This window comes from Mustela nivalis (genome assembly GCF_964662115.1).
Source record: "Mustela nivalis genome assembly, contig: HAP1_SCAFFOLD_521, whole genome shotgun sequence".
NCBI classification, from domain to species: Eukaryota; Metazoa; Chordata; class Mammalia; order Carnivora; family Mustelidae; genus Mustela; species Mustela nivalis.
This window is the reverse complement of record NW_028136137.1, coordinates 473,942-546,030: the sequence shown is the minus strand read 5'-3', so window position 1 is coordinate 546,030 and position 72,089 is coordinate 473,942. Positions and strand designations below refer to the sequence as shown.

The following is a 72,089-nucleotide window of genomic DNA, read 5'->3' as shown; positions in this document are numbered from 1 at the left end:
ACACCACATTTTGGGGATTTCTGAGAGCCTTTTCACAAAGTTCCCTATGGATCTCTTCCTCCCTAGCCCCACCAGTCCGTTACTCATTTTGAGAGTTGATATTACCAAAGTACTGTAATTCTAAAAATTTCTGAATTAGCTGTATTATTTCTTTTTAGCTATGAAGTTAACTTCCAATTATATGAATTTAATATTTTGGTCATTGTTTTCTAATTTTATTGCCTTATTCTTGGAAAATATAGCCTGATATTTAACTCTAGGAATTTATTGGCATATACTTCTGGCCTAAATAATGGCCTGTTTGTGTAAATGTTCAACTTATGCTTATATACTTACTGAAGACTATTGTTTTGGGGTCAGGATGGCTACATTTATTAATAGATCAGGACTATTAGATTCTCTAAATTTTGATGTCTCTTAATTTAATCTAATTAAATTATCAGTTAATGAAAGAAGTTAAATTTTTTATGTACTACTGCATCTAAACTTATCAAAGTCTTTTGCTATTATTAGACAAGTATGTCATCCTGTTTTTATACCAAGTCTTACATTAAAAAAAATCATACTATATGAAATATTACTTATTATTATTATTATCATTATTATTATTATTTTTAAAGATTGTATTCATTGGGGTACCTGAGTGGCTCAGTCAGTTAAGTGTCTATCCCAGGTCATAATACCCGGGTCCTGGGATAGAGCCCCGCAGGGGGTTCCCTGCTCAGTGGGGTGCTTCTACCTCTCCCTCTGTTATTCCCCCTCCTGTGTGCATGTTTTTCTTTTCTCACTCTCTCTCAAATAAATAAGTAAAATTTAAAGATTATCTCTCTCAAATAAATAAGTCAAATTATTTTTCTCAATGGGAGGGAGAAGCAGACTCTCCACTGAGCAGGGAGCCTGATGCAGGGCTCAATACCAGGACCCTGGGATCATCACCTGAGCTGAAGGCAGACAACTTGAACCGACTAAGTCACCCAGGAACTCCAGTTGTTTATTCATTTATTTATTTTTATTATGCATATGTTTTATCTCTCTTTTCTTCAAGTCTTTTTTTCGATCTTTTTACTTTTTTCATAAAACTGAATTATTTCAAGATGACTTGGTCATCCTCTTTTACCCCACCCCATAGGTCATAGAGTACATTTTAACTGTTAAAATAATATTAGTATTTAAGTGCTGCCTACACAAATTAAGGCAAATTATCTGTGGTCTGTATTCCTGAAAATATTTTTTTTTTATTATGCCTTCCTATTCCAATGACATTTTATAAGGATCTAAATGTTTACATTTGTGATTATTTTTTTCAAAATAATAAAGCTATTACTTCATTCTTTTTTATATCTGATGTTATTTAAAAAATTTCTGTCAGTCGGATTCTTGTTTCTTTATTAATGAATTATTTTTTTTCTCTCTAACACTTATGATTTTTTTTTGTCTTTGGTATGTATGCCCTAGGATGGGATTCATAGAGTCAACTATAGTTATGAATATTTTCTTTCTTTTTTTGTATGTAAGTTTTAATCCAGTGTCTTGACTATTTTATGCTTGAGAAATAGATGTACATTAATATTCAAATATTTCTTTCCTTTTTCTTCTTTCATTTAAAAAAAAAGTCATTTATTTTATTTTATTTAATGGGATTGGGAGGGAGACAAACCATAAGTGACTCTTAATCTCACAAAACAAACTGAGAGTTGCTGGGGGGAGGGGGTTTGTGAGAAGGGGGTGGGATTATGGACATTGGGGAGGGTATGTGCTTTGGTGAGTGCTGTGAAGTGTGTAAACCTGGTGATTCACAGACCTGTACCCCTGGGGATAAAAATATATGTTTATAAAAAATAAAAAGTTAAAAATTATTTATTCATTTATTTGGAGTAGAGAGAGAGGGTCATGAAGAGTGGCTGATTATATACTTTCAATTTGGGAGGAGGTTAGGGATAGCACAAGCCTCCAAGGTATTTTATAAACAAGGTTTCCAGGACCTTGAAGGGGCTAGCTATTGTTAGGGAATGGTCATTTATTACTATTTAGTAAAAACTTAGGGAAGAGACTCTTCTGATGTGTATCAGTGGGTATATGCTTGTGAGATGATTGTCAATGTAGATCTTGAGGGCAGGGGTGGGGAGTAGAGATAAAGAAGTTTCCAAAGTAATTTTTACATGTGAAAGTAGATTTTCAGTATCCTGGGGGGGTGGACTAAGAATGCTTTTTGCCCTGAGTAGATGTGTCCACATGGAAGCAGCTGAGTCCCCAGAGGAACTTCAAGAACTTGTCAACAGGCTATGAGTAGTAAGGAAATCTAATTTTTTCTCTAGCTTTTGTTCCACACACATCACCTACATCTTACACCTCTTTTATATTGATAATTTTAATGCTTTGCTGGTATCCAGATGACTATATCCTTAAGTGACTTCTTATCTCTATTGAATCCATTATGTATTCTATCCATTGTATTCTTAATTCAACTAGATTACATATATTTAATCTATTAGTACCACTAGGTTCTTATTCTTGTTTTTATTTCAAAATCTTTCCTTATTTCCTTACATTATTTATTGGGTATATTTTAAATCCCTGATATACTCACTTATTATATATAAGCTGTCAACCTTATTCTTATTTTGAGGTAGCTATATCTTTTTGGGTTTTAGGACACCATACCAACAATGCCAAATACTTTTCAGACAACAGCAGGATCTCCAAGAATTCAACTAAATTCTGACACTATCTACCTGAACATAGCGTAAGATTTCATCAGTTAAGGGATCAGTCCTCCAAGACTATCTCCAACCCCATCTCAGATGCCAGTCTCACTGTAGGCCCCAGGTTATTACCTGTGCTTGTGACTGAGCAACTACAGGTTGGTGGTCCCAGTGGCCTACTTCTTACGTTCTTTTAATTTGCTACAGGGACTCACAAAACTCAGAAAAGTACTTACTTTATGTTTGCCAGCTTATTAAAAGATATAATAGAAGATTTAAATCAATAGATAGATAAAGAAGTGCACAGGGCAAGGTATGGAGAATGGGCACAGAGCTTCTATTACCTTCTGTAAGACTGCCACTCTTCCTGCCTTTTCATACATTTAACAAACTAAAAGCTTTCTGAACCCAGTCCTTTCAGGTTTTCTGTGGAGGCTTCATGACATAGTCATGACTGACTAAATCATTGTCATTTGCTGATCTAATCTCCAGCTCCTCTTCCCTCCCCAGATAATCCTGAATTGGGAGGAAGGGGAGGCATGTTGGGCAAAAAGTTATGAAGGCTTTCACCAAGTGGTTGGTCCTTCAGGCAAAGAGCCCTTGCCTTGAGTGAGGTCTGAAGGTCACTTCATTAACATAACAAAACACACCTCTCTCACCCTTATCACAGGAAATTCCAAGAGTTTTAGGAGCTGTGAGTCAGTAGCCATGGTTGAAAACCAAATATTCAGATGACCAAAATATATTTCTTGTAAACCACTATATTACACTACATGCTTAAGTATTTAATTATGTGATCTTTTAAACTAATATTTTTCTAAGAGTCTAAACTGTTCTGTCAGTAATCTGAATTGGGGAGTGATGTATTGCCAAATTTCTGTCATTTCAGTCCAGTAAGTCAAAGAGAAACAACAGGAGAGCCCCTTAGGGCAGGAAGTTCAAAGTAACAATGTTGACTACTACTCCCTTTGCTTGATTTTTTTTTTTAAACAAGCAAATCATCTCTTCAGAGTTGCAGTTTAAAGCCAAGAACATGCGGAATTGGGAGAAAAAATAGTTAAATTTGGAGACTTGCAGAGGTAGAATCAGAGTAGTGAAAGCCATTACAGTAACGGAACTAACTGAGGTCAGTCTTTGGTGAATCACAGAAACAGGTGGAGTTGTCAAACAAAGGAATCTTTGTTTACAACATACAAGGAGATCACAGGGAATAAGTTCCAAAGCCTTGACTGTTTGAACAGGAGAGAGATTTTTATTTAGTATTTAAGATGAATACTCAGAAGGGAGAGTTTTATTATCCCGTGTATGGTTGGTCATAAGGTTGTGGATGCATGCACATCCACATATGTATTTGTGCAATATGTATTGCATGTTCACCTGAATGAAGCTTGCATTCCACCGAGGGCAGAAACTTCAACGTCAGAATAAAGCAGAGGTAACTGTTGGACAAGAGAAAGGGACTCTGCAGGCTTCAAGAGCAGATATAAACTAGATGGGGTCTTGGGCTCATTTTCTGGGACAAGGAATGCAAGGCCTTGATTACTTTTGAAATAGAACTAGGAGTTTTACCACTGATTTATTGTCTCAATAGCTTAGGCTATTTCCTGGTCTGGTGGTGACTGTTAGTTTTCCCATTGCCTTGTTCCCTCAAAATCCTTAACTAGTGAGGTTTTTGCATTTCTTTGTAAGAGCCTCCCAGGAAATTTTGGAAGAAGTGTGCTTGGGCAAGTACACAGGTGGGGTATAGATCATTGAAAATAGCTGGGGACAAAAAATGACTTTTCTTATGTCAGGAAAACTATATCTCATCTTTAATTTTCTGGGAACCTCTAACTCTTTCTGCTGATCTTACCAAAAGGCATCTGAGATATTACTGATTGTTCTCTTGAACCTAAGGAAAAGGAAATGTAGAAAGCAAAAGACAAAACTTTGAAATCTATCCTGCAACTCATAATTCACTGCAGCCACCTCTCTGTCTTTCCTTTTCTGTTTTTCTCTCTTTCTATTTCTCTCTCACTTTCTCTCTCACATACGCACAACACATGCAAATCAACTTAAAACAATTTTTAATTTTCCCTATTCCATTTTAATATACTTGAGGCATGATCATTTTCTTAGTAAATACAAGAAAAAAAAATCTAGGATTCCATCATTCTGTGTGATTAAAGTATTGAGGAATTTACTTCCAATAGCACTTATAAAAACATATTTTATTTAAGTAATATTATATAATCAGGTGCCTGCATTTTTCTTATTCTCCAACTAGTGTTATTTGGCAATTAATATTTTGTCAATCAATATTCCACTATATCTGAATGTGTGGGCAGTGAGAGATGAGTTAGAGGCAAGGATGGTGAACACTCCCAACAACTGCAGACTACATATATCTTAAGCCATGATTTTCTTTGCAAAGGTCAACATTGATAATGTTCTAGTCATACCTCCATGTACCAGGAAAGAAGTATCATATTTCTTGAAAGACACAGCTATCAAAGCTCCATTGAGAAACCGTAAAGATGGAGAAGGGATTTGCAAATTATATATCTGATAATGGACATCTACTCTGATTATTAAAAAATGAATAAAAATAAAAAACCTTACTAATAACCAAACAGAGTATCCAATTTTACATGTGAAGGAAATAATGGAAGAGATATGTCACCAAAAGGATATGGATGGCTTATAAGCACATGACAAATTTCTCAACATTTAGACATTAAAGAAATACAAATTAAAATCATAAGGAGACATGCTTACATATCTATTAGAATGGCTAAAATTATAAAGGCTAATTGTACTTCGTCTGAGCTAGATTGAGAAGCAACAAAAAATCAAAACTGATGTTGGCATATATCATGATACAACCACTTTGGAAAATAGTCTGAAAATTTTTTTAAATGCAAAATATGTTGCAGTTACACAAATAGCCATTTTACTTCTAGGCATTTAACCAAGAGAAACAAACCCTATGTTCATACAAGGACTTGTATATGAATTTCATAGCAGCTTTATTTTTAAGAATTGAAAACAATGGAAATGTTCATCAATGTCCATCAATAGAGCCAAGACAAATTATGATCTATTCATTAAAGAGATTACTATTCAACATCAAAATGAACTATTTACAGTTGGAGATTCTCAAAATAATGATGCTGAGAAAAGAAAAGCCAGGCAATGAATAGTATATACTGTGTGATTCCATGACTATAAAAAATCTAGAAAATACAAATTTATATATAGTCACAGTCATCAAATATATTGGTGTGATTTTAGTGCCTTCTTCTGTGCTCCCATAGCTTCCTACACTTGGATCTCCGAGCATTTGTTACACCATGTGAAAATATGAACTCTTTTTCTTTATTCTGTCTTACTAGAATAAGAATCCTTGAAATTTTATGGACATTTGAACTCTCAGCTATTAGCAGAAATTCTATCACACAGTAAGTTTCCAAATATAAAAGCCAGAGTTTTACAATGACTTCTAAGCTTTTACATGATCTAGCGACTCATTAACCTCTGTGACCTCTTTCCCTGCTACTCTTCAGTCACTCACAGTGGCCTCCTTGCTATTCCTCAGATATGCCAGGCATGATCCAACCTTATGGCCTTCAAGATAGCCAATTCCTTTGTCTGGAGTGACCTTATTGCTGATAGTTCTGGGCAAATTCATCACGTTTCCATACCTTTGTTCAGTTGTCAGCTTCATTGTAACTACCCTGATCTTCCTATTAAAAATTTTAGCTCCCCATCCCCTGCCTAGCAACCTTGATTTTTCTCACCCTGATCGAATTTTTCTTTTTCCCCATTGTACTCATCATTTTTTAATGCACTATGCAATTTTTATTAAGGTTTATAGCTTTTAATTGTCTCACCCATGAAAATAAAAGTTCTACAAAGCCAAGTATTTCATTTACCAGTGTAGTCTGAAGTAATATCTGCCATATAATAGGTTCAGTAGACAACTGGTAAATTTCAAAATAAATTAATGTTGAGAGTATACTGAATTTCATAAGTCATTTCAATATTTTTTCCAAAAAATAAACTATGTAAAACATACTTTAAATTTACTTTCAAAATATTTTATAGCATATAATGGCCAATATACATAAGCCTTAAAGAAACAATCATATAAATAACCATTATATACCTACTTAAAAATTGCATAATTCCACACTCCTAGATCCTCTCTGAATGCTCTAAAATAACCCTTCAAAGGAAATACATTTTTAAAAATAACAGATTTTTTTGTCAAATAATTTAATAAAACAAAAGTTTCATTCATCTACGTAGATCATAATAAATGTTTTTAATAAGCATGAAATTATAACTCTGAAGTGTGCTAAAATGAAACCACCTGCGAAGGGTAAGAGAACAAAAATAAACATCATTTTTCCAAATAAGAGAAATTTATTACTTTTGAATCCAAGCATGTGGATTTGTTCAAACTGGCAATAAAGGAATATGGAAACACAAACATAGAAAGTCATATTTTAGATTTCTAAAAGACTTCAAAGTGAAGAGTATACATTTTTTAAATGTTACATAATGCTACATAATGACAAGATGACAGGTTGTGACAAATAGCATTTTAAAAGCTCTACTCATAATGGAACGGAAGGTGTCATTTCCCTATAATTTTATATATATCATTAATTTACTATATCTGGCTACAACATATTACCAAACAGATGTTCATCAAAGACTAAATCATTTTTAATGGAACATAATAATTTGAACCTACATGTATTAATCATTTTTTTCGATCTAACATTTATAGTCTCACTAAACATTTTATCAGTTGTCGACAAAATTCAAAAAAATAGGATAAAAAGTCGTGTTTGGAAAAGTAGATTTTTTTTCAAATTTGCATTTAAATGAAAATATTTGATAATATTTTTAAAACTTTAAAAGTAATTTTATATATATCTGACCTATCAGATGATATAAAATTTTTGGAGAAAATATGACATATTTTTTGATCTTGGTTGAAGGTATTAATAAAGAGCAACTGTTTGTATTATTTGTATTGTGATATCTTCGTTAATAAACATGAATAACTGGTATAAAATATGTTTTTTTTTTAATTTTATTTATTTACTTGACAGAGATCACAGGAAGGCAGAGAGGCAGCCAGAGAGAGAGGAATGGAAGCAGGCTCCCTGCTGAGAAGAGAGCCCACTGTGGGACTCAATCCCAGGAACCTGGAATCATGACCTGAGCCGAAGGCAGAGATTTTAACCCACTGAGCCACCCAGGCGCCCTAAAATATGTTTTTTTTATATACATATAGAATTATAGTTCTTGCCAAAATATGGAACTAGCTGGAACTGAATGCCTCCTTCAAAGTCAGCTCTGGAGAAATTATGCAAGTGTAATATGGAACTATTTCAGATATTAACCAAAAACAAAGAAATGATGATAAATTCCTTAAAAGACTCAAAGTTGCTCTTGACTGGTATGTTTCAAGCTCTATTCCTGGTTTGAAGACAGGTTTCAACAGGCCTGTCACTGTAGAAATCAGCTGGATGTTTAGAGGCTATCAGAACTGTACAAAAACCTTGAAGGGGTAAAGACTTGAAAATTCTTTAGAGAGATTAGCTCCCTAAGGCATTATTCCTCCACACATTTTCCTCCAAACAATTAAGACTGATGGATGAGGGGCACCTGAGTGGCTCTCTCATCACGTGGGTGGTGGGTTAAGCCTCTGCCTTCATCTCAAGTCATGGTCTCTGGGTCCTGGGATCCAGCCCCACATCGGACTCTGCTCAAAAGGAAGCCTGCTTCCCTCCCTGCTTGCCTGCCTCTCTGCTTACTGTGATCTCTCTCTCTTTCTCTTTCTCTCTGTGTCCAATAAATAAATAAAATCTTTAAAAAAAAGGTTGATGGATGATAAATTATGAAAACTGCTCCCTCCAAATGATGCTTCTTCATAAGGATTTAAGAATTTAAAATTGTAAGAATTTAAAATTGAAACTTGATCGTAGGATTTATCTTATAGAATAACATCAAGTGAAGGCAGTTATTATTAGTTCTGAAGTATTTGTGATTCTGAATTCTTGGCCTCATTAGTAAATTTATTTTTAAATTCTCCCATGGAGTGGTGATTGGCCTTCAGTCTTTCATTGATGTACATAATTGGGTCAAATGAGATGTGTGTGCCCAGAACTATATATAATCTTCTTTGTATTTCACTGGAGATGGCATTTCTGAGTTTTGTTCAATTGAATTTGGACAGATGTTTTAATAGTCACTTCTAGAGTTGGCCCTGGAGAATATCTTCCCTTTTTTCTCTTCCCGATTCTCTGAAAAACCCTGACTAATTCACATTATCACAGTGATATCACAATTCAAGTTTTTCCAAACACTATAGCTGCAAAATAGAAGGAAGCTACTCAGAATGTAATACTATTGTGAATGATTGAGAAAGAAAACATTATTATAATTAAGCTACCAGGTTTCAATGTATTTTATTGTTGCTTAGAAAATCCTAGCATACCCAGACTTTACAGAGATTTGATGATCCGAAGAGGAGCTGAACTCATGGACTAAAATAACTATGCATATAAAAAGTACAATTACTTACCTAAAAAAGATGATGCGGTTAACTTTATATGGCAATCCAAGTGTTATTAGAACAGGAATTAAAAAAATACCTTAGGGGCGCCTAGGTGGCGCAGTGGATTAAGCCACTGCCTTCAGCTCAGGTCATGATCTCAGGGTCCTGGGATCAAGTCCTGCATCAGGCACTCTGCTCAGCAGGGAGTCAGCTTACCTCTCTCTCTCTCTCTGCCTGCCCTCCATCTACTTGTGATCTCTCTCTGTCAAATAAATAAAGAAAATCTTAAAAAAAAAAAAGGAATGACTGTACTTTTAAAAAATAGCTTAAAAGGAGCGCCTGCGTGGCTCAGTGGGTTAAGCCGCTGCCTTCAGTTCAGGTCATGATCTCAGGGTCCTGGGATCAAGCCCCACATCGGGCTTTCTGCTCAGCAGGTAGCCTGCTTCCCTTCCTCTCTCTCTGCCCGCCTCTCTGCCTACTTGTGATCTCTCACTGTCAAATAAATAAGTAAAATATTTTTAAAAATAGCTTAAAAGTATATGATAAAATAATGATATACATATACAAAGAAAAGATACTATACCGTGAATATAAATTAAGTAAAAATTGTTGAAATAAAGAATACAATAAATGGAGACTAAGATGAATATAGCTTTAAAATGAATAAATGAGTTGGGAAAAACAAACAAACAAACAAATTAATGACTTCTGCCCAAATGCAGCAGAAGAGAAAAAAAAATAAAGAAAATATTTAAATAAGTACTGAGATAAATTTTGGAGAATTAAAGAAAGATAAAAGATACCAGACTTAAAATGATGCCAAACATGAGAAATCAGAAACAAAACAAAACAAAAACCACACACACACACACACAAAACCACTCATATACATTATGGTGAGTTTTAAGAATATCAAAAACAGGGGCGCCTGGGTGGCTCAGTGGGTTAAGCCGCTGCCTTCGGCTCAGGTCATGATCTCAGGGTCCTGGGATCGAGTCCCGCGTCGGGCTCTCTGCTCAGCGGGGAGCCTGCTTCCCTCTCTCTCTCTCTCTGCCTGCCTCTCTGACTACTTGTGATTTCTCTCTGTCAAATAAATAAATAAGATCTTAAAAAAAAAAAAAGAATATCAAAAACAGAGAAGAGCATAAATGATGCCCAAGAGAAGAACAGATCACCTAAAATGTACAAGAATAATACTGACAGCAGAATTCTCAATAGTAATAGCATATAAAGGAGACAGCTGGGTGTTTGTATAGATGGAAAAGATATTTGAAACTAGATATTATACATCAAGCCAAATTATTGATTAAATTTGAGAGCACAGTAAAAATACAATGAAGCATGTTAGGTCTTAGAACATTTATCACACAGAGACACACATTTTTTTTTTAAAGATTTTATTTATTTATTTGACAGAGAGAGATCACAGTAGACAGAGAGGCAGGCAGAGAGAGAGAGACGGAAGCAGGCTCCCTGCTAAGCAGAGAGCCTGATGCAGGACTCGATCCCAGGACCCTGAGATCATGACCTGAGCCGAAGGCAGCGGCTTAACCACTGAGCCACCTAGGCGCCCTGAGAGACACACATTTTAGAAAACTTCTTTGGAGGACAGCTCAATTAAGATAGAGAAAACAGAATTATGTACTCAAAGGCACATTTTGAAGGAAGGATTGAATATAGTCTGCACTGCAAATATTCTTTAATCGTATGTTCTGAATTTCCTAAATTTAAGAAGTATTTGTTCAAATATTTATCTTTAAATAAACCCTAGGAGACTTTTTCTTGGATTCTGGAAAATCAGTCCATTTGGATACAAATCTTTTTGTCACTGATGGAAATTTTGATAGCCCTTAACAGTGGAATGCCTAATGTATTGTTACAGCAATTGTAATTTGCCAATACATGGGTGATGTGTGTGTGTTGTGTGTGTTTATTATTATTTTTGATGGTTTTACTCTTCTATGAGATTTTTAAGTAGACATAATTTTAATAAATTATGATTTGTTGAAATTTATCTGTCGTTATATATAATAAAATGAAATTTGTGTAAACTAAAGAAGTGCGTCTCCATTTTTTTGTTTTAAGAGTAGACTGGTCTTTAAAAATTGTCCAAAAAGTACATTATATTCATTATTAAATTTGATAATATACAATAAAGTATTTATGGGCATATGGAACCATATCAAATTCTACTATTAATTCATATTAATAATTACCATAAGAGGAAAAAGGGATATTTTTCAAAATGAAAATTAGCGTATTTTTCAGAATATGATATAGTGTTATTCACTGAACAGAGGGAACAAATGTCAAAGTTTAACACAGTTTACAGAATGTTTTAACATAAATTGAAATTTAAATCTGACCAAATTTCACAGTTTTAAGTAAAATGGTAGCACTTATAGTTGGGGATGCCCAGCTTGCTCAGGGCAGAACACCGCCCCTTCACAGAAGCTGGGCAGCGGGGGATACCTCGCTTGCTCATGGCGGAATGCAGCCCCCTCACAGAAGCTTGGCTGGCTGGAAGCCCGGCCGGCCCAGGGCGGAATGCCGCCTGCTTCAGGAAAGAGGAGCACCCGGGAACGACAGGTTAGCTCAGGGTGGAATGAAAACCGCCTGCCTCCCTTATCCGCCATAGAGCCTTTCTCTTCCCAGAAGTGCCTGTTGTTAGTTAGAAGAGTTCTTTCAATGTGCTTGTTTAACTATAAACTTTATCCTCCTTCTTGCTTGTCAGCAAGATGGGATTAACATTTGACCTTCCTCAATCCTTCTATTGGCTATTGTTTTCTATCCAATAAAAGTGAGACTGTGGAGTTGCTCTTGGCAGCCGTCCTTTTCCACTGTTGTCCCCTGCTCCCAGTCTTTTCCAGCTGACTGGTTCGTGCCTAATTCTTCTCTCGTCGCCATCTGGAAGCGGCACCCAAGCTTTCTTGGGCTTCCTGTTTTTGGTGTTCTGTTCCACTCATCTCTGCCACCGCCCCCAGGTCCTCAAAATGGTTTTCTATGGTATCTTCCAGAAAACTTCTGATGTCCTCTTTAGTATGTAGGCTACATCAGTAGGGAATAGCGTTAAAACCTCTTCTGTTCCATGTGGATATTCACGTCGTTGAGCACCGCTTGGTCAAAGTCTGCCCTTTTCTGTTGGTCTGTTTTCTCTGGTCACTTCAGGAGTCCTTTTGTAAGAAATCCTATCCCATCAGATGCTCCTCTCACTATCTTTCTCCCTTACTCTTGCTCTGGCTTCTTTCTTCAGATTTGCCGGGGAATGACGAGTCCTTTTCATTCCTATGAAGATAGAAGAATTGGCTAATCCACAGATACCATTTTTAGTGATATACAAGTGTATATATAATAACTGATATGGAGATGTACATGTGCACCTACATATATATTCTTTAATCTATAAAGTATGGAGGTTGGATTAAGTCTGAAGTCTCTCATACAGCTTGATAACCTGTGACTCTTTGATCAATAACTTCCATTTTCCCACAGGTCAGAGAAATGGGAAAAAATGCACATATGAACCTATGTAGCACGTTAGAAAATGATCACAAATCCTATGACTCCCCATTCCCTTTGATTCACATGGGCTATGTGACTGTGTTAAACAGTGAAATAAACGTGTCAGTTTCAGGCCCAAGTCCAAAAGGAACCCCTCTCTTGGAACATTTGCTATTGGAGCTCCTAGTGGACAGGAAATAAGTCCAACAACCTTGTTACAAAGACTGCACAGAAGTGGAGGGCCATCTGAGCCTCATCTCCCAACTGTACCCATCAAAGTGACAGGCATGTGCATAAAGTCATCCTGAATCCTCTAGACCAAGCAGCCGCCTGCTGAAGGCCACCACCCACTGACCTCAGTTAATGCCATATTAAGCATAAAAATTGCCCCATGAGATCCTGCCCTAATTTCTGACCCCCAAAACATATGTAATATGACAAAAGGGTTGTTTTAAGCCCCCAAATTTTGAAGTCATTACATAACTAATTGGGTAACATGGCAAATACGTATCCAAAATAATGTAAATCAAGGAATATGTTTAAAGGCACCAAGTTATCTTAAAAAGTTCTCTGAACACACAGAAAAACAGAAAGAGACCCATAACTACAGAGAACAAATTGATCGTTTCCAAAGAGGGGGCAGCGGGTGGACAGGCAAAATGCGTGAAATACAGTGGGAGATAACAGGCTTCCAGTTAAAAAATTAATAAGTTGCAGGACGAAAGGCACAGCATAGGGAATATGGTTGGTGGTACAGTACGGCGAGCACAGCATAACATACAGACTTGTCAAATCTTGTTGTTTTATATCTGAAACGAATGCAACATTGTGGGTCAGCTATAATTCAATTAAAAAATCAAAGGAAGTTTAAAAAAATTAAAAGTGAGCTCTGTTATCCAAATAGGACATATGAGATGGATTTCCCATCATACCATAAATTGAAAATGACTTCTCTTGATAGAACAATGCTTTCCTTAGTCTTAGTCCCTACTCCCTCCACAAAAACAAAACAAAACAAAACAAAACAAAACAAAACAAAAAAACAAAAAAAACAACTACTTTTGAAAAACATCTTGGTATTTTGAAAATTATAACTGCAGTGAGTGATGAGAGTGAAAACAAACTGATAATCCACGTTTCCTCATTTCTTATCCCTTTTATGAAGATGAACAGTAAAATCATATGTAAGAATTAACCAGAGAGAGGTCCATTTTCCACTCACTATAATCAAGCTGGAATTCTCAACTATTATTTAGTATTAGTTGATTCTGGTGGCAAATGCAAATATGGTTTCACTTCTTGGGCACATGAGGAAGATTTGGTTGGTGAAACAGACATACCAGGTTGGCCCAGGCCTGCACTGCCAGGGTTCAGAAAATTGCAAGATACAACCTGACACTTAAAACTTCCCATCAACAACTACCGCTGCCCCCCCAACATCTTGTTTCTTCCCACAGACAGCTCATACTGAGACCTGTCCACTGTCAGGGTCAAGTTAAAGGGGGATGCCCACAAACTAGGTGGGAAATGAGAGGATGCAACTGCAGCTCTCTGGGGATGCCTAAGGCCACTGAATGCCCCGTCATGATTCTCCAGCACAGATGGGGGCAGCCTGCACCACGTGGGTGGAGCTCTAGGACACAGAAAGTACTGGAGTGGCAGTCAACAAACAAATGTGTTTGTGTAATATATAAACCCCCATAGGGTTGTCAATTGGTGGGATTCACTTTTTCTAACTGTTCACCCCATGACATACAACTTCAGGAAACCCAGAGCCCATGGATTATTGTTGAAGGGCACATTCGGACTCAATCAAAGTGTAACTAAGCGTAATCATACAAATAAATACAAATATCGTTAAAAAATCAATACCACCTCAAACTTTCTTTTTCATTTCCAAATGAGCTTTTATGGGTTTTAATATCAATTAATGTGCTTATAGAACTGGTAAAAAAAAACAGTCAATGATGAAATTTTAAAATTACCACTCTGCTTTCCCTAATTTCTGTTGATGTACTTTTATCTCACACAAAAATGAATTACTAAGGAATAAATCATACTTCACTGAACACGTTTCAGCTGAAATGATGCACCAAGATGTACAGCTTTGGTCAGGCTTATACTGTTGTTGTCAACATAGTATATGGGGTGTAAGAGCTACTGTCTTTTCCTTCTCCCATGAATATTAGTCCTAACAGATTCTTCACGTGGAAAGAAAACTTAGTCTAGAAGATACACTAATTCCTCTCCTCCCTGGTGAAAAATACTGTTAGAGGTATTAGTTTTAGATAGAGAAGCAAGTTCACTTTGGAAAAAAGCACACACACACAAAACCCTCCAACATGACCTTTAATACAGTGATAAGGGTGAAAGTGTAAACTTCATTTGGAAACAGCACTCAAAATACTGTTTTGAAGGGCCTTTACAACAGCGGTATACTCTTTGAAAAGATTTTTCAGATCAACTGATTGAATCATATTTAATTTACCTAGGGACAATTAGATAAAATTTAAAATTCCAAACAAAAACTTTTAGGACACAAATAAAATTATATGTGCTCTTATTCCTGCAACTATCTCCAAAATCTAATATTCAATGGTTTAAATTGCTGCATTTCTCATTTGCAATGCAGATGAAGAGAGGAACACAGCAGACACATGTGAGATGAGGTGTGAGGCATAAAAGGGAGCACAGGAGGCAACTGACCAGCTGAATAGCGACTGCCCCAAAGATGACCATATCCTGAGCCCAAGAAGCTCTGAGTACTTTACCTTACCTGGCAAATGGGATTTAGCAAGCATGATTAAATTAAGGTGTGAGGGGGGAGAGATTATCCTGGATTACCTCGGTGGTCCCAATGTAATCATGAGGATCCATAAGGAGACAGGAGGATCAGAATCAGAAGGCAATGTGAAGTTGGAAACAGAGGGATAAAAGGTGGTGCAATGAAGGGCCACAAGTCAGGGAATGCAGGCAGCTTTAGAAGCAGGACAAGGCAAGAAAGTGGATTCTCCTCTAGAGCCTCCAGAAGGAACACAGGCTGCTAACACCCCGATTTTACCACACTGAGACTGATTTTTGAACTTCTGACCTCCAGAACTGCAAGATAATCAATTTGTGTTGTTTCAAGCCACTGAGAATTTGTCATTTGCTACAGTGGCACTAAAAACTACTAGAAGAACTCACTGAGACATATTGAGTCTGTACAATGGCAGGGACCATTGCTAGGTAGGACTATCTTCAGGGTGTGGTAGTACTGGATCTGGAGAGTTGACTGCCAGCATCCTTCCTCCCTCCCCCTCCCTGAACCCCAGTGCACTGTGTGCCTCCTCCACTGCAGCCCAGGTGACTCACAGGAAGCTGGCCCCATCCACACTACAGGGAAGGGGTCTGTCATGGAAGCCAGTCATGTTCCTCCTGGGCCATTCACACAGCCAGCTGCACGACAGTCAGTGCCTTGTTACTGTTCTATGAGAGACAGTAACCTAGGTTGTCCCCCACACACAAACGGGAAGGGCTTTACAGAAATATCTGGGTTGTCTCTGAATGTGAACAAGAAAAGCAGTGCCCCCACTGCGGGCAGCCATCACACAGTCAGCAGGGGGTGGAAGACAAACTGGCCAGAGGGAAAGGGCAGAGTAGGGAAAAATGGAGAAAATCATGGAGATAGTGTGAATAAAACACATTCTCTGCAAGCACTGCCATGAGCTGCTTCTTCATGAGATTGAAGGTTTTTTTTTGTTTTTTTTTTTTTTAATCTTTAATACAGTTTGAGTTAGGATGAGACAACCATCCAAACTGATTCAGGAGGTCAGACTTTACGGAAACTAAGAAATCCAGATAATAAAAGTAGATGACTCACATGTGTGAAAAGTTTCCTTTCCCACTAAGGGCGGGGGGAAAACTAGAACCTTGAATTTGTGGCTATACCGTTATTCTTGCTATTTTTCATCACTCAAATGTATTTTTCAAGAATGAGGAAATTATTCTCAATAAATACGGTGATGGTTCCCTGAAAATTTGTAACCAAGTAGGGAACAGTCAGAGTCTCTAAACAGATTGTTTTGAATTGACTTAACAATCACACAAAATAGACTGTAAAATTTATCAAAGAGTGGGGCTGAGTTTCTTATATATGATTTCATGCAAATTTTTGTCTACCTGATGATTTTTAGTTTTTGTCTACAGGGTGAGTGAATAAAGGTGTCTCAACATGGTCCAGAACTAATGGTGTTCCCTGGCTCACTATAAAATCGGGGTCATTTCTGTTTCCTTTTCCATGAACTTCTCCTTCCTCTCATTTGGTCTGTTTTTCAATCGGACTGTTTGTCTTCTTCTCAATTTGTAGGCACGTCAGAGACATGAACTCCTTGAACAGCTGATGTTACAGATGCTTTTCACAGCCTGTTGCCCACATGCAGCTTTACTCTTTTTTAATATACAAATCTTTTCCAAATTTTTAAAATAAAGTGGCATGTCATTTCTTCTATGGCCTGTGGGTCTTATCTCTACCTAAGGTAGTCTACCACTTCCCAAATTTTTACATGCCCCTAGATTGTCTCCAAGTTCTTTATCATTTTGTTTGTAGAGTTAGAACTTAAACCAATTTACAAGGTTAATCAATCTGACATCTGCTTACATATTTGATAGGAAGCAAGATTCTAAGAAAGAGAGTTCTTTCAGCTCTGAGGGATAGAGCTTAAAGTCAATATTCAATGATACTCTGTCTCATTTTCTAGAAGGAACTGGTGGTTTCTGTTTGGAACTCTGACAATTTTTTCTTAGTCCCTGAAAGTCAAATAGGTTTACGTCTGTTTTGGTTTGAGTCTGTTCAGCTAATTCTCCCTGGGACTTGAAGGCTTTATGAACTGAAGGCATGACTGTTTTTCAGCTCAAGTAAATGCTGCATTAGTTCAGTTATAACTTCTGTTATTTTCTCCTTTTGTCCTCAGGGTACTTGCAAGGTAGATTTGGACCTGACCTCAGATCTTACTTATTCGTTTCTCATTTCCATCTCTTTGAAATTTTCCTCAGTGTTCTGGGATATTCCTTTGGAAAATCAATTTTGGGGGCACCTGGGTGGCTCAGTGGGTTAAGCCACTGCCTTCAGCTCAGGTCATGATCTCAGGGTCCTGGGATCGAGTCCTGCATTGGGCTCACTGCTCAGTGGGGAGCCTGCTTCCTCCTCTCTCTCTGCTTGCCTTTCTGCCTACTTGGGATCTCTCTCTGCCAAATAAATAAAATCTTTAAAAAATCAATTTTGTTCTCAGCAGTGATCATTACTGTTTACAGGGTTCCTATTACATGTTACAACTAGTGAATTTAAGTTTCAAATCTTTCTTGTATTTTTATATTTTAAAAGATTATAAAATTTATTTGACACAGAGAGACAGAGAGAAAGTGAGCACAGACAGGGAGAGTGGCAGAGGGAAAGGGAGAGGGAGAAGCAGACTCCTCACTTAGCAGGGACTCCCCACCCCCCACCACAGGGTTTGATCTCTGGCAGACATTTAACCAACTGAGCCATCCACGCACCCCAAAGCTCCCTTTCAAAATCTTCAGTAAGTATTTTGCTGCTCTTTACTGTAACTGTATCCCCCTCAGACTTCTTGACAATAAGTTTGTCTAGCTCTGTAGTCAGTTCTTAATCAATGAGGACATGTGCTCTGGACCTCAGTTTGGTGCTCCTCCACCAAGATGCTACCTGCCACTCAGGTGTGTGAACTCTTGCAGCTCAGGCCTAGTCACACTTTTGGGAACTCTGGGGCATCAGCGAAGCTGCTCTAAGGGGACCATGCTTTGTGCATAAAAGCAGGCCCCTGCCATGAAGCAGCCCCTCTCAAACCTCCCCAAGTTGTCCTTCCTTACACAGCAAAGTCTCTAAGAAGCTCAACCTGCTGGGAAAGCCCATTTCTCTATGACCAAGGACCACAAGAGAGGGAAGGTATACCATGGGCCCCACACAGAAAGAGGTCTTCACTGAAAGCCTTCGAAAGAGAGTCTGCCTTTTCTTCCAGGCATTCCATCATGGCACCTCAAAATCCTGAGATGCTCTTCCACCGCTCCCTCTGAGATGCCAAGAGGCACTTGGCAGTCGAATAGGTCCTTCCCACAGCCCACCTACATGATTCTTGAGGGCCTGCCTGGTGCTGGGGATGGGTGAAGGCAACACAGGCCCCTGGTCTTATGCTCTGATGTCACTGGCTCTTGAGCAAAGGAGGGAAAATGAGAGGGTCCAGGAGACTGCACACAACACCATGTTCTCAAACATCTCCCTGGCCCCCAAGATCACCTTGTCATGGCAATGTCAGCAGAGTATGGCAAGTGCTATCTCAGAAGTCCCTCTGACACCTCAGCAACAGAGAGAGAGCCCATCCACAAACATAATACCTAGAACCAGCATCCTTTAGGAACCAAAACCCCTATGAGTCAATTACTTTGGTATGTGTTAGTGTACTTTTACCTATGTAAAATATAAGAAAAAGATGAATGACATACCTGTATGATTTGGGGCAGTACAGCAACTCGATTTTGAGTGTTTTGGATTATAGCTAGATACTTTTTTTCCAAAAAGAAATTTATAATCCATTTAATAAAAACAATGTGAATTGCCATGTATGGAATTTTTATACTATAAATGTTTTCATTGTCTTGAGTTGTAGTAATGTACATACACTGGCGCTGGTCTCAAATGGGGGATGTCTGGAAGGAAACAGAATACATGATTAGGGGAGTGAGTGTAAGCCACCACCCTAAACAGTTCAATTTCTCACAAACATATATCTCAGCTATATATTTGATTGGATGAATATCAACTAAAACTTTAAAATTAAAGTACTGGAAATTATTAGGGATGACATTTTTTGGTAGACTTGTTTCTGATTCTGCCTTGTGACCTGACAAAGGTGGGATGGTGACTCCTGTTACTGCTTGCTTATTATAGCTATGGCATACAGCGGTGGAACTACTAAGTACTAAGCCACTAGAAAATTTGAGAAAGGATAAGCAATTCTAATAGTAAGGATATTTTCACATACATTATAACTAATTTAATATTTTAGGACTGAAACAAATCTAGAAGAATGTACAGACATTCTTTATCATTTTAGGTACTTTAAAACCCAATACTACCCTAATCAAATCCATGGGACTTTAGTTTTATAGCCTTTTCCTTGTAGATGAATCTGAAGAATAGAATCAGTATAAACAACTTTATGTCTGAAAGAATTTATCTTTGAGTGTCAGACTTGACCAGCTCCACAGAATTAATAACAAGTCCCTTTCTTGGTGCAGCCACATTGGGAAACAGTGTGGAAATTCCTCAAAAAAAAATTAAAATGGAGCTGCCCTATGACCCTGCAACTGCACTCGGTATATACCAAGAAGATACAGATGTAGTGAAAAGAAGGGCCATCTGTACACCAATGTTCATAGCAGCAATGGCCAAAGTCACTAAAGTGTGGAAATAACCAAGATGCCCTTCAATGGATGAATGGATAAAGATGTGGTCCATATACAATATGGATTATTATGCCTCCATCAGAAAGAATGAATACCCAACTTTTGTATCAACATGAACTGGACTGGAAGAGATTATGCTGAGTGAAATAAGTCAAGCAGAGTCAATTATCATATGGTTTCTTACTTCTGGAGCATAAGGAATAACACAGAGGACATTGGGAGATTGAGGGGAGAAGTGAGTTGAGGGAAATTGGTGGGGGAGACAAACCAAGAGAGACTGTGGACTCTGAGAAGCAAACTGAGGGCTTTAGAAGGGAGGCAGGTAGGGGGTTGGGTGAGCCTGGTGATGGGTATTATGGAGGGCACATATTGCATGAAGCACTGGGTGTGGTGCATAAACAATGAATTCTGGAACACTGAAAAGAAATAGAATAATTAAAAAAAAAGTCCCTTTCTCCTTTAAATTTCATAATCAATACAAAAAGCTACATGGTATTGGACTTGAGCTACTACTTGCTGTATGTCCATCTCTCTTACTTTCTTTTTTTTTAATTTTCAGCATAACAGTATTCATTGTTTTTGTACCACACCCAGTGCTCCATGCAATCCATGCCCTCTATATTACCCACCACCTGGTACCCCGACCTCCCACCTTTTATATACCTGGAGGCACTTGCATGAGGCAGACAAGTTCTCAATAAAGAACTTTAATTTCAATATATTAAAGTATACTATGTTTTCCACAGTGAATATAGAGTTTTTATCAAATCAGAATCAAGTTCTGAAAAAAATACCCAGATACAGATAGCTAACAAATACACAGCCCGGTACCTCTAAAGGTTAGTACTTCTACATATTTCAAAAGGCATCAAGTTTTTGCTGCTTTCCCCTGATCCAAGCATGCACATTTGTGTGTATGTAAGTAAACACCCAAAGACAACTGAATTAGTAGTCCACATTCACCACATGGATTAATGCCTGTTGTGATCTCTTTCCCTCCCAAATTGTTTCTGATTATTCACTTTAACTAATTTTGCCTGCTTTCCAATAATAGGGAGAAGAAAATTTGCTTCCCCACCCCAGCACCAATCAAAGGGATACTTATGTCCTGTGAGCCTTCATTTTTCATAGGGGAAAACAAACAAACAAACAAACAAAAACCCAAAAACCCTGAGCAGTGAAACTAGAAATTCCCTCATGTTTCCTTCCTTTCTGGAGCTTACTGCCCTTAGGTTGCACAGTTGCCCAAATATTGGCCCCTCCATAAGAAGCTGTAAGTAGCACGTAGTGGATGAAAGATCCAGGATATAAGGAAGGGCTACTCTGGGCAGTTGCATGGCCTGGGATGGTCTGCCTCACCACTGGGCAAGGTCTGGGGTCTGGGGTCACCATACCTCAACACCGTTAAGAGAAGACTTCAACAAGAATGTTTATTTCAACATCTTTGCATGAGAAAATAAACACTGCCTTCAATAAACAGTTTCAATTAAAAATTAAAATTTTAAAACTTAATTTTAAATATAATTATACCAAGAAGAATCATGACACATGTTGAATTATTTTAGGAGCCACAGTCTTCCTGAGGTACAAATAAATAGTTTGTACAAATAGGTAAAATCATTTATTAGGAAACTTTAAACCTCTTACCATAAAGTTACCATTAAATATAAGAATAAAGTGACTATTTTGCTTAAAAATAAACAAAGGTCACTTTGAAAGAGAATGGCAGCTTCCCTGTGGACATCCTCTATACCCAGCCCAATCAGTACTTACCAAGTACAAGTTTGTAGATTTTGCTAACATGGTAAATGATGGAAATAAATGAGGAAGACAATATTTTCAAAACAGTGTAAAAGGAACTTTAAAACAAGTACCTTGATTCTCCTTATTCTTCTACTCTAATTTGTAGCCTTTGGATAATATGTGGGAAAGAACATATATACATTTAAATTTTAACTTAAATGTCTACTGAAATAAAATGCTATCTTATTAAAATTCCTATCCAAAATTTAAAAAAAGTCATGGTGACAAATAATGGTGACAATCATGTAATGTAATCCTATCTTAAAACTCAAATTATGCTAAGAATGAATATTTCAAAACTAAATGGTTCACTTTGTTAAAAATATTCTTACTGAGTATTAAAAAAATCACCCAATGGTATCATGTTTTTAAACTCATTCTACTCATCATGCCTGTATTTTATCCTACCAGTTCTCTCTAATGACTTAGCATTCTTTCTTGTCTGCTCTCCTCTCTCATTTCCTTTCACCAGCACCAAAAACACAAAGACTCCAAAGTCCCGAGAGCAGACTGGAGTATCCCTTTGCCTTCTAGAAGCTGTGCATTTTGACCCTACTGGTCCATTCCACCTGCCCAATAGGCAAGATTGCCCAATAGGACAGTGCAGTCAGGAAGGGAGGCAAGGACAGAATCTTGAGGGATAGCAGAGAGAAAGAATCACCTTAAGAAAACTGGCAAGAATTCCTATCTTACATTGAGGTCTTCCATCCATTTGAGTTTAATATTTTGTTCTAATAACACAACTCTGGGTGGGCTCCAAGATGGCTCCTCAGTGGGGACACATCACCAGGAAGACCACACCATGATTAGAATTTAGAATCTTCGGCACCCCCACCCCAACCCCTACATTCCCCCAGAGAGGGGAGGGGGCTAAAAGCAGAGCACATCTATGTAAGGAAGCCTCCATAAAAATCCTCATAGCAGAGACGCCTGGGTGGCTCAGTTGGTTAAGCAGCTGCCTTCGGCTCAGGTCATGATCCCAGCATCCTGGGATCTAGTCCCACTTCGGGCTCCTTGCTCAGCAGGGAGCCTGCTTCTCCCTCTGCCTCTGCCTGCCATTCTGTCTGCCTGTGCTCGCTCTCTCCCCCTCTCTCTCTTTGATAAATAAATAAAATCTTTAAAAAAAATCCTCATAGCAGGGGTTTCAGGAAACTTCCAGGTAAGTAAACATATCCAGGTACCAGGAGGGGGATAAAACCCAGCTCCACAGGAATAGACATTCCTGTGCTTGGGACCCTCCAAGACTGTGCCCTTTGTGTCTCTGCATCTGACTGTTCATCTGTATCCTTTATCATATCTTTCATAAATTGCAAATGAAAACAAATGTTTCCCAGAGTTCTGCAAGCCACTCAGTTGAACCGGAGGAGGAGTTGAAGGAACCTCTGATTTGTAGCCAAGTTGTAGAGAAGTTGTGGGTAACCTGGGCCCCTCCTACTTATGACTGGCACCTGAATGTGATGGAACAGTCTCACGGGACTGAGCCCTTAACCTGTGGGATCAGATGCCATATCAAGGCAGACAGTGTCAAAGCTGAGTAAAACTACAGGACACCCAGCTGGTGTTGCAGAGTTGCCTGGTGAGGGAAAAATCCACAGCCTCAGCCACAGTGTTAGAAGTGAAGTGTTCTGTGTGAATATGGTAATATGAAAGCAGATGGGAGAACTGAAATGTTTGCTTGACATACACTCTCACACAAAATATTATGTATGCCAGGTCTTTGCTGATGTGATATAGCACATATTCAAGTTCTAGTGAAATATCATAAAGAGTCAACTCAAAAAACAAACAAACAAACAAGCAAACATACAAAATATGGATGAGCTGGGAGAAAATAAGCAATGTTTCCTCTTTCCTATCAAGAGAAAGACCATTCCTGAATTATCCAAGATTTTGATTTTACCTGAATAACCATACAGTTCAATAGTACTTGAAGAAAAAAGCATGTTTGGTCCTCAGCGATCCTTTCCCCTGATATGGCCGGCAAGAGTGGAGTGATTCTTGTGGATATATCTTTGCTCCAGAGTGGGGAAAAAAAGGAGTTCTTTCACCAACGTTCAAAGGGTTTTTAAAAAATGGCCTTCATTAAAATACATCGGCCCCTCCTTTGGAAACTGCTCACGCGACACTCCAGGCCAGCGAGCATCAAGGGGTTGGAAATACGGTACAAAGTCCCATGAAGCCACCTCTCCCTCTAAACTATTCTTCTCTCTGCCAAATTCTGCTTCGGTCAGCCTAAGGATCAAATACCTGTCTTTGGGCAATAAAGTGATGTGCATTAATCAATCATTGGCCCTAACTGGCAAGTTCCTTAAAAACTCATGGGACACAGATGGTTGCCATGACTTTCCCAGGAAGCAGCTACTGTCTTTCCATGAATGCGGCATGAAAATACAGGGCTGGGTGAGCAGATGAATGTCCACTCGTGAAACAATCATGCTGAGGACAATAAACAGTAGTTTTGGATGGCAGATTTAAATTTCATTCACAGCCAAGAAAACACTCCAGATACATGATGTGTCTCCACTTCCTGCTGTTTCCAACATCTGAGTCCTCCCTTCCATTCCTGTTTCCACCACTTCAGTAAATGTCTCCCGTCCTCATTGCATATAAAAAAGGCTCGGATTCTTTCTATTCTAATGTCTGTAAGACATTACTGTGAACAAGAGCAGGGGATAATTCCTCCTCCAAACCCATCTACGAAATAAAGGGTTCTATTCAGGATCATGACAAGCTGAGGAATCCCTCAAGAGAACTTCCAGAGTCATTTCAACCTGTAAGGCTGGCTAAAATGTTCCTCACCATCCGCCACACCAGGGCTAGGACTGATGAGTGTCTCCACCATGCAGGTCCCTCTGGATGACATGATCGCTGGGAAACCAGGCACGAGGCAAGCAAAAATCAGCACCTGCTCTTCTGCAAAGTTTGTCTGAAGTGCTTGAAGCCACAGAAGAAACAGATTGACTCCTTCAGATCTTACCTAAAAACAAAATTAAAGGTGACAAAATTAAACACATGTTTATGCAGAGATGCACTGCAATGCAGATTCAGTTCTGAGAAAGAAAAACTAGAAGTTAAAGGTACCGTTAAACTCCTGCACCAAGTTCTTAGTGACAAGAAATCAGGCGTGCTGCAAGAAGCCCAAGGGTGAAGAGTTGGGGTCTGGAGCCACAGTGCCTGGTTCCAATGCAGGCTCTGCTTTTTGCTTTTTGCTTGCTTAGCTGTGGCCAGTGGAGAACCACCAAACTTCTCCCTTTGCATCAGTCTCTACCTCTGAAAAATAAGGATTATAAAAGAATTTACCACAAAGTGTTTGCACAGGGATAAGTGACTTACAACAGTGCCTGTATCATCAACTGTCATTTAATCACAAAAATAATGCAAAGACAATCGTCCTCCAAATTTACAGTGTGCTTTGAATAGGGTTTTTTCTATAATATGCTTATGTATCATGGAAAGTTCTTGAAAAATCTCAGAGCTAAATAAGACCTTAAAGACCTGGCTCAGTTATTTGACCTTGAAGCACATTCATCAGGCATTTCTACACCAGCCCTCCTTTTTTTTTTTTTTTTTTTTTTTTTTTTTGCCTGTGCAGGTAGCTACCTTGAGGGCTGCCGCCAAATCATCACTTCCACAAAGAACCATTCAGAAATTTCTGGAACTCATATCATTGCTGGACTTCTGGCATAAGTCCATTGTTCCTGGTGGATGCTTCCAGTAGTAGGAAATGGAACATGCTCAATGAGGGCAGGGGGTTGTGTTTGACTTGCCCACTGCCATATCTCCAGCACCTAGAAAGGTGCCTGAAACACATAGCTGGCATCCAGTAAATGTGTGCAATAAATGAGTGAACTAGACAAAAATAGATATGCACTGGTAGACGTGGCCTGTGGATTACAGCTTCAAAAGCAGGAGAGTATTGAGAGTCCTACATGGTAGGTTGCATGGCACTGAGTTAAAGAAAATGGGTCCTACAATCAGACCAAAGGTTAAACCTCAAAAGTTGTGCGATCTTGGACAAGTCACCTACAAGAACAAAGACCCCTGTCTTCTATTGATAACAGCTGGGAAGAGAGAATCCATTTCAGAACGAAAGGGGACACAGGACGGCTGTGTACGACACTTATATTGTGGTCAAGATGGCAGTGTAAATTCACTTCATGGGGTCCCACACCATCATCCCCACTACCATTTAAAATACATGGTAATAAGAGATGAAATATATATATATTTTTTCAGTGTAACAGTATTCGTTGTTTTTGCACCACACCCAGTGCTCCATGCAATCCGTGCCCTCTCTAATACCCACCACCTGGTTCCCCCAACCTCCCACCCCCTACCCCTTCAAAACCCTCAGATTATTTTTCAGAGTCCATAGTCTGTCATGGTTCACCTCCCCTTCCAGTTTCCCTCAACTCCCTTCTCTCCATCTCCCCTTGTCCACCATGCTATTTGTAATGCTCCACAAATAAGTGAAACCATATGATAATTGACTCTCTCTGCTTGACTTTTTTCACTCAGCATAATCTCTTCCTGGAAGAGATTATATATATATATTTTAAAAGATTTATTTACTTACTTATTTATTTGACAGAGAGAGATCACAAGTAGGCAGAGAGGCAGAGAGAGAGAGAGAGAGAGAGAGAGAGAGAGAGAGAGGAGGAGGAGGAAGAGGGCTCCCTGATGATGCAGGACTCAATCCCAGGACCCTGAGATCATAACCTGAGCTGAAGAGACAGGCTTAACCCACCCACTTAGCCACCCAGGTGCCCCTAGATTAAACACATATATTTTTTAAAGATTTTATTTATTTATTTGGCAGACAGAGATCACAAATAGGCAGAGAGGCAGGCAGAGAGAGAGGAAGGGAAGCAGGCTCCCTGCTGAACAGAGAGCCTGATGTGGGGCTCAATCCCAGGACCCTGGGATCATGTCTTCAAGCCGAGCCGAAGGCAGAGGCTTTAACCCACTGAGCCACCCAGGCACCCCTAGATTAAATATATATTTTTTTTAAGAGAAGAGAAAAGTTAGCAAGTGAACCTCGGTAAAAAAAAAAACAAAACAAACAAAACCCAAAACTGACAAACATCTCCATGAAGCAGCAACCGCAGAAATTCTCAGTGATGCACAGATGTGTAGCGACAGGAAAAGATGTCTGGAGGCTGACTTCAAGGAGGACAAGTCGCTCCCACTGGAGATAAAGGCAGACAGAAAGGCCTGCTCGCTTGCTGCCTGAAGCCACAACTTCAACTGGGCTGCGGACTTGATTGCACACCACTTGATTCACCAGAACACTGTGAGGTTTCCAGTAGCTCATTACATCTAAACACTACTGCCTCCTTTAACAAGGTTTCCCTTCCGGATTGCCCCTGACTTACAGGGATAGGCAGTAGGTGTCCCTCCACGTGCTCCTTCCAAATTCTCTCCTCTCTCTGCTTTCTTCTGATCCACTTTTTATTTATGGGCTAGCTTTACAGGATATCCCTTCTGTGATTAAACAGGTCTTAATAATTCTACCTTTTGTAAAGGAAGCCTTCCCCAATTATTTAGATGTTGATAAATATTTACCTCTGAATCTCCATAAATCATCACTTTATATGGCACCAACATGTAGAAAATAAGAATGAAGTTACCCAATTTTCAGAATGAACCATACAAATGACAACCTACCATCTAAAGCCAGAGACAGAAAGAGAACATCTGCATAAACTAAAGTAATGCGGGTTCCTTATTCATTCATATTTATTATGCAAAATGGAAGTTTTAGGAAGATTAGAATAATGCATACTTGTTCTATTATATAGGCAACTAATCCTCTGTAGATGGTAATGTATCCATAACTCCATCTCCAATCTAGAATTTCTGAACACGAGGAGAGGGTATTAAAATCTCCTCTGTGGGAGGCAGAGCATTACAGTGTCTGGCTCTGGCCTTCCTGCTGCAGGATGAGACTTGCAATTAGTGATGGCAAATGGAATTCACAAAACATTTCTGGGCTTTAGAAGACATCGGAAAACTAGCAAAGGACTTAGAAAATGGTAGGAAAGGAAGCAGGAAGAGGGAGGTGGCAGAAACAAGTGAGCCAAAACCTGATCTGTAAGCAACAAGCTCAAGAGAAACAAATCAGGGTGCCAGAGAACAAATGCCATTTTCACTGCAGGATCTCTACAGGCCTGTGCCCTCCAGACCCCGTTCCCACCACACGGTAAGTTGGGGGAACTGAACCTGAGATTTCCTTAATAAACCAGGACCCTCAAATGGAACCAAAGTGATCCCAACCAAGAACACTCCCAGCCTCCTGGCAAAGGAAAGACAAACCCTCCAGGAAAAAACAGACAGACAAACAAACAAACAAAAAAAAAACACCAAAAAACAGAATTAAAAGAGAATACATCTATGTTCCAATAAATCTGGTCTCAAAATCCCTTCACAGAGTATGCAAGAAATGAGGCCACTGTGAGAGACAGAAGACTGAGGGAAAATGAAGACTTTAGACACTGGAATGATCAGATACAGAATAGAAAATATTACATGTTAATTGTTTAAGAACACAAAAGAGGTTTAAAAATGAAGAAGGATCAAGAGCCTATCAAAAGCAACAGGCCAAGTGTGAACATGGAACTGAAGGAAGTTAAACAGGGACCAAAAATCACTGAGACGTAAAACACAACAGAAAACACACCAGAATGGTGGGGCAGTAGATGAGCCCCGAATGAAGGACTTCACAACACTGCACCAAGAAGTGAAGACATTCCCCAGAATGCAACACAAGGAGGCAGGAGAAGAGGATGAACGCCAGCTTGAGAGACACGAACAACAGACGGGAGGTTTAAATAAGAATCCTGGGATGTACAGCAGAAGGACAGAGTCAAAATTTCAGAAGAAAACAGCTGAGGATATTACAGAAATGATAAATCCAGAAATACAGGAAATGCACAGATACCAAGCAAGATGAGAAATCTTCAATTAAACATTTTGTGGTAAAGCTATAGAACACCAAAAACTAAGAAAAGGTTTTAAGGAAAAGGCATTTAAAGGAATGAACAGGGTGGAAACAGGGTTTAAAGCTGCTACAGTGGTAAGGAGATGCTAGTAAAATGGTACCTGTAAAGGGTGACAGGAGTATTTTTACTGCCACTACTGCTAATACTGTGTCTAATGCACATAACAACTGAAGACTGCGAAGGTTAAACTGGAGCAGAAAAAAAATTAAACGAATTATGACCCTCAAAAGAAGGATCATGTCGGGGAGCCTGGGTGGCTCAGTGGGTTAAGCCTCTGCCCTCAGCTCAGGTCATGATCCCAGGGTCCTGGGATCGAGCCCCGCATCGGGCTTTCTGCTCTGCAGGGGGCCTGCTTTCTCCTCTCTCTGCCTGCCTCTCTGCCTACTTGTGATCTCTGTCTGTCAAATAAATAAATAAAATCTTTTTTTTTAAAAAAAGAAGGATCATGCCAATGAATTTCACAACTCTGGTGATCACTTTAAAAGCATCTCTTCTTTTGATCATAGCATTTGCATCATGTCCAGGATGAGATATTACAGCACACATGATAGAATATTTTAAAACAATAGTCCATTTTGCTCAAACTCCATGTTGAAAGCAAACGACTCTGTCAAACACTTTGAAGAAGGTAAAAGTAGTGGAACCATGTTTTGTCAAGAAAGCCCAGGGAGAAAAGCAGGTAGTAAAACCAAGTAGCAGTATCGAGGAAGGGCAGCCTCAGGAAGAAAATGAACACCGTTTTCTTCTGCTTTGTTCTCTTTTTTGTTTTCTTGTTGTCGGTATCTTTTTTTTTTTTTTTTTGGTCTTTCCCAGAAATCACTTCATATATATACATTTATCTGTTCAACTTCAGTGAAAGTTGGGAGGAAAAGGTGCCAGAACTTTTGAATGGTTGTCTTCAGCTGAGTGCTTATTTTCTTCCTTCAGTTTCTCTGGGGTTTCCCACTATTCTTCAATAAACATGTGTTGCTTTCTGGCAGGGTAAAGCCAAATGCATTTTTAAAAGAAGTAATGGCAGGTCATCCGTCCATCCAGATCAGGAGAGAGCCCATACCAGAAAAGGCAGAGAGGGTAGTAGACTCCCCTCTGTGAGTTCCTGCCCTCTTGGTCTTTCCTCAGCCCTTGCTCTCTGCTATGTCTCTCCAGTCACACCCCAAACCCAGAGAAACAAAAGGACTCTTCAAAACTTAAACCCTGTGAGAGGGGCCACGCAGAGGCAAGGAGAGCCCTGTAAGACTCTGAGCCATGTGGTCTGTATCTGAGACTGCACATCTCCTTGAGCCACGTTCCATTCCCTCCATGCCTAATGTTGGCCTTGTGTTCTACAGAAGCAGTCAGGGCAGCCATACACTCCTCTCTGTGTGCTTTTCTGTATACCTGATCCCATCTCAACCCACAACATCCAGCAGCATGCACCATCTGTCATCTCCCTTCAGTCAACCTGCAAATAGGTAAACACAGCCTGTAAAACCCACCCTTGTCCAAGCTATGTCTGGAGTTATGATCGTCTGTGTCTTTACCATCAAACTTTCTAAAAGGCTATTCTTGTGTGTGACCTCCATGGTCTCACGCCCAGTCACCCTATCTCTCTGTCTGGCTTAGGACTCCACTACTCACCTCCCATTTTCTTTCAGTACTCAGTGACAACCTCCTCGATCTACCCCCACCCCCTAATCAAGCTGCTTTGCAACTTTTCACATCATCGAACATTGCTGACATTTCATTCCTTGAAATCTCTCTTCTCTAGACATCTGTGCAAAAATGCCTTCCTGGCATCAAAGCCACGTCCCTCCCCTTCCATCCACTACTCCTTTATTCTTCCCCTTTATCTGCCCAAGAAAAGAAGGAATTACCCTAAATCCTTAACTGTCACTCTCTCTACAAGGAATATATCCCTTGGCAACAGCATGATTGCATCTCTCTTCCCCCAAGCACCCATTCCTACATTTTGACTGTCCAACCAGAACCTACACCTGCACGTCCAACAGACACCTCAACTCAGATTGCCTAAAGCTGCACTCCTCCTCTTACCTCCTGCACCTGGCTCCCTTCCAGTTGCCACGACTGTTGTGGCAGTTGACACATCAGACTCAACATTCTGAAAGCACAGAGGCACCCCTAAGCCTACTGCAGCATTTTTTTTCCATAGCCAAGATATGGAAGCAGCCCAAGTGTCCAGCAACAGAAGACAAATTGGTACATACATACAATGGTATATTACTCAGCCATCAAAAAGGATGAGATCCTGATATTTACAACAGTATGGATGTACCTAGAGGGTATTGTGCTAAGCAAAATAAGTCAGACAGAGAAAAACAAATACTGTATCTCCAGGGATGAATCCTTAAAAATGCCCTACATATTCAAGTTTTAATGCAGGACCAGAAGCAACAGTTTTAGCATATATCACCACGATATAAAATAAAATCTTTAAGATAAAAAGGAAATAATAGGACAACAGCAATTAGGGTAAAAAGACTTAACAACTGTCTTGCTCAACTTCACCAGCACCACACCAGCTACACGTCTGACCCCCAGACCAGCATAGCAGGTGTGAGGACAGGTCCAAGCAGAGAAAGTGTTACGTGTCACATTTTTTGAAAAATGATAAACAGAAGGGATGCCTGGGTGACTAGGCTGGTTGAGCGGCCAACTCTTGATCTCAGCTCGGATCTTGATCTCACGGTGGTGAGTTTGAGTTCCACACTGGGCTCTGCACTGGGTGTGGAGCCTGCTTTAAACTAAACTAAACTAAACTAAACTAAACTAAACTAAACTAAAATAACACCTCTGTCAAAAGTACGTGAATTTACAACTTACATGTAAGTCAAGTTCTACTTGTTCTAAGACAGCATGAAAACCAAGATGTCATTATCAAGACAGGAAGCAAGATAAATTGTGTATTCCATGTGCCGTGAGATGACTCCAACTGCATCCAAGTCAGCCATGGCCCTCCACACATCTGCAAGAGAGGGTATATTATCCACATTAGCACAGAGGAAACCAAGGCTCAGAGAGGTTAAAAAAAAAAAAAGAGTCCAAGATCATATCATCATTTAGCAGCATAGCCAGAATGTATAGGAATTACCTCAAAACAGGCCACACTAGTGGAAGAATACCGTAGTGTGGAGTTATGAAAACCCAGGTAGAACGCTGCCTCAGAAAGGCAGATGATCAATAAAAAAAAAAATAAAGAGGCGCCTGGGTGGCTCAGTCGGTTAAGCATCTGCATTGGGCTCAGGTCATAAATAATCCTGGGATCTTGCCCTAAGTCAGACTTCCTGCTCAGCAGGGAGTCTGCTTCTCCCTCTGCCTCTGCTCCCCATTCATTCTCATAAACAAACAAATCAATAAAATCTTACCCAAAAAAAAGAAAAAAAGAAAGATTATAAGCTTACAATAAAGATATGAATGATGAGTCAAAGCTTTCAGTGACACACCCACACCTGCCTACAGTTCTCTGGCTAAAACATGGGTGGAATTGATGGGGTTAGAAGAACAGGAAGCACATAGGCCCGGACAGCACAGCCCCAGCAGATGCAGAATCCTGGTGTAGGTTTAGCTAGCTTTCATTGTCCTTTAAAATGTCAAAGCTAAAGAAATCTGGTAGGGTTATTGAAGTCTGATCCTGGGGAATGCCTGGTTGGCTCAGTCTGTTAGGCAGCAGCCTAACATGACTCAGGTCATGATCACAAGGTCCTGGGATCAAGTCCGGCATCAGACCCCTTACCCAACCAGAAGCCTGCCTCTCCCTCTGCCTGTTGCTCCCCCTGCTTGTGCTCTCTCACTGACAAATAAATAATCTTTAAAAAGAAAGTAGAAAGAAAAAAAAAAGAAAAGAAAAATAAAATCTGATCCACAGTATAGAACAACACAAAGGATGGTACTTTCTTGGGCTGATTTCTGTTTGTTTGATTTTAAGTAGGTTCCACAGCCAGCACGGACACTAGTGCAGGGTTTCATCTCAGGACCCTAAGACCATGAATTGAGCCAAAGGCAGACAATCGATTAAGCCACCCAGGCACCCCACTTTCTTGGGTTCTAATGGGACTTTTCCTAGGTTCTAATCCTAGCTGTACTGGCTGCCAGGAAGAATGAAGTCCAGCACCTCAAGGAAAGCATTCCAAGGCAGCAGTCCTCTGCAGAAGATTTGCTGGTGGCTGCCATCATCAAAGAGTCAGTGGGTGAAGTTGTTGAAGCACAGTGGGAACAATGATAGCCACTGCCTTTTGGGTGTCACTGAATCATCCTACTCATCTTCAGGAAGCCTGGCCCTTCTCCAGTCAACGCAGCAAAAGCAAACTTGTTAGAAGAACAGGGGAGGGGGTCATCTCCCTCCCTCCCAGAAACTGAAGCAACCAGCCAAACAGTGCAGCACTGGAGTAAAAATAAAAATATGAAGGAATGTGGCTGCACCTGGGTAGCTCAGTCTGTTAAGCATCTGCCTTTGGGTCAGGTCCTGATCTCAGAGACCTGGGATCTGAGACCCACATCAGGCTCCATGCTCAGTGAGGAGTCTCCCTTTCCTTCTCCCTCTGCCCCTGCTCCTAGCTCATTCTCTCTCTCTCTCAAATAAATAAAATATTTAAAATAAGAAATTTAAAAATGAAGGAATGAATCAAAATGCAGAATTCAGAAACAGAACTACAGATATAAAAACTACATATAAAAACCTGAAATATGACCCAGTGAGTGAGGAAGGATTATTAAATCATGATACTGTATAAATTGATTGCCAATTTTTTCTTAGAACATAGAGCACACTGCACTACACGAAAACGAAAACACAAAATTAGGATTGAATACAAAAACAAAATTATCAGTGTTATTCCATCAAGTGTTTCTCTAACCTACTGATCAAAACCTCAGTTCATCCTCCAAAAGAATCTGGGCACCACCTCAGCACACATGAACACATTTTCAGGCCACAGTTCACACTGCTCTAGTCCCCACTCTATGTCCTGAGCCATGGGCTCCTCCAGGCAAAGCTGCCACCAACTAGGCCTCTGCCCTAGAAATCCCCAAACCCAACCACTTCACAACAGGGAGACTCAGGGAGATTCAAATGGGCAGAAACGTGGGACTTTGACTTTTTTTTTTTAATTAAAAGAAAAATACAGCAAGAAACATTTCTAGCACAAAGTGAAGAGCTAATCTTTCACAATGTCTAGAGTATTAGAATTATCAATACACCATCAGTAGTTTGATAGGTCAAACAGGCCAAAAGCTGGAAACACAAGAGGAAATGCTCACAGCAAACAGACCTGAAATCCAGGGCCTGGACCGGCTGACATGGCTCTGCCGCTTACCACAGCGAGAAAGTGTAACTTTCCTGGGCCTCAACTTCCCTCCTGGCCAGCAGGAAAGTGGCAACACCACAAAATTCATATCTTGTTGGGGATTACGTGAAAGGAGAATGCTCAGTGAGAGCCCCGCCACACCACCCGTCCAGCCACAGTCTGTGCCCAGTGAATGGGAATTTTCTCTACAGAAGCCACACGAAGAGCTGAAGGATCTGCACAGGATGCCTGTTTATTTACCAGTCACAAAACCACGTTCTGCCATAAACAGAGAGGGCAAGAGACCCCAAGAGATGGGAATATCCCTCACCCTTGCCTGGACCAGGCTTTCAAGACAAGTTGGAAAGCCCACAGCAGCTCTGCCACTGACTCTGAATGAGCCTTTGGAAGACAACACCATCCCAAACAACAGTTTAATTTACTTCTCTTTAAAAAGCAGTGAGACAAGGTCTTGGCCACATCTTCATAAATTAACAGCTTAGGAGGCTAAACCCCAATGATTTAGTTATGTCCCCAGCAGGTACACCTCCACTCGTGGGCAGCTTCAGGGAGAAAGGGTGCCTCCCCATCCATGAGGACACCCTCTGACATTCATCTGAAGATGCTTCCTACCCATGGGCATTTACTCCCTGGAACCCCCCCATCTTAGTTCCTCTCTGGATGCTGCACGAGGCAACTTCCTCACACACCCATCACCACTGGTGACACCGCAGCTACCCCCGAGCCTTCAAGCAGGGTGCACCTGTCTTTGCTGCCAAGCGTCCCATCAGCCCAGCTCCATCACTGATTTCTGTACCCATAATTAATTAACTTATGCATGTATGTATTTATTTATTTTTACAGCTTCATTTATTTTAGGGAGAGATACACAGAGAGAGAGATACAGAGAGAGCACACACACACAAATACAGGGAGATAGAACCTCCAGAAGATTCTACACTGAGAGCAGAGCACACCTCAGGGCTCAATCCCACCACCCTGAGATCATGACCTTAGCTGAAACCAAGAGTTGGATGCTTCAACGACTGAGCCACCAGGCACCCCTCTGTACCCTTAATCTTAAGAAAAGACAGACACCACTTCTTTCTGTCAGCCACGGCCTCATAAGCCATCTGTCACACAGCCAAAGTTTCCAGAGGGTAGGACCAGGTCTGCAACACCAGTGATGCCAGAGTATCTTTATAAAACTACAATCTAGTGAGTACCAGGCTCTGCTCTAAGCTCCTAATATGGCCTTCTATTTTGTACCCCTCACAGACCTACATGCTAGGTATTATCCACAGTGCACAGAGGAAGACACTGAGGTCCATGGCTTACCCAAGCGATCTACTTTTATGTGGCAGCAGCAGGGGCCTGAACCCAAGTCTGTGACTCCAAGGCCCCTCCGTCAAATCTGTTACTCATGCAGCCCCAACACAGTCATCAAATACCTCCCTAAACCCTCATCCCTCCTGTGAAAAAGCATGGTCTTCTGCCATTTCCCAGATGGGAAGAAAGCCGGCGTGAGCCAGATATAGTGACCTGCCCATGATGGTACAGGCGATGTCCCCCCTGTTCTCCCCCCAACACCCATGTCATTCTGCACAAGGCTCCATGGGGTCCTTCATGCTTCCAGTGGAAAACTCTGGTGAGACCACCAGTCTCCTGGCAGGCCTTCATCTTGACCCTGGAGGACAGGACCAGTTAGGAGAAACTGGCTAGTTAAGCCTCTGAAATGGGGTCCTACCACCCAGGAAAACCCCCTTATCTCCAGGGCATCGCCTGTGTGAATTAGCTGGCTTTGTAGAGGGCTCCACAAGCACCAGCCTTGCTGAGTCACTTTCTCTAAGGTGGTGGCTGAGACAAAAAGGACCCAGGAAAGAAAGGCATAGGCTGTTGTGGAACTCCAGTGCCTTGGCATCAACAATTAATGTGAGCAGCTGCCTCTGCTCACCAGATCTGCATTTTATGTGGGGCACACTGTTCAAAGTTTACACCCCCCATCTCTGTAACCTTCACGACAACCCCTGGAGCTCCCTGCACCATCATTACCACCTCACAGACAAGGAGACAAGGCATGAGGGGTGTGTAGAATGATGCAGCTCTGTGCTGGGGCCAACCTGGGGAGGACTCCCACAGGCTTGCTCTTCCCACTGCTGCAGAAGCAGCTGAAAACAACGAGTTTTTCAGTTTGCATTATGTAGAGTGGAAAAGTCCTCCATAAAGGTCATTCAATTTTTAAATGGGTTATTCCTCAGGATAAAAACAGTTCCAAAAAATAATTTCCGAGAAGTTCAACATATTCCTCCTTCCAGGTGCCTGGAATGTGATGGAATGTTGTTAAAATAAGTTCTGGCCCATCAGTATGCCAGACAGAAACTGGAAGTAAGCTGTTGCAGGTCCCCAAAGGCTCCGCCACAACCCTAAGGAGAAGACATATAACTTTCACTGTCCCAAAGTGGTTATGTTTAAAAAAAAAAAAAAGGCACAGGTGGAACATTTTAAATTACAGACTTTCAATGCAGGGGCAGTGGGGGCAGGTGGGGGGTGTCCCCCAACTACCCCCAAATGTTTCAGCTATATATAGTGACTTACCAAAGTGACTCATCACAAGTACCTACAAGGCGACTGACAGGCAACTGACCGATGAGGAAGGTATTCGGACTGCTTAACAAAACCAACACAACTTAGAATTTTCATTATTAAGAAGAGAAAACCATTTATTAAACACTCGCCAGGCACTGTCACACGCTCTACTCATCACAAGGCTGCCAAAATCAGTGCAGAAACTGAGGCTGAGTAAGTCACCTAAGATCATGCAGCACCAGAAACTGGATTCCAACCAGTTCTGACATCAAAGCCCACCCCAGCTTGCTGCAATGCTTCAGAACCTAAGCTTTGTGATGATCAATAAGCTACATGCTTAAGAATGTTTACACATCTCTGTTAGAATTCAGGGAAAGGTTTTTAAAAATGACATACACAAGGGGAAAAAATAATACAGTTTCTGCAGGCAGGCTGCCCAGGGTTCAAATCTTGGCTTCTCCACTTGCAAGCTGTGTGACCTTGGACTCCTTTAGCTCCCCTGTGCCCATATTTCCATGCATTAAAATGGTAGCCATAACAGACCCTATCTCCTAAGGCAAATAAAGCATTTTGGTGTTGTTGTTCTTGTTTTAAGATTTTATTATTTATTTGACAGAGAGAGAGAGACAGGATGAGAGGGAACACACACAGGGGGAGTGTGAAAGGGAGAAGCAGGCTTCCCACTGAGCAGGAAGCCTGGTGAGGATTAGATCCCTGCACCCTGGGAGCATAACCTCAGCTGAACAACTGAGCCACCCAGGTGCCCACGAATAAAACATTGAGAATCATTCCTGGCATGAGTTAAACCTCAGAAGGTGTGGGCTGGTGTTACTTCTTGCTGGCCACTAGATAGAGTCAGCAGCCTCAGGCCCACAGTTTTAGCAACTCATTTGCATAAACAAAGCCCAGGCTCAGCCACTTTGTGCTTACCCTATGGTTTCTTCCTGTCACTAACATCTCTCCTCACTCCTGCTCTGTGGCACTAAGCTCTGGGCCTCAACTTCCCATCTGTCAAATGAGGTGAGGAGCCCAGCTGATCTATCTGAGGTCCTTCCAGCTGGGCAACCTAGGGTTCTTGGTAACTCAGGGCCCAGAAATTTCAGAACCATCCTAACACAAACATTACCAGATGACACCCACTCAATTTCCTCAAATCTTCTCTTCCGTGTTATGTATAAATGCTTATTTTCATGGCAAATCTTCTCCAAGATCCCAGAGCTCCACGAGCACCCAGAATAGGCTGGGCAGGCATCCCCAGTGCTGAGGCTGGGGACATGATGGTCAGAAGCTCTGACCTCCAGGGGAGATGGATTCCAAATCAAGCTGCTCTGATAAGCAGGTCTTCCCTGTTAAGAGAGGATTTCAACAGAGCACAGTTAAGAGGAAGTGCAGGCAAGAAACTCAGAACTTGGCCCACCGGACAGAGGGCAGTAGGACAGTGGGCCGGAGGAGTAACAGAGGGATTGAGAGGAATGGCACGATCAACAGAGGCCAGCCAAGGCAGCACTGATGCTCAATGTGAGAGGGTGGGCTGGGGATACACTGTGAAAATGGCTTCAAAGGCAGGAAGCAAGCCCAGCTCAGCACAAAGCAAAGTCCTGAGCAGGAACCTTCTGGGACCAGGTTGGACACTAAGGTGAGCTGAAAATGGCTGTGGCACCCAGTGCAGTCTGAATCTCACCCATGCCTCTCACAGGCTGGGTGACCCCGGACCAGTTATGCTATGTCCTTTAATGTTTCCTAAAGGGTATATTCACTCCATAACCCTGAGCCATGTTCTCATTTCGGTGAGTGTGGGAGCCCGCAATAAGGCTTGAGACGAGAACCAAACCAGACCCTGACTTGTGCCTCCTTTAAAGTCCAAATAACCTAACAAAAGGTTTAGGACGGGAAAAGTTCAGTAGCACTGGGCAAGAGTCTGTGCTATGTGTTGTGTGCTCGCCTACGTGACTTCCCACACGCTTACTAAACAAATGAGAACAATTCGGTTGGGCTAAAAAGTTTGTTGCTGGTCCTTGCTGCCTTAGTACAACCCATAATTTACTTGCAGGTTTGCTGTATTTGTACTGGCATCAGCCATTTGGCGTCATGAGGAACCATAGTTGCTTAACTAAACACAGATGTAATGTCACTATATATATGGCCTTAAGGCTTTGAATAAACTTAGCACTGTTGGACATCCTCCTCAGTGCTCCTCCTGCCCCCCATCTCTTTGCTTCTCAAGTTCTTTTCTTCATCCTCTTACCCTCATGTTCCTGGTTGATTTGTTGCGCCAGCCACGACAGGTGAGGATCTGATGGTGCCCACTATCTACAGAGATCCAATATATACAACTAGGACAGCCTGGAGGGGGGTGGGCAACCCAGGCTGGACAGGGAGTTAAGAAGGAGTCAGGAAGGGCGCCTAGGTGGCTCAGTGGGTTAAGCCGCTGCCTTCGGCTCAGGTCATGATCTCAGGGTCCTGGGATCGAGTCCCGCATCAGGCTCTCTGCTCAGCAGCGAGCCTGCTTCCTCCTCTCTCTCTCTCCGCCTGCCTCTCTGCCTACTTGTGATCTATCTCTGTCAAATAAATAAAATAAAATAAAAAATCTTAAAAAAAAAAAAAAGGAGTCAGGAAGAAGTCATTCCCACACTTGAGGCATGGGTTGGTACTGACCAGAGACACTGGGCAAGAGACAGTGTCCTAGGACTGCTGTAAGACTAGCCGGGTCCAGGCAAAGCGCCTAACAGTGTGTAGATGTAACCCACCTGTAAAAGGTGGACGGGGGGTGGTGGTTGCAGCTGGTTGAGCATCTGACTCTTTGTTTTGGCACAGATCCATTCACCTGGCCCATTCACCTGTGCCTGCATGTATTCTGTGGTGTGCTCTTTATCTCTCTCTCCCTCTCTCAAATAAATAAATCAAAAAAAAAAAAGAAGTCAGGAAGGATCAGGAGACCTGCTGTTAAGGTCCCAAAGACTCCACCCTCCTCAACTAGCCTCTGGAAATAAAGTAAGTGAATGCCCAGGAGCCTCCTGGACACAAAACTTTCCAAAGCAAAGCTTTCAATTTCATACTGGAGAAAAGGTTGCTGTGCAAATTCAAGACAAAAAAGCCAGCCATGGTGGGGTGGGTTTGGACGGGGTTGGTCCTGTAGGGCTCTGGCCACTAAATGCCCACTGCCCAAGCCAGGAGCCTGGAGTCTGTGCAGACAGTGCTTCCTGAGGCTTCCACATCATAGCCTCACTCTGAAGTTTCCTCCTGGAAGCTCCTTACCCAGGGAGGCAACCTGTGAGCACCCCCTCACACACACCACAGCTTCTGCCCCTCCATCCAGCTGGAGTGAAGGATCCCCAAACCTGCTTTCTCTGGTCTCTCCTGCACAGAGAGGAGTATGTGCCCCGGAAAGGAGGGTCCCTGAGGATACCTGAGTCCTTGGCCCAAAGACAGCTGGCTTGAGAATGTGGGGTTTCGGTGCTCTAGGCACAGCAGTTCCTAGAGGAAACAGGGTAGGGAGCTCCAAGGTGGAGGGGAGTCCCGGGAGTCTGGGATCACAGATGCCAGTGGCCCCCAAGTGGAAGGGTTTCAGTAACTCCAGAGGTGAGAGGGGCCAGGGGTCAGGCCTGGAGGTGGACAAGGACCTGTGGGGTAGGGGGCCGGAGATGGAAGTGATCCCAGGGTGGTTGCAGGCCCAAAGTAGAGGTGTGGGGGTGGGAGTGGGGAAAAGGGGTCCATGGGCCAGAAAAAAATGGTATCCTGGGGCTCCTGGGTAAAAGGCACTTGAGGTGGAGGGGGCCCAGTGGGGCCCAGGCTGCGCGGGCAGAGCCAGCGCCTCTCAGGCTGGGGAGCCCGGCGATTCTGAGGGACAAAATTTTCCATCAAGTTCTGGAAAAGAAGCCTGTCAGCACAGGCGTCTCTCCGGGGTCCAGACGAGCCCAGTGGTGCTGGGCCCCTTGATGTCAGTAGGGCCCCACGGGTTCCCTGGATACCGAGAAGTGGAGCGAGGGCTGTGGGGCAAGGGATATGGGGCGTAGGAGCACCAGGCCGCCAGGAACCTGTCCGCCAGGCCCCCCTCCCGCTCCCTTGGACGAAGAAGCAGGTGGCAGCGGGCAGCAGGGCCCCAGTCTCCCTCTCTGCCTAGCGCCCCTACCCCTCCCCAGCCCCTCAGTACCTGAGTCAGCGGGGCACCAATGCACTCCCCTGCGCCTTGCCTCGCCAGCCCAGAACCCCTGCCTTCCCGGGAGGCGCTACTTGCGCAGTGAGTTTGCTGGGCCCACAGAAGGCGGTGGGCGGGGCAGGCGCTGGCTGCGGCGGGTGGGGGGCTGCAAACAGCGGTGCAGGCCTCTCTGCAAACCCTGCGCCCTCACCCAGCCTCCTGTTCTGTCCTGTCCGGTGAGGGGGCTGGCTGCGCCCCCTGCTGGTTCCCGCTGCTCTTCTGCTGACTCCAGGACCCCAGTCCCCCGCCCAGTCCCGGCCTCCCTGCCGCTGCTTGAGCTCCAGGCTAGGCCCGCTGCTGCTCCTGGGCGGCCGAGCTGCGGCCCCGGTGCGGTGTGGCTGGCCCTTTTCTCTCCCCAGGGCACAGTGGAGCCGTGAGGGAAGGCCTGAGGGGATCTTCCGTCTGCTCAGTGCCAGTGGACACTCTCCAGGGGCCTCTCTACCTGGTGGGCTCCACCCATGGCCATCTTGGAACCCCTGGAATCCCCTTCAGAGACCAGGTGAAGCCCTCCTTGGGGAATCCAGGCTCCTGGGACCAAGGCGAGTTGATCTTGTGTACTGCTGTGTTTGTTCCCTGGCCTGGCATGGATTGACAGTTGCTGAATTGATCTATTCCGGGGTCATCAAGGGCAGAGGAAAGAGTTCAGGGCTGGGATCCCCAGGCCTGGGGTCCACACAGGCTTGGAGCCCTCTTGGCTGTCCCTGACAGAATGACCAAAGAGGAACCCTCAGAAACATGGATCTGCCTTGAACTGGCAGAGCATTCAGGGACAGGAAGGGGAATGTCTCCTTCGCAGAGTATCTGGAAGCCTGAAGTGGAAGATGGATTTGTCTGAGCCATGGTCATTAGTGTTGGGCCAAGGAACCCCTGGCTTGCTTCTCCTACCTGTATCCTAGGTCTAAAAGGGTGTCTGGGTGGCTCCCTCAGTGCAGCATCTGTCCAGGGTCCTGGGATCCAGCCCTGCATCTGGCTCCATGCTCAGTGCAGATCCTGCTTCTCTTTCATCCTCTCCCTCTACTTGTGCTGTCAAATAAAATTAAAAAAAAAAAAAAAGTTAAGAGGGGGGACAAAATGGCGCGGAAGTAGGAGGCGTCTTTTCAACTTGTACCCCAAAATGAGCTGATTACCTACCAATCATCCATGAACTCCAATCACCCATGAAATCAGCCTGAGATCAGAATTATACACGTCTGGATCTCTACAGGGGGAGAAGAAGCCAGTGGGCAGGTAAAGCGGAGTGGGAACTGTGAACTGATATCAGAAGATAAACAAAAGGGGGAGGGAGCTGCCAGAGGCAACCAGTTGGAAAGTAATACCCCAATACAAGCGAGAGTGCCCTGCGTCTGGGGACCAGCATTAACTCGGAGACTGGTTGAAAGCACTCCAAAAGAGCAAAGCATCTCTGGGGAAATTGTGGGAATCGGGGTGGCTAGGGACAGGGGCTTAAGTCCCTGGTCCCAGGACAGCCTCCCTTGGCACTGAGGCAGAGAGAGTGCGGCAGAGAAACCAGCTCTTGGTCCCTAAGCTGCCAGCGCAAGGAGAATGCATGGGGTCCGTTTCCTGTGAGGGGATGGGAGCCACACCAGGCGGCAGAATGCAAGAGTCCTGCTATAGAGCCTGAGATACTCCCCTGAGAGAGGTATAAAGGCCCAGCCGGTGCCCTTTGATACACGCCCTTGTTTCAGAGCCTGCACCAAACTCTCGCCCCAGAGAGGTGCGCGAAGGCCCAGCCTGGTGCTCTCGGACCTGTGCCCCATTCTCAGAGCCTGAGACCCACGCGCGAACCTCTGCCTTCCCTGAAATTGGTGCATGTAAGGTGGGCGCTCTTAGACCCAGAAAGACCGGGCACTCCCAGCCCGGGCCAGCGGGAAAATCTCAGCTGCTTGGAACCTCTCTAGCGGTCTAGAGGTGCCCAAAGCTGCTGCTGCCGTGCTTTTGGGTACAAGCAAAAGATCCTCCATCCCCAGGGACAGCGACTTGGAACCTGCTCTGCCAGTGGCCAAGGGGGAACTTATTTGGGCTCTGCAGCCAGACTGAGGCTTCTCTCTGAGAGGGAGATCAGGGTGCGGTTTGTTTTCCTCTAAAACTACAAAAAACAGGGGCACCTGGGTGGCTCAGTGGGTTAAAGCCTCTGCCAGGTCATGGTCTCAGGGTCCTGGGATCGAGCCTCACATCGGGCTCTCTGCTCAGCCAGGAGCCTGCTTCCTCCTCTCTCTCTCTCTGCCTGCCTCTCTGCCTCCTTGTGATCTCTCTGTCATATAAATAAAATATTAAAAAAAAAAAAACATCAAAAGCGGTCAAAGTGAGAAAAAAAAGTGAACAAACAAAAAACCGCCAGAGAACAAAAGCCTGAAAAAAAAAAAAAGTTTCCTCAGAGCCCACCCCCTTGAGGGGGGCGGTAGGACTTAAGTCAGGGAACATCATTGACTGAAAACCCACATGGCAGGCCCCTTCCCCAGAAAACAAACCAAGAAAGAAAAAAAAAAAAGAGAGAGAGAGAGAGAGAAAAAGTACTACAAGAGAACTACCACTACTACATAGGAAACTTTTATCTTTCATTCATTCCCACTATTCTGGTTCTTTTTTTTTATATATATAGGTAATTTTTTTAACCCCAGCAGGATGGTGGAAGGGGTACATGGCTGAGTGCCTCCCGGGTCTGACCCTGTGTGACGCCACCCGGTGCCTGCAGCTGCCCTCTGGAAGGTGTTGCTTTAGTGGCAGAGCCGGAGGGCACCAAGCGTGTGTCTGTCTCCAAAGTTCTGGGCACCACATCACAATGCCTTCCTGAGAAGCAGAATCAAGGACAGTTGCTGATCTTCATTCCTTCCTACCAAAGGTATCTCATACACCATCTTTGGAAGTTGGAGCCAGGGGGCGCCTGGGTGGCTCAGTTGGTTAAGTGTCTTTCTTCAGCTCAGGTCATGATCCCAGGCTCCTGGGATGGAGTCCCACACATTTGCCTCCCTGCTCAGCTCCCCTGAGCCTGCTTCCCCTTCTCCCTCTGCCATTCCCCCAACTTGTGCTTTCTGGCTCTCTGTGTGTCAAATAAGTGAATAAAATCTTTTTAAAAAGTTTGGGCCAGGGGGTGCCTGGGTGGCTCAGTGGGTTAAGCCGCTGCCTTCGGCTCAGGTCATGATCTCAGGGTCCTGGGATCGAGTCCCACATGGGGCTCTCTGCTCGGCAGGGAGCCTGCTTCCCTCTCTCTCTCTCTCTGACTGCCTCTCCATCTACTTGTGATTTTTCTCTGTCAAATAAATAAATAAAATCTTAAAAAAAAAAAAAAGTTGGGGCCAGGGATGCCTGGGTGGCTCAGTTGGTTAAGCCGCTGCCTTCGGCTTGGGTCATGATTCCAAGGTCCTGGGATCGAGTTCCACATCGGGCTCCTTGCTCGGTGGAAAGCCTGCTTCTCTCGCTGCCTCTGCCTGCCTCTCTGCCTGCTTGTGTGTACTCTCTCTATCTCTGGCAAATAAATAAAATCTTAAAAAAAAAAAGTGTGGGCCATACTCTTTAGCCATTCTACTTTCCCTGGGGTAATTTGCCACCTCCCTGAATTTACCTGCATCTTTCCCAAAATCTGCCTTCGTGACCATAATGAGTCTATAAATTTTCAATAGACAGTGTGAACTTACACTTGCTAATATTTGCATAACATGCACCTCTTTTGATCTCAAAGAAAAGCTTTGCACCACAATGGTCTCTAATCTCCAATTAGTTTCTGTTCTGGGATCCCACTGGAATTCTATGCGCCTGTCCCCTAAGATCCCATAAATTGTGGTCCAGTTTCCCAGCCAGCCAAGGAAAGCACATGGGAAATCTTGCTAAAGTATGAGTAAGAGCCAATGAAAGGGAACATATTTATCTGCCTCGAATGCTGGGACCTGAGGAAAGCAAGTTTCATTACAGACAAATCAGGAAGGAGGTGCAGATTGCTTTTTATGTCACTCTGGAGTGGAGGTCTGCTCACTCACAGAAGCTCAAAATCTTCACAAAGGACAATGCCCCCCACCCCCAAAGTCACCTGGGGATTCTCAGGAAAACTTTAATTGAAAGTATTACGGATTCTCCAACTTCCCAAAATGCAGGAGGAACATCTACAAGCAAGACTGTCACCACTTTTAGGCAATTACACTTATTTACCTTTTTTCTTCCTAGAAAATCATCCTCTCTCCCAATCCATGATCTTCTTTTTGTAACAGTTTCCTAAAGAAGGAAACAGGTGTCCTCCCATTCCAGTTCCATCCAAAATAATAAAATAAAAATCTTTAAAATTAAAAAAAAAATTGTGATTTGTTGAGACAGAGCACATATGCAGAGGGACAAGCAGACTCTCCCACTGAGCAGGAAGCCCGATTTGGGGCTCGATCCCAGGACCCTGAGACCATGACCTGAACCGAAGGCAGATGCTTAACCAACTGAGGCACCCAGGAAGCCCCAAAATAATTCAATTTTTAATCACTTTGCCATAGACACTTTTGGGTGGCTTTGAAACACCAGAATCTCATTGACTTATCAGTGTCCTCTTCACCATCTCAGAAAAGGACTGGGTGCCTCTCAGAGGCCTCTCTCCCCTCCTGACCCAGGTCCCAGCCAAAGGTCCTTCACATTAGAGTATGAGGAACTGAGCAGGATGGGGTGTGGAAGCACCCTGGGGTGGGGTGGGGGGCTCTGGGGCCCTCCCACTCCCAACTTCAAAGACAGCGACTGCTTTCCCCTGCCTCATATAGGTACCCTGGGTTTGCCCTCTTTAAGGTTCCTGGTTGCTGCAAAGGTCTGAAAATCTCCTAAGTAGCACAAAAGCCATCATGTGCATTTTGGCCACACGGGACAGAGGGAGTTTAAAGGAAGAAAGATAAAGCTCCCCAGAATGAGCCAGCAGCTCTGGGCTTCCCCGTACATCTTTCCTGACCTTCAGAACCCTGGGAAGGAGCCCCTTGGTGCAAAGTCACAGGGGGAGCCCACGCACAGCCCAGGCCTCCTGCCCCAGGTCCTCTCCAGCCATAAACTGACCCCCTAGCCCCTTCCAAACCATCTACAGCCTCAAACCACTGACGTGCGGTTCAGCACCCATCTCCAGAGCACAGGATGCACGTGGCTTCCCCGCACCCTTCCCTGGCCACTCCGAAAATCACCATGGGAATGTCGCAGCAAGGAGACAGGGAATCGATTTTTATCCTCTGGGTTGTCTTCCCTCGTAGCCCCTCAGGAGTCCCCACGCAGCAATGCCGCGTGGGCCCTACTGCTCTGAATCCACTTCCCCGGAGGAATCCGCTTTTCTTCAGCGTCTGTGTCTGCAAACCCGGCTCCTCTAACATCCCCCACCAAACGTACCAAGAACCAACGGGGGAAGTTCATTTCTGGCAGACAAGCCTTTAATCCCTGAGAGCTGTGGCTGATGCAGGAGCAGCTTTTCTCCAAATGGTGATTTCGATACGAGGTCGTTTTGCCTGCCGGCCCCCAACATCCCTGACGTGTGGCTCCCAGGGGCCTCCCCACGGCCAGGCCTGAGAGTGGAGCCCACCCTTGGGCTCATTTTCCACCGCGCTGAATCCAGGCAGCGGCCCTGTCTCACTACAAAGGGTGCTGAGTAATGAGGTGCCGCCACCAGGAAGAGAGGCAGCAGGTCAGACAGATCTGGAGAATGACACTGGCCTTCAAGGGCCCCTCACAAGGGAAATACCATTAAGTAGCAGATCTGAACAGATATACTGTGTTCCATATTCACGCCGTAAGGATGGGGTTTCCTCGAGCCCTAATCAAAGGAACTCTTTCACCCGAGATCACTTGACCAATCGGTGACTCAGTTTTCTTATACTAAAAATGAGGATAACAATACATCACAAGATTGTTTTGAGGAGCACACACGTTACAAAGTGTTTAGAGGCACCTGGGTGGCTCAGTGGGTAAGCATCTGACTTCAGCTTAGGTCATGATCTCATAGTCCTGGGAGAGGGCCGTGTCAGGCTCCTTGCTCAGCGAGGAGTCTGCATGTCCCTCTCCCTCCCTCTTCACTTCCTGCCCTCTCTCTCTCTCTCAAATATATAAATAAAATCTTTTAAAAAAACGAAGTTCTTAGAACACCATATGCACATATTACAGGACACACAAGCACTTGTTAAACAGATAAAAGGGTACAAGAGGCTGGCTTCCCTTCAGATTTCTAATAGACTCCAGTCTGGGGGTCTCTAGCTCTTAGGAAGTGGGGAGGCTGCAGAAGCCCAAGATTGTAGAGTTCCTCCGAGGCCAAGTTCAGTTTTCTATGCAGGACAGAAAACCTGTAAAACACATCCCAGACTTGCTTCGCTGCCTTCCTAGTAGGGAATCCGTTCCCTCAAGAGTGGTCCAACCTCTCTTCCACTATTTGGGATGTAGAAAACGTTTAGACATTTCTCCATTGGTGCTGGTTCCATCCTCATTTTTAACAATCTAGCTGTGTGTTCATCTGGTCTTCTGTTAGTTCCTTTATTCAACAAACATAGAGGACTCACCGTGTCCTAACTGTGACCAAGACATCCAGCATCTCATCCCACAAAGGAAACATATTAGCAAATGTGGCAGCAAAGAGGGATGGGGTAAGGCAGTGACATCTGAATCAAGACCAAACTAACAAGCAGAGCCTGCCATGAAGAACATTCCAGGTATGGGCCCCATAGGCATGAAGGCGGAAATGAATAGATTATGTGCAGACAGCAGGACAGGGGACTAAGGGGACACTGGAAAGGAAGGCTGCGGAGCAGCTGTCGGCATTGGAGGCCTTGCGAAGGACTCTGGAATTCCCTTTGGTTTCAGCCAGAAGCTACATGAAGGTTTAAGCGGGGAATCATCAGATTAGCCTATATTTGTAAAAGATCGCTCCTCTTCCACAGAAGAAATGGGGATGGGGTGGGGGTGTCCACGAGCCTAGAAGCTGGAAATGGAAGCAGATGAAGTTTCCAATATCCTGGCCAAGGAGTGAGTCTGTCGCAGTCAGAGTGTCAAGATTTGCAGTTCTAAACTTTTTAGTAAAGTGGCTTATTAAACACACAGCTAACTATTGCCCGGGGTTCCTACTTTTGTAATAAGTTTTTTCTGAAACTCAAAAAGGGGAGAGGGGCTCTCTGCACCACATGCCAGTCGGGGCGGAACATCATCGTCACATTACAGGGAGTTTTCAGAGCCTGTTATCCTTTTAGTACGACATCCCTCCCACCCCGAGACAACACCGTGCCTCTTTCCGCCAACAGAAGTTGAGTTTTTCCCTTTCCCTCTTCCTTCTTTCGAGGGCAGAGCTCAGGGCTTCTCCAGAGATTCCATCCTAAGTTCATAGATCTCACCGAGCCGACCACATTCCCCTCCCTGTGGGCGCCAGAAAACGCCGGAAACATCTGTATCTGCACCTGAACATGGGACCTTGGATCCCAGCTACAGTTACTTGTGCTGTGGTAACAAGGACATCATATCGCGTTTCAGGACATTTTCGTATATAAGGCCTCGGGTCGGGATGCTCAGGGTAGGAAAAGGGTGGGTTCGCCCCTGGGCAGAGTGGCATACCTTCTCTCTCCTCCTGGCCTTTGCCCGAGTTGGAGATGCCCTGTTCCTTCCTCTTCACCTGAGTAATAATTATCTCTGCTTCCAGAAGCAGCTCAGGGGGCCACCTCCATCTGAGGGGCCACCTCCTCCCCAACCCCGCTGGACCAGGTGACCCTCCCCAGAATTCCATATAAATCCCTGTTAACGTTGATCCCACTGCTTCCCAGAGGCTCTTTCTCCTTGTCTTTACTTTGTCTCTCCTGCTGGACCCCAGGAGACAGGTCTCACTCATCATTTTATCCCAGCAGGGTTCAGTATGTTGCTGAATTAACACATGGCATGTCCTGCACATCGCTGGCAGCTGGATGAACTGGAACACAGTGTGGCAGCATGTACTGAAGCAGGGGTTCTCAGAGCACCAGGGGATTCAGTTGGTGAAGCATCTGCCTTCGGCTCAGGTCATGATCCTAAGGTCCTGGGATCCAGGCCTGCACCGGGATCCCTACTCAACAGGGAGTTGGCTTCTCCCTCTCCCTCTGCTTATCCCCTCCCTCTCAAATAAATACATAAAATCTTTTCAAAAAATAAATTTAAAATAAATTTTTAAAAAATTAAGCAGTTGTTCTCAGCTGCAGGTGATTTGGCTCCCCAGGGGACATATGGCAATGCCTGGAGAAACATTTGGTTGATGTAATTGGAGGAAAGGGCGCCACTGGGCATTTGGTGGGGAGAGGCCAAATGGAGGTGGCCAACATCTGGCCATGCACAAGACAGGCCTCAGCAAAACATCACCCAGTCCACGAGGTCGACAGGGGAGACCCGCATCTAATCTAGGACCTGGAAAACCTTTTCCTAGGTTTACATGATCAAGGGAAATGTATCTGTCCATCAAAACCACAAGAATGTCTAAAGCAGCTTATCCTCGGAAGCCCCAAACTGGATGCCATGTAAAAGACCATTAACAGGAGAACGGATAACCGACTACAGTACCTACGTGATGGAAGACAACAGACGATAACGAAATTTAAGATGCCATATACGCGACAACAAGAAGGAATCCACAGATGTCCTGAGGAACCGAACCACCAGAGCAAGGTAACAGGCAAACTTGATCGCTGGTGATGGAAGAGAAGCAGGGGGCAGGGAGTGACTGACTGGGAAGGAGCAGGAGGGAACCTCTGGTGTGCTCAGAATGTTCCTGATCCTCATCTGGGTAGTAGTTACACACAGCGTGCCGCATGCTAGGACTCATGTGCTGTGTGTGTGTATTACACCTCAGCAAGCTTTACCAAAGGCAACGGTCCTCTAAGAGCCCCGGCGGGCAGGAATCACACACTGGAGCAGGTCCTCCGAGCATGACTTTCTAAGGATTTCGGTGCACAGCCGGCAGGAGCATTGTAGATATGTTTATGGAGACCTATTTCACCACAGACACCAAAAACCTTACAGTGGGTCCTTGATTCAATTCTACTTCAGTCATTTTCTGCTAAGGATTGTGCTACAGATGTGCACACAGACTTAGGTTTCAAGAATATTTATCACAGCAGAACAAATACAAGAGGGAGGCAGCAACAACACGGACCCAGAGGAAACTGTGTGATACCGCGGACTCATTAAAATCGACATTTAAAAATGTAAATGGAAAACGACTACAAGATATTAATTACAATTAAAGAGCAGGTCACCCAACAAGCTGACACCTAAGATATATGAAGAATATACTCAATATGATTAACTATGATTAGCTAAGGTCATGAGGGGTTATGGGATTTCTTAAAATTTTATCATTTTTCCCTAAAATGTACATATATTACTTATTAATAAGAAAAAATACACAATCACACTTCTTAAAAATAAAGGTGAGTTTTCAACTCTAAAACTGAGTACCAGGGGCGCCTGGGTGGTTCAGTGGGTTAAAGCCTCTGCCTTTGGCTCAGGTCATGATCTCAGGGTCCTGGGATCGAGCCCCGCATCGGGCTCTCTGCTCAGCAGGGAGTCTGCTTCCTCGTCCTTCTCTCTGCCTGCCTCTCTGCCTACTTGTGATCTCTGTCAAATAAAATAAATAAAATCTTTAAATAAATAAAATAAAACTGAGTACCAGACCCCACACAACTCCCAGATTCCCCATGGATTCAGAGCCCTGCTGCCTGCAGAAGCGCTCTATCGACGCTCATCACAGTGGCTGAGACAGATTAAATAAAGAGATAACATTGCAGATTTCCTGTCTCTTATCCGACTGTGCAGATTGGTTACACAAATCCAAATCCATACATGCATTAGATCTCACTGAACTGCGTACGCCCTGAGAAAAAGACCCTGTAAAGCAATTCCCTGTAAAAATACGAAAGTATTTCTGACAGCAAAAGTTTTCAGATGCTGTAAAGAAAAAAAAAAACTAAAAAGGCACGACCTTCCCTGATTAATCAAGTCTCCCTCGAGAGAAGGCTACCACTTCCCCAGGTAATCTCATCGCCTCAGACGAAACCATGTTTCTCTGTGAAGTGGAGGTGATCGCGGCTCTCTCGGAGTACTCGCAAAGGTTTGGCGTGATTATGAAACGGAACACTATGACCGGGGCCCGCTGGTTGTGGTCACTGTCATGCCCACAGCCTGAACACCACCTCCAGGAAGCTCCCTTCTCTGAATTCTGTGTGGTAGGGGCACGTGGCTGACTATTAGGGAGCACTGCATAAGGCATACCCTGTCGCTTGCCCAGACGCCCAGCTCCTCCCGGAGCCACCGAATGCCATACAGAGCTAAAGCTGGGAGCAGTGGCTCACCGTGGACACCAATGACGAGGGCCCAGGTACCTCAGCTCACAAACCCATTACAAGCATATACATTTAACTCTAGCTCTAAGATGTTTCTCCTCTTACTTCTCAGTCAAAAAAGACTTTTAGCCGAGTAAACCAACAACAAACCCTAAGATAAAACATTTAACTGTGTTAATTTCCTAAGGCCTATGGTCGTCTTCAGCTTCTCAAGGTCACACCTCCCTGCTGAATGATTACCGAGGGTTGCTGACATGGTACACAGAAAAAAAAAAAAAACTCTTAGGATGTCCAGCCTCTAAGAGAAAAAGCAAACAGCTCAGAATGCAGCCAGCCACGGCAAAGGAACCAACGACAAAGCCAAACACAGAGGGGCCCCTGAGCATCTGGGAATCTGCCTGTTCCTTTGCCTCCTCAGAGGAAACGAGTCACAAGACTGCTCAGAATGGGAAATGAGAAGGGCAGAAGCCCAGAAACCAGCGCGTCCTGAATTTCATGCTGCTTCCAAGGAGTGAGCCCGCCTGCTGTGCTGCTGTGTCAGTTATTTACACAGTGGGCAGGTGAGGCTGACAGCTTGAAGGGGTTATTTTAGAGGGAGAGCTGTAAGTCTGATCAGGAGAAGGTTCTGGACCCTGGGGTCCCAGCACACATCTCCAGCTTCCAAGCTGACCCTCCCTTCAGACAGGGTTTAAGAGGCAGCAGGGCAAGCATGGTCTTTGTATTTAAATCACCTCAAGGGGGCCCATATCTCCAGGCACAACCAGAAGCCAGGGAGGAGAGGGAAGGGGGAGAGAGAGAGGGTACCTCCACTCCTATCTGCTGGCTGCACTTCTGGAGCGCCTGATCCAGGAAGCTAAATGTGTGGACAGAACAGAAGGAAGAATCTGGGAAGACTGGAAGACTAGAAGAGCTGTTCGTGGACTAGTCTCAACCTGAACCACAGAAACACCTCTGCCTCCCTGCCCTCCTCCCCTCGGCTGGGCACCAGGTGCCTCCCTACTGCACTCCAGATGCAGATCCAAGCTCAGGGGTGCCCAGTGCCGATGCCTCTCTCCGGTGCAGGGACTCTAGGGCATCAGCGGGACTCCTAGACAGCACCTGTGATCTCTAATTTAAAACCAAAACCAAAATCCCCAACCAGCCCAATCCAGCACAAGCAATACATATTTATGTGTAAGACACCTATGCACACATACACATTCACTTTTCTACACACACACACACACACACACACACACACACACACGCTTTTGCAGCAGAAGGCAGGCATGAAACCTGTTCCCTAAGTCCTTTGCTTTCCTCATCTGCTTCTAGCAGCAACAGCCATTTCTGCTACAGATTTTCCTATTCGAGGGTTGATCACAGATCCAAATGCCACCATCCTGTTTGCCACCCTTTCCTACCCCACCGGCCCGCTGACGTCTGTCAGTGAACCAGGGAACAAAGATGGAAGACAGGCCCAAGCTGCCTTCCTAAAGTGGGGTTATATTTGACACTTTAATAAACCTCAGAGCCTGAGCCTCTCTGCTCTCAGACTGGCCAGGGTGCAGCTCTCACTCTTACCAAACCCATCCATCTCTCCTCCCCCCACCGCGGGGCACAAGGGTTTTCTCTGCCCGGCATCTATTTCCAGGCCCCATAAATCATATCCCATTGTTCCAGGCCATCTGAACTCATGCTTAATAAACCATCCACCTCACCCTTCCGCCACCACCCCGAATTTCCCACAGGGAAAGACTGTTTCAAGAAGAAAAGGAAATTCTTCATTAGGGCTGGATTTTAAAAGCAAGCTTCCACAAAAATCCAGAAAACAAAATTGGGTATAAATACCATCCAATAACCACTAAATGTCTTTGGTTAAAGCACCTGCCTGCCTGTGATTCTCAGGTCCAGATGTGAGCTCAGTGCACATCCAAAGGAAGCAGAATTTGAACCTGATGCTAAATGACAAATGATCCTGAACTTCATGACCATTTAAGTGCCACAGTGGCTAGACTAAATTGCTCTGATGCAGAATTTCTCCCAAGTATAGGTTACTGAGAAACATAATATTGCTTGAAAATGTATTTAGGTGCGCTCATCCTTCTCAGACCAACACTCATGGGCTCTTAGTCATAACCAGGCTTAAGCTAACACGATTCCCCTATTTTCCCCAGAGAGGGAGGGAAACAAGAGGACATGTCTCTCATGTTCCAAGATCAAAAACTGGATCACAGCACTCACAGCATCAAGTCTGCCAAACCAGAGCTCTGGGTATGTACAATTCTTAAAGAGCTAATTGAATGGAAAACAGCCATCTGGGGCTGGAAACCCTTATGACATTCTGGGAAATGTATGGGCTTTAAAAGGATTATGCAGGGTGATGTGACTTTCAAAATTCCCAAACTCTGAACTGAAGCCTAAATGAGAATATGTTAAATTCACCCATTCCAAAACACAGCACAGTTGACTCGGACCCTAGAGCCCAGCTGTAGCTCAGGGTGTCCACACTGCAGCCTGTCTGTGGGAGGTCTGCAGACCACTCCCTGCTGAGAGAGTCCAGCCAACCCAATCAGCCTACCAGCAGGCTGTGGCACAAGGTCCAGATCCTAGCCCAGGCACCAGCCAGGGTTCCCTTTGGCCTGCCCTCTTATGGTTGAACAACAATCAAGGAGAGCCACAGGGAGAGCGGCATTGGGTCCAGTATGGCCACTCCCTGGTCCTCCACAACACTGGTTGCACACTCTTCAACACAAGAAAATGGTGTGCAGAAACAAGGGCCTGCCACAGTAGGCTGTCGAGCAAGGAACAGAAAGCATCAGGGGACAGGTGGGACTGCTGGCTGGTCTCCACCTCTCCCAGAGGGCAGAGGCCGCAGAGCTTCTGCAGGCTAAGCAGAGACGTGTCAGAATTACCTTCCCAAAAAGTAGGCAGTAAAGGAGGATTTCAAGCAGCCACAACCACCAGCAGGCCTGCGACCTCCAGATATCAGGGGCTTGACCATGACCGTGTGGGTAAGCAGAACACACAAGTGCCTTCTGGAGCGAGAGAAGACAGCTTAACGCTGATAACTGGTCCTCTCACTCTTCTCTGCTCTCAGCAAGTGATCCTGAAAGGGATGGACAAAGTTGGTCAGATTCACTGGAGAAAACACGAGCCAGTGAAGACGTCCCGGCTCGCACTAGGCCTCCCTCCAAAGGCTGGCTGCCCCACCCCTGGCACCTGGGTAACCCTGCTCTGGGGCCATCCACACAAAACGATTTACGTACCCCCCACCCGCAACAAACACACACAGACACAGACACACACACACACACACACACACACAAGCTGCATCGGGCTTTAGGAACCTAACTCAAATGCACCCCTAACAACAACCCCACAGATGTGACTGGGTTGGACACTCCCAGCAAGGGAGGGAAGGCCCCCCCCCTTGGGTCCTTGCCAGCGGCAGGGTGCCACCTGGTCCTCCGCCTCATCCTCTCCATCCGCGGGGAAGTCGGAGCGGCCCCCACCAACCACCACCACGCAACCAGATTGATTCTCGCACTTCAAATCCCCGCTGCCAGGGCCCCATCTGTGTGCTGACCGAAAAGCCGCCCTCAAGCAGCCGGCCGGCGGAGCGTCTGGAGTTCTCCCAGCCCCGCGCTCACGCCTCCCCAGGCAGCCCCCGCACCCGCGGGCCGCGCCTTACCGCCAGTGTCCACGAAGCGCGGGGGCAGGCGGTCCCGCAGCGTGGCACTCCAACCCGCGCTGACCTCGTCCTCGTGGGACTCCTGCCCTTCGGGGGCGGCGGGAGGCAGCGGGGGGCCGGGGCGCTCGTGTTCGGCGTCCGAGGAGGCGGCGGAGGAGGAGCGCGAGGCGGCGGACGTGCTGTAGAAGGCGCTCCCGCCGCTGTCCGGCCAGACTCGCCAAACACTTCGTCCCAGATGTGCAGGCTCTCGTGGCGCGCGAGGGCCGCCTCGAGCAGCGCCGGCGCCCTCCTCCGCGCGCTCCCGCCGTCCTGGGCCATGGCCTCGGCCGCCGCCCGCGCGCCCGCCCCCCAGAGCGCCTCCCAGCCGCACGCGCCGGGCACCGGGCCCGCGCGGCGGCCCGCCGCCCCCCACCAGCGCAGCACGCAGCACAGCGCCTGCCGCCCCACGCCCGGCCGGCCCGCCATCTTGGCCGCCTCGGGCCCAGCGCCCGAGGAAGCGCCCTCGGAGCTCGGGCGCCGCAGGCTGCAGGCCGCGGAGGACGCAGGGCGCGAGGGCGGGAGGCAGGGGCTGCGGCCGGACCCAGGTGCCGCCGCTACCGCCGCCGCTGCGTCTCCTCGGCGCCCGCTGCATCCCCCCGCGCCCTCCCGCCGCACCCCGCGCTCCCTGGCCGACCTTCCCGGCCGGAGCCGCCAGAGACGGACCCGCCTCCTCGCACCTGAGGCCCGCCCGCCGGCCAATGGGGAGCAGTCCGGGGCGGGGCCCGCGCGGGGCACGCCCCACACCCCTCGGCGGAGCGGGGCGAGGAGAGCAGCTGCGGCGGCGGTGGCGGCAGGGGGGAGGGCGGCCGGTGGCTTCCTCGCCTGCGGGACGTGTGGCCCGGGACGGCCACCCGCAGGCCCCGCGCGGCCCCGCAGGGGGGAAGTGAGGAACCCAGTGGGGGTCGGGGGTTGGGGGGGACGCAGCCGGTCTTCCCGCCGCCCCAACCGGCTCACGGAGCGTGAAGCCCGCGCTCTCGGTCCCCTTCCGCAGTCGGCGCCGGCGGCGGCGGGGAGCTGTCTGCCCCGGTGGTTCTGAACCAGGCGCTGCGGAAATTCCAGGTAGGCGCTGGGCCTGAGGGTCACGATTCCCGTGGCTGCTGTGGCTGCTGCTGCTTCGATGCTCCACAGCCGGCTGTACCTTGAACTCTTGCAAGCACAAGGGCTATCTGGCTTCCGGGAGCCTTGCTCTAATAAGGAGCCCTCCTCGCTGGTTCATTCCTGGGGTCAGGTGGTGACTCAGTCTCGCTTCAATACCCCTGTAATTTCAGGGGGTCAACATCCGATCTTAGTCATTTTTTCCGTCTTTGACCTTTGACATCTTTAAAATCAAAATATTCATTACCTTCCAAATATTAATTACTCTAACACCACCACTGCAACATCTTCACCCATACATTTGACACACTTGTCTGTTAAAGTACGGCACAATCACCCAGGCTTCAGTGTTCTGATAAACAATAGATCAGAAAGGTTTCATCCATCCCTCTGCCTTGGCCAGGAGTGCGTGGCACTCATTCCATTGATGACGATACACGTGATCAGGCGTTTCTTGCTCCTCTCTCCCTCCCAACAATAATGCAATAAGTCACAATGATGGTAATTGGGCCATAAAGTCACTTGCACTCTGAAATAAAATAAATCCACAGAGATGTGAAGGGCTTGCAAATCCTACTGGGTATTAACTAAATAAGGATTACACGAAAGGGAAAGGCATATTGCTATTTCATGCATAAAGGATGCAGATGCATAAAGGGTGAAGATGTTGGTACCACCAGCTAAGGTCGTTCTAACAGCAGGTGAGCAGCTTCTGCTCTCGCCCTCCCCTCGCAAGCCCCTGTTTCCTCCTCCCAAACCAGAGTCTCTGTACCAGCATGAATTCCTGATCATCACTGAAAGATGATATATAAAAAGGAAAGGATTCACATGACATTGATTTGTATATGAATTGGCTGATATACGTGAAATTGTTTGCAAAGCATTTCAACTCCGTTGGAAGAATTGTGTCACAGAAAAGAACTGGTTTCCAGCACTTCTCTATACTGTGTTAACCAGGGAAAGATTCTGAAGAGAGTTCATACAGGTAATCAGACTTAAAAAGGTCATTGACAGATAGATTAAAGATGAAAAGTAAGATTGCGTAGCTCAAGTTCAAATTCTGCAATTAGGAATTCTGTAATACTCCTGTAAAATTTAATGACATATATTTTAAAAAATAATTGAAAGGGATCAAAACACTGAAATACATAGGAAGAACTCCTTCTCTTCTCCAGGCAGCCAATGAAAAGTCAGCAGCTAAAGTAAGTATTTTAAAAACAGTGGCTTGCTTTGCTACCCAGAGGAAGCAGGAAGTAGAGTAGTAACAGTTACAAGGATGGAATCAGTCTTCCATTGTGCCAAATCTGCATTTGTATGGTGCTAATCCCAAAGAAACCTTAGAGTCTTTGTGCTTATGAGCTCTCAAGTGCTTGTAGCTCACAGAGCATGCAACACTGGGAGAGGATTATATGGTCACAAAAGAAACAGACTGGGAAATCAAATTGTTATCCAAACCCTGGCCCAACAAAAATGAGATGGCTATGTCCATTTAGAATCAAGGGTTTAGCAACCAAGTGATACTTTGTTTAAACAAATGTTTCCGACCAAGAACAGTAAAAATACTTCAGCCTTTAAAAACAGGTGGCTGATTCTCCTTGTGAAAGGAGGGGAGGAAAGGGAAGAAAACAACTGGAAAACAAAAACCAAAAAACTTTTCCATCTGCTTGGCAACCTCCTACTCGATGCTATGATTATGGTTCTACATCATTAAGTTTTACAAGTAATGTTTTCTGGGAGGATAATTATAGAACCAGCATTATACTGAGATCTTTTAACTTTGAGTCATTTAAACACATCTTCCAAATAATACAACTTTGTAATATAATTAATTTTAAGATTAATTATAATTAATATTGAGCTTTTGGTTCATAGTCTGCACAAAAGTCTCCAGGGTAGTAAGAACAACCCATTTCTGTAGTAGATTCCTTAGGCTTTGTTAAGCCAGAGAGGTTCATGCTCTTGTGAAACTGGGGATAATAGCCATATTTCATTGAGTCTTGGCCTCCTTTCCTGGTATAGTTTAATAAGAAACAAAAAATGCTACCATTCAAACTATGATACAATGTTTTCTTTTCATTAATATTTTAATTTAAATGTATTCAAAAAGCTCTTTGGTAAGTATTTAGACAGATTTTTATTACATATGGCCTTAATGCATACATAAAATAAAAGTTAAAATTTTTGGTTAACGTTTTTCCAAACCTCACATTAAGAATCTCACTACTTTTATTTACTTTCTAACTGAGAGATTTCAGTGCCCAGATTTTTCTCACAATATGTTCCTCTGAGCCACCCAGAGCTTTTGTCATGCTGCACTTAAAAAATTATTATTAGACATATACCTGACATTCAATGTTAAATTAGTTTCAGTTGTACAACATAGTAATTTGACAATTCTATACATTACTCAGTGATCACCACAGTAAGTATATCATCACGTCACCATATAAACTTATTATAATATCATTGGCTGTATTCCCAATGCTGTACTTTTCATCTCCAGATGAGAACAGGAAATTATTTTATTTATTTAATAACGGGAAATTTGTACCTCTTAATCCCCTTCACCTATTTCACCCATCCCCCATCCACCTTCCCTCCCATAACCACCAGTTTGTTCTTTGTATTTAAGAGTCTATTTTTGTTTTGTTTTTTTTTTTTTGTCTGTTCACTTGTTTCTTTTTTTATATTCCATATAGACGTGAAATTACAGGGGCCCCTGGGTGGCTTAGTGGGTTAAAGCCTCTGCCTTTGGCTCAGGTCATGATACCATGTTCCTGGAATTGAGCTCCGAGTTGGGCTCTCTGCTCAGTGGGGACCCTGCTTCACCTGCCTCGCTGCCTGTCTCTCTGCCTACTTGTGATCTCTCTCTCTTTCAAATAAATAAATAAAATCTTAAAAAGAAAAAAAAAGGAAGTGAAATCATATGGTATTTGCCTTTCTCGGTCTGACTTATTTCTCTTAAACTAATACCTTCTAGATCCAGCCATATTGTCACAAATAGCAAGATCTCATTCTTTTTTATAGCTGGATAATATTCCATTATATATCTATATACACCATATCTTTACCCATTCATCTACTGATAAACACCTGAACTGCTTCCATATACTGGCTATTATAAATAGTGCTGCAGAAAACCTAGGAGGGCATATATCTTTTTGAATCAAGTGTTTTTATTTCCTTTGGGTAAATATCAAGTACTAGAATTACTAAAGCATATGGTAAATCTATTTTTAATTTTTTGAGGAACCTCCATACTGTTTTCCACAGTTGTTGCACCAATTTACAATCCCACTAAAAATGTACAGAGGTTCCTTTTTCTCCACATCCTGGCCAACACTTGTTCTTTCTTGTCTTTTTAATACTAGCCATTCTGACAAGTATAAGGTGATAGATCTCCCTGTGGGTTTGATTTTATTTTCCTGATGATGAGTGATATTGAGCATCTTTTCACATGTCTATTGGGTGTCTGTATGTATTTTTTGGAAAAATGTCTATTAAGTCCTCTGCCCATTTTTCAATTGGATTATATGTTGGGGTTTGGGTTTTTTGGGGGTTTGGTGTGTGTGTGTGTGTGTGTGTGTGTGTGTGTGTTCTTTACATATTTTGGTTATTAATTCTTTATTTTATTTATCATTCACCACTGTATTCTCCCATTCTGTAGGTTCCCTTTTGGTTTTGTTGCGGGTTTCCCTTACTGTGCAAAAGCTTTTTATTTTGTTGTAGTCTTAATAATTTATTTTTGTTCTTGTTTCCCTTGCCTAAGCAGACATACGCACAAATAATGTTGCTAAAACCAATCTCCAAGTGATTACTGCTTATTGTCTTTTAGGAGTTTTATTGTTTCAGGGCTCTCATTTATTCATTTAATTTTTTTTTCTTAAGTAAGCTTTACACTGAATGTGGGACCTAAACTCACAGCCTCAAGAATAAGAGTCACATGCTGTAAAGGCTGAGCAAGACAGGCACACCTCACACTTCACATTTAGATCTTTGATCCATTTTGAGTTTCTTTACGTGTATGGTAAAAGAATGTGGTCTAGTTTCATTCTTTTGCAAATGGCTCTCCAGTTTTCCCAACACTGTTTTTGAGGAGACTTTCTTCTGTTACATATACTTGCCTCCTTTGTCAAAGATTAATTGACCATATAATTGTGGATTTATTTCTGGGCTCTCTATCCTGTTTCCATTGATTTATGCGTATATTTTCTCCCAGTACCCTACTGTTTTGATTACTATAACTTTGTAGTATATCTTTAAATCCAAGAAACTGATACCTCCAGCTTTGTTCTCCTTTCTCAAGATTGTTTTGCATGCTACACTTCTTATAAAAGTATTCTGAGGTCATCCAAATTGCCACCCCTCCATTCTGCTTGGTTTGATGCTGGTAGGGTTTCTCTTTTTCTTTTTTCTTTTTTTTTTCCTTATCTGAGATTTTCATATAATAACCAGTTTATTTTCTTTCTTTAAATGGTCCTCAAAAGGCCTGTGGCTTGGCATGCCAAGGGATGTAGATGATCAGTTGTGCCCTAGGAGCAGTAACCACATGGCACAGGGTCAAGCTGTGGTAACTTTATAGGGACTTCCACCTGCTCAGCCCCAACTATAAGACAATTCCTGACATTGGAGATGTGAAAGAAAATGGGAGGGGAGGGGCATCTTAAAATCCATAAAATATGGCATATTGTCTCCTGTTTGTACTTATACAATTTCTGATTTTGCAAATGGCCAAGCTGCCGCAGGGAACAAAAATGAGGTCCTAAGGTGGCAGAGACTGACCTGGCCAGCCCTGTACTGCACAGGCTATGTGTTACTGGATCAGTATGAATGGAGAAAGCAGGGGTGAGTCAGGGAAGCTGCTGCTTCTCCCTACATTGCCTTCATCACCCACAGGGAGGGGGCCCAAAGCCAAGGAGGACCTCCTGGAACAGACAGGGGAGGGGAAAAGAAAGCTGAACGATGCCACAGCTGCTGAACCATGACCAAAATATGGGGGAGAAGGCTGGAGGCAAATGTGCATGGTACACCGTGACATTTGGAGTCCTAGGTGACATAGAAACTTAAGGATCCAACCTTGCTCAAACTGATTTTACATGATGATTTTATCTACTAATCAACCCAGAGATGCAGAGAATGAAATAGGGCAATACTATAGAAAGTGCTTGAGAGAAATCTCTCTTATGATTGAGATAACCTGATATTTCCATTGATTCATTCATTCATTCATTCATTCATTCGTTCAACAATTATGTACTGAGTATTATGTATCAAATCCTCTTCTGAACACAGAATAAATAAGGAAAAAAACCCACAAATACCATTTTTATAGCACATGCATTCAAATAGAAGAGAGAGAACAGACAGTAAATAAATAAATATATAATATGTCAGCTGTTGATAAGAAGTCAAAAGTAGAGAGGGACAGAAACTATGTTGATTGTGATGGTGCTGGTGCTGTCTGTGTGTGCAGTTAGGGGAGATTACTCTGATAAGAAGACATTGGCAGATCCTTGAGTGGATTCAGAGAACAAGACGGGTACATTTAAGAAGAGGAAACAAGTGCAACGCCCCAAGAAAGGCACGCACTTGCTGTACTCTGTTAAACACTAAGGAGGCTGGTGAGCGAAGGCAGAGACAGCTGAGTGAAGAGGTAGGAGATGAATTGAGAAGGAAGTTGAGTGTTAAATTTTGTAAGACTGAATTTTGTATTGAGTGAAGTGGGGAGCCATTGGAGATTTTAGAGCAGAGAAATAACAAGGTCTGACTTTTGTCTTAAACGGATTGCTTTAACTGCTGAGTGGAAAATAAACTAGAACAGAGCAAAGATGGAATCCAGAAGACCAGATAGGAGACTATTACAATAACTCATAGAAGACGGTGTTTTGGACCACAGTGGGAGTAACTGAAATGTGGAGAACTGGTCAGATTTAGAATATATTTTGAAGCTAGAATCCACAGTTTCTACCAAAGAATTAAACGTGGGCAGTGAAAGAAAGAGATGAATCAAGAATGACTCTACAGTTTCCTGTTTGAGCTATTGCAAGACCAGCAGAGCTCGAGAAGAATAAGAGCTTGGTTTTGAACATGTTGGGTTTAACTCATCTAGGTAGATCTGGAAAGCAGGCAGTGGAAGAAAGCTCAAAATCCAGGTCTGGACTGGAGGTGGAGATGTGGAGTCATCAGGAGATAGATGGTAGAAGAGGGACAGTCACCAAGGACTCAGTGTAGACAGAGGAGAAGTCTGAGGTTGGGTCCTGGAGCACATTCATACTCAGAGATCAGGGAAATGAGAAGAAACCCCAAGTGGAGGGGCTTGTCCTCACTCAGAAGGGATTGGAGTAAGGGTTCCACCCAGGTAAACTTAGTGGGATTCTGTGGGTCTTCTTTCCTTACCGATTTTTCTTTTCAAGATTTATTTGAGAGAGAGAGAGAGAGCAGGAGCACACACATGCAGGGGGAAGAGACAGAAGGAGAGGGAGAGAATCTCAATCAGATTCCCCGCTGAGCATGGAGCCTGACGTGGGGCTCGACTCCATAACCCTGAGCTCATGACCTGAGCCAAGATTCACACGCTTAACCACTTAGCCACCTAGACACCCACCCAGTTTGTTTTTCATTCTTTTTTTAAAATATTTTATTCATTTATTTATTTATTTGACACAGAGAGAAAGAGAGAGAGAGAGATCACAAGTAGGCAGAGAGGCAGGCAGAGGGAGAGGGAGAAGCAGGTTTCCTGCTGAGCAGAGAGCCTGATGCGAGAGCCCGAGACCCTGAGACCATGATCTGAGCTGAAACCACCCAGGTGCCCTCAATTTACTTTTCTCAGTGAAGTCATCAGAATGGTCGGTCATCAGCTGTATCTGATGGAAGGTGTTCAATTCTCACTCTGAACAAAATGGCTGTACATTAGAATCACTGGGAGAATTTTAAAAGCACACTTATATCCAGACCCTAATTGGATATTAATCTAATTGGTTCTACACCAATTAGATCAGGTCCTTTGGAGGTGGGCACTCCTGTGTTTTAAAGTCTTCCAGGTGATTCAAAAGTGTGGCCAGTGTTGAGAATCCCTGGCTTAAGGTTGGAGGAAAGAAGATGTGAAATAGTCAAAATATTTCACGAGAAGAATGGAGATTCTCTCGGTCAGAGAAACATACTTGGATTTGTGGCTGAGAATTTAATGTGAAAGGAGCGCCTGGTAGGCTCAGTGGGTTAAGCCGCTGCCTTCGGCTCAGGTCATGATCTCAGGGTCCTGGGATCGAGTCCCACATTGGGCTCTCTGCTCAGCAGGGGGCCTGCTTCCCTTCCTCTTTCTGTGATCTCTTCCCTTCCTCTCTCCTACTGTGATCTCTCTCTGTCAAATAAATAAATAAAATCTTAAAAAAAAAAAAGAATTTAATGTGAAAGCTTCCAGCATTGTTGCTTTTCTCACCAACCACCTTCAGCTGCCAGGGACAGACATAGGGTGGACAGAAGGTTGGGTTTTTACCAGGGTGGGGTTTTATCAGGTATGTATAATGTATGATGGAGGTGAGAGTATGGGACAGGGATTATAGTTATGGGAGCAAACTCTGTGCCAGCTGCGGAGGCCTGTGAGAATTTGGGGTAAGGATCAAGAACCACAGAAAATGAAATAGGGGGACGCCTGGGTGGCTCAGTTGGTTAAGCAGCTGCCTTCGGCTCAGGCCATGATCCCAGCGTCCTGGGATCAAGTCCCACATCAGGCTCCTTGCTCGGCAGGGAGCCTGCTTCTCCCTCAGTCTCTGCCTGCCACTCTGTCTGCCTGTGCCCGCTCTTGCTCCCTCTCTCTGACAAATAAATAAAATCTTTAAAAAAAAAATTCTCTTCAAAAAAAGAAAATGAAATAGGTAAATGGATTCTTCTGAGTGACTTGGATAATTAATACTTCTTGAAATAATTTAGTGCAGCCAGACCCCTGCAAAGCAGCACAAACAACTCTGATGAGTGCTTCAATCTACCACTTCTTCCCAGGGCTTCAATCAATTGCTTTCAACAAGTGAACATTGAGATATTTAGAGCAAAGGAAAAAAAATAAATATTGGAAGTTTGCATTTTTTTTAAGATTTTATTTATTTATTTGACAGAGACACAATGAGATAGGGAATACAAGCAGTGGGAGAGGGAGAAGCAGGTTTTTCCGCTGAGAAGGGAGCCCGATGCGGGGCTGGATTCTCAGGCCCCTGGGATCATGACCTGAGCCAAAGAGCAGATGCTTAACAATTGAGCTACCCAGGCTCCCCTGGAAGTTAGCTTTTTACATTCTTGGAAAATGGGATTTTGTACATTTATGTCCTTTTTCTGTCCCCTCGTGGATATTTTCCCTCTTGAAACACACCCAACCCCTGCTCCACAGTTGTCCAGTAAAAGAAAGGGATCTGAGTGCCATCCCCAAAGTTCACTTGCGTTTAAAGGAGAAACAATCCTGGGAAGCTGTTTTACACCAAAGAGTAGATTGCTCAGTTGTAGAAACTCAGGTATTATAAGAAAACGGGAGAGATATTCGTTACTAGAAGGGGGACTTGCTCAGCGTTTCTAAATTCACACTGGTAGATTGTTGAACTGTTGTAGGCTGAGTGTTAAAATCACATCTTTCCCTCCGTTTTCTTACAGAGACAATGATGGTTCTTCCAAGATTGTCTGTGAAAGGCTAGGCACCTGCAAAACCACACATTTGACCTGAGCCATCACCCAAGTAGAATGTAATCCGCTCTCAGATCATAGGAGAAAAAAGAGAGAGAGAGAATCCCAAGAAGAAACACTCACGTCAGGATTTTCATCAAATTTAGTGCACGTCTCACCATTTATCTTCATTTGCGGTAATTTTTTAAATAAACACTAATGTCGAATTGCCCTGCGTTACAACGAGCAACTCAATTATCAGAAAATCACGAGTCTCCAACGTTTGTTCTAATTACTAAAGCAGAAGAGTGGACAGAGTTTAGAAAATTTTCAACAAGGCTTAAACAAGAGAGATTTTCCACTTTTTTCTAATCAGGTCAACATAGATACCACTTTCCCTACAACCTTGTAGGCAGTTGGTATTTTTCAGAGATATCATTTGGTTCTTTATAGAAGGCTTAAAGTTGGAGGTCCATAAAAACGATAATCAACTTTTATGTGTGCCTTCTATAGGCCAGGAACTGTGCTAAATGAACAGTATCTAATTTAATCCTCCTAACAAGCCCTGTGAAGTCAATACTACTGACTATTCTCACTCCAAGGGGGGGCAAAGCGGATGCTTCGAGAGTTGAACTCAGTTTTCCAAGTTCATACAGCTCGTATATGATGGAATCAGGACTTGAGCTCAGTCTAATGCCAAGTTGGACCCTCAGTGGCAGCTACTGTAGTTTTTTTGACCGTCACCTGCTTCCCTCCCCCACCCCCGCCCCCATCTGATTCCCATTTAGGGATAATCAGCCATACCTAAATGACAGTGGCCAGGCAGGAAGGGTGGCTACTGGGTTTAATTATTTATATCCAGGGGGAAGAGCCGCCTCGCCCCATATGTTCTGCTTCAGTTCTTGCCCTGCCAGGGGAGTAGCCATCCTTCAAACCATCAGTGTTAATTGCTGGTGAGGGATGAATTAGGCGGCAGGGGTCACACACAGTTTACTAGTCATGCATATTTCTTTCAGAATACCTAAGTACCATTCCCTTGGAGATGAGAAGAAATGATGGGAGGGATGTTAAAAGGGACTCCCAGAAATATTTCTGGACCAGTCATGATCACTAGCCCTTATGATACTCTTGGAGTCATTTTACTGGTTCTTGAAATGAGTGCACTTGCCCTAGGATGGCTTGGCCCCTCCCAGTAATCAGAAGCTCCCAGGATGGGTCAAAGATTACTTTATTTGCTATAATTCTGCAAGTTGAATGTATCTCTCAGCCATTTCCTGTGAATGCTATTATGGGGCAGGCACAGGGGGATGACTATGGGACAGAAACATATCAGGTGAGAGGGATCCTATGCTTTTGTATGAAGGAGAAGCCCATTCTCCTTGGTGATGGGAGTTTTCCTTCTGCTCTGACTCCTGCCCAGCCGGGATCAGTGGGGAGCCTCCTCCTTTGGGCGACAGGTCTCTTTCTTTCTAAATCTTCTTTTTTTGGGCCAAAAAGCAAGACTACCCTTCTTTTCATCTTTCAGCTTTTTCATCCTGGCCAACGACACTCAAACACCCACGCCCCCAATTTGGGCTGCTGGACTATGCCAAGAGGCCACATACTGGATATATTACCTCAGGCCCAGTGTTTGGACTTCACTGAACCTTAATTGTAACATCTGAGAAGGGTTGGGGAGGCGGATGTTGTGAGGATTCATTAAGACAATGTTAAATTTTTATCACGGAGTCAAGGAAGATCTCTTGTTAGGAATGTGTTCAATCTTACCAGAATAGAGGGCAAAATAGCATTTTACATATATTTTTTAATAAAGTATTTCTTTTTAAAAAATTGTTTATTTGACAGAGAGACAGAGCAGGAATACAAGCAGGGGAGTGGGAGAGGGAGAAGAAGTCTTCCTGCTGAGCAGGGAGCCCAATGTGGGCCTCCATCCCAAGACCCTAAGTTCATGATCTGAGTAGAAAAACGATGCTTTAAGGACTGAGCCACCCAGGTTCCCTGCAAAACAGCATTTTTTTTAAAGATTTTATTTATTAATTTGACCAACAGAGATCACAAGTAGGCAGAGAAGCAGGCAGAGAGAGAGGGAGAAGCAGGCTCCCCGCTGAGCAGAGAGCCCGATGAGGGGCTCCATCCCAGGACCCTGGGATCATGACCTGAGCTGAAGGCAGAGGCTTTAACCCACCAAGCCACCAGGCACCCCGGAAAACAGCCTTTTAAACAATATTTTTATTTTTATTTTATACATATATATGTAAACAGAGAATTGAATGTATACATATAAATATAACTTGTAAACACATTTGATATATATTTATGTTTATCCTAGGACGCAACACTGCCCTCCTGAGCAGCGCAAAAGGGTGGGTTTTTACAAAGAATCACCAAACAGCTTGACCAAACTGAATGGCCTGCCTTGCGCTGCTGCTTAAGAGAAAGCCTTGAGTTGGGAAAGGTTTGACAAATACTGAGAAAAACCAGTCAATTAATATGTTAAAAACACTACCCAACCACAGTATGAACCATTTAGACATATGGCTTTCATTTTGACTTTAGTCTCCAAAGCCTAGGGGTCCCTGGGGAAAGGGGGCAGAGGGAGAGAAAGGACCAGCTTCTCTGTGGGCCAGGTTTCTGGGGTTGCTCCCAGCCCTGCCCCCAGAGGGAATGCCCCCACCCAGGGCTTTGCTCCCAGAAGGGCCCCTCCCCCAGAAAGCCCCTTCCCAAATGGCCCTGACCTTTGGCCACACCCTCAGAGGTCCCATTATCCACCCCAACCCCCTCACACCCCCCTACCCTGCCAAGCACCGCCCTCAGAAGGGTTCTAAGGTGAAGTCAGTGTGCTTATCTCTCAATGTCTAGGAATTACTCAGTTTTATTTTTGACTTTGTGTTTTTTGAGCGAAGTGGGTGGTGTAAGGACCTACTTTATATTTTTATATTTTAGCCAGAGGCTTCCATTGAGGTTACACAATAACCTTGTTGTTTAACCCTTAAGCTGTCCCTGCTCCCCTTCTCCCAGGGGACTTACTTAAAAACAAGTCCTGGAAATCAACCTCAGGTAACAAAGCCCAAATACAAGGGTGGGTCAGGCCAGGTAAGACATCTGATCAGTGGAGGGCTGCATACTGTCTCCCTAGCTACCAAGGAGTATGGGTCCCGCCCTTTGTGAGTCTTTTGGGCGAAAATCCTAACCAAGGTGATAGGCTAGGTCAAATATCTACTAAAAGGTAAGTTGTAATTCAATTGGTCACCTAGCATCACTGTGCAGCTTTCTCTGTGTGTTACAATTTCATTGGCCACCTGTGCATGACCAGGCCCAACCGCATGGCCTATGTCCTTAAAAGCTAGTCTGTAAAGGAGAGAGGGGTTGACTTCTCTGTAAGAAAAGCGGCCCTGGCTGGTCAGTTTGATTCTTGATGCTTGGTGCAAAATAAAGCTTTGTTTGACCTTCGCTTTGTATCAGTCTCGCTCTTTTAATCATGGACCCATTATTGGGGCATAACAGGTGGGATAGTGGAGCACGTACATAGTGGAGGGGACAGCCCACTGTGGGTATCCACCATTCCTTGCCTGTACTGCTCATTTGCATGTACTGCTCACCCTGCCCGGTGAGCACAGCATGGAAATGGACACCTCGTGAGTGGTGGTCAACGAGACTCGCTGACCACGTGATGTCTATGACCGAGTCAACCGGAGCTCGCCTTCCCTACAGACCAGAGCTTGCTCTGAGCACCGGCAGGAGGCGGTGGCCTCTTGTGAGCAGCCCAGAACCCTGTCTTGTCCTTTCTCACTTATGTCACCTCCCTGTGTTAGCCAAGCCTTGGAAGTGGTGACTTAGGAGGGAAGGGAAAGAAAGGCAGCCCCTGGCTCCTGATCCTGTCAAGTTCCGTACTCATCAGGAAGCCGAGGGCAGCAGGGTTGGTGGAACAGGTGTGAGTCCCCAGGTGAGGTAAAGATGGCAGAGCTGGTCTTGTGCAGGATTTCTACGGTTCTGATAAGAAGAAGGCACGTGGGTGTGCCCCAGCTGTGGAATCCCTGCGTGAATTATTTAACACTGACATTGCACCCTACGAAGATGAATGGCATAAATCATGCCCATAATCACATTATAAAATTTTTATTTGCTTGGAATGACATTAAATGCAAATAGAAAACAGCAGCCATGCCCCTTCAGAAGATAGATGATGGAGGAAATGAGCTTTCTATTTTAGTACCTTTAACAAACACTTCCTCCCTGTTTTTGCCCAAAGGGTCCTATATCTTCATTTTGCATGGGGCTTGTAAATTATGTAGCCAGCCCTGGGGACAGCTGTGCAGTGTCTCAATGACCCAGTGCAGGGAATGGCAAGAGCCTCCCTCCTTGATACAGTAGTATTACACAAGCCCCTGAAGCTGAAACAGAACTTCAGGATAAAGTCTGGGGGGGAGGTCCTCAAATTTCTGAGTCATGGGCTGTCATAAACAAAATAACAGCCGGGTGGCTTAGGCAACATACAATTTATTTTCTCATGGTTCTGGGCGCTGGAAGTCCAAGATCAAGGTGGCAGTAGGGTTCGATTCTTCAAACGTCTCTCCTTGGCTTGCAGATAGCTGTGTTCTCCACTCTGTCTTCAAACGATTGTCCTTCAGTCTGTACTGTCTGTGTCCTAATCTCTTCTTCCTGTAAGCACACCAGTCCTGTTGGCTTGGTGCCCACCCCCAGTGAGCTCATTTTCCCTTTATCACCTCTTTAAAAATCCTGTCTCTGAATACTGCCACATTCTGAGATGCTGGGTGTTAGGACGTCAACGTAGGAATCTGGGGGCATCCAACTAAGCCCATAACAATAGTCAAAACTGGATCCGAAACTGAAATTTAGACACATTTTAAAATGCTAAAAGTGTATATATATAATTTTTGTGGTAGGCCTGAGATGGTTGGTAGGCTGAGATGTATTTGTAACCTTTGAGGGAAACATCCTTTGGAATGATCAAAGAGAGCTTCTATGTAATTCCATACATCCACAATTAAACCCCAGAGCTTTTTAATTTGGAATTTGACTGTTTTGTGCTTGGTGGTAACCAAAACCAGCCTAGGGCTTTTCTTTTGTTTTGGCAGAAAAGTAGGAGGCAGAGGACTTGAGCATTTAGACATCTTGCTGCTCTTTGGTTTAATCATACTCTACTGAGTTGCCCGAAACTAATTAAGCTCTTGTCTCTGTAGAGGAGAGATGATGTTCATTACATGTCATTGGCCACAATGTTCCTTTTTTAAATTGTTGTTAACATTTGTGTTATTTTTCAGTATAAGAGACAAGCTTTATCTTAGTTTGGGCTGATGTAACAAGAGCACCATAAACTAGGTGCTTTAAAGACATACTTATTTCTCTCAGTTCTGGAAGCTGGGAAGTCTACGATCAAGACCCTGGAAGATTCCGTGTCTGTTCAAGTGCCCACTTCCTGGGTCACAGATGACCATCTTCTCCCTATAACCTCCAAGGTGGAGGAGGCGAGGGATCTCTGTGGGGTCTCTCTTATGGAGACACTAATCTCGCCCATGAGGACTCCACCCTCATGAACTAAACATCTCCCAAGGACCCCATCTCCTAGTTATGTCCCTTTGGACATTGAGTTTTCAACTTATGAATCCTGGAGGGATACACTGTCTACAGTGAGCTTCGTCAAACATCTTTTATGTTCAAGGCACTGTTTTTTGGCAAAATTAATCATTTCCTACACATCCTTTGAAGCAAGAATATTTCTGCACTTTGCCTTCCTTTAGAACCTTTCTCTAGAGAGGATCCTAAAAAGTTCAGAAAAGATGCAGAAGAAACCTGCTGGTTAGCTCGTTTTTCACAGTAGAGCAGAATTCATTTTGAAGTAGGTTAATCTTAGAAATCCAGGCGAAGACACTTCGCTTGAAAATCATCTCAAATGATCAGTTAGTTTTGTTAGTATGAGTAATAGTAACTATAAGATCAATAGAACAACTTTTTGTTCTACTGTGGGCCTACTGTGTGCTGGGTACCTCGGAGCACTTGAGTCGAACCATCTCGTGATCCTTTCAACAGCCCACTGAGGGTCACACTGTCTTCTCCTCCACGTTATGGATGAGCCTTAAGTCTGGGCCAGAAATGACACAACTTTCCCAAAGCCATATTGCTACTGAGGGGCCAGCTGGGATCTATGCCCACTCTGGTGCCAGAGCCTGTGATTGCAAACGTGGGCTGCACTAGCTGTTCAGAACAAAGGACTGTTCATGGAGGTGACACAGCTAACCCGTGAGACCCACCACCCTTTTCCCTAAGGTCATCCCGGTACAGCCTGCAGTGATGGCCCGATTAAGCATTTGAACTTGGTGCTGCAGAGGGCGTGTTTTAGGGACAAGATTGGTGTTAAGGGGGTCTAATGAAGCCCAGAGGAATGGAAGGAAACAGGACTTGGGGAAATATCTGGGTCCCTGGAGCAGTGATCTCCTTTTAATACTGTGCACCTCTCTTTCACAAAAATAAATAAATACATAAATACATACATACATACATACACACAAAAAATATTTGCGGACATAGCACAAATTTAAGCAAATTTTTGATAAATTATAAACTCTACTACTCTACTAAATTATTATGCACATTATAAATGACATGCAAAAGCTAAACAGTTAAATGGATGACATGAAATATGAATAAAACTTATAATATTTTCTTCCAGCCCCGTACTGGACTATTTGTCAAACTCCCTTTGGAGAAGACTTTTTAAAGATTTGTTTATTTATTTATTGAGAGAGAGACAACACGTGTGTGCACATGTGAGTAGGGGGGTGGGGCAAAGGGAAAAGGAGAGAAGCAGACTCCCCATTGAGCACAGAGGCCTCACTAAGGGCTCAATCCCATGACCCTGAGATCATGACTTGAGCCAAAATTTTGAGTCAGACATTTAATCAACTGAGACACCCAGATGCCCTGGAGAAGACTTTTTAAGAAAGAGATAGGACACTGGATTTATAGCAATAATTCCTAGAATTAATCTTTAAAAGTGGGAAGATAGAAATGGTTTTTTTAAATTTTTTTAAATATTTTCTTTATTTATTCATAAGAGATGGGAGGCAGAGGCAGAAGCAGGCTTCCCGCAGAGCAGGAAGTCCAGAGTGGGACTTGATCCCAGGACCTGGGATCATGACCCTAGCTGGAGATAGACGCTGGAGATACTGATAAACCAAACTTTAGGGAAAAATACTGAACTTTACTGGGAAGATGAAGCAGAACAACAGCATATGGCAGCAACATGAGTTTTAGATA

The 72,089-nt window shown here is 43.8% G+C and overlaps 1 long non-coding RNA gene across 3 annotated transcripts; it reads right to left on the bottom strand.

The window, feature by feature from the left end:
- Positions 1–24,155: 24,155 nt before the first annotated feature.
- On the bottom strand, positions 24,156–55,084 carry LOC309857237. Of its 3 annotated transcripts, XR_014307568.1 has the most exons (4): positions 55,038–55,084; positions 54,259–54,452; positions 31,845–31,986; positions 24,156–25,000 (listed from the first exon to the last, which is right to left on the bottom strand). It is a non-coding gene; the product is annotated as an uncharacterized lncRNA (long non-coding RNA). The 3 variants fall into 3 exon arrangements; XR_014307569.1 differs by lacking the exons at positions 54,259–54,452; positions 55,038–55,084 and adding an exon at positions 41,970–42,079; XR_014307570.1 differs by lacking the exons at positions 24,156–25,000; positions 54,259–54,452; positions 55,038–55,084 and adding exons at positions 25,163–25,293; positions 41,970–42,079.
- Positions 55,085–72,089: the final 17,005 nt, after the last annotated feature.